The sequence below is a fragment of the Danio rerio genome, chromosome 9, assembly GCF_049306965.1.
Source record: "Danio rerio strain Tuebingen ecotype United States chromosome 9, GRCz12tu, whole genome shotgun sequence".
Taxonomy (NCBI): domain Eukaryota; kingdom Metazoa; phylum Chordata; class Actinopteri; order Cypriniformes; family Danionidae; genus Danio; species Danio rerio.
The window spans coordinates 55,763,333-55,835,421 of record NC_133184.1 but is presented as its reverse complement, the minus strand read 5'-3'; positions in this window follow the sequence as shown (position 1 = coordinate 55,835,421).

Genomic DNA, 72,089 nt, shown 5'->3' with positions numbered 1-72,089 from the left:
TAAACAGAAATAGGGTAAATAATATACAGGGGGGCGAATAATTCTGGAGGGCTATTAATTCTGGCTTTAACTGTATTTGTTTTCATTGGAAAAAAAAAAAAAAAAAACATTTCCGAGCTATTGTGGTGAATGGTAAATCTCACAAAACCAATGCATTGCATTTCAGAATTCAAAAGAAAGAACAATTGTGTGTTTTATTTTATTTATTGTCATTTGTGACCACAATTCATATTTTGGAAATTTAAATTTATGCATCATCTGACAGTTAAATAAATATTCTTTCCATTGATGTATGGTTTGTTAGGATCATATTAATTTGACATGCGACAATGTGAAAATCTAGAATCTGCAGGTAAAATAATAATAATAATAATAATAATAATAATAATAATACTAAATTATAATTAGAAAATATTGCCTTTAATGTTGTTCAAATTAAGCTCTTAGCCATTCATATTACTAATTAAAAATTAGGTTTTGATCTGTTTATTGAAGGAATTGAAGATGATCTTTATATTCAAAACGGTTTGTGGCATCAAATGAAGACCGCTAATTTGACAATCTATTTTTGCCATTGCCACAAATATACAATGTGAGGCGGGTTTTGTGGTCGCATTTTATATTGATAAATTTTATTTATAGATACTTATTTATTTATTTTAGGTATATTATCATTATCATTTAATAAAAAAGTAATATTATTGCTGCTTTATGAAATGTTATTTTAATTTATTTATTGTTGCAATAGGACCATTAGAATTTGGATCCTGAATTCCCATTGATAAAATGTTTGTGTTTTGTTTGCACTGCCTTTAATACTACTTTAATCAAATTAATTGTAATATTTAATGGCAATTATAAAAACGCCATGCTCTTTTAAAAATAGTATAGTAATTAATTCAATATTAAGTAAATAAATTCAATATAATAAATTCTTATGGTGGCTCAGATGGTTAACACTGTCGCCTTACAGCAAGAAGGTCACTGGTTCGAGTCCCGGCTGCACCAGTTGGCATTTCTGTGGAGTTTGCATGTTCTCCCTGTGTTGGTGTGGGTTTCCTCCGGGTGCTCCGGTTTCCCCCACAGTCCAAACACATGCGCTATAGGGGACTTGGGTAAGCTAAATTGTCCGTATTGTGTGTGTGTGAATGGGTGTGTATGGATGTTTTCCAGTAATTGGTTGCAGCTGGAAGGGCATCCGCTGCGTAAAACATATGCTGGATAAGTTGGCGGTTCATTCCGCTGTGGTTGAATAGATCGAATAAGCCGAAAAGATAATGAATGAATGAATTAACATTATTATTATTGTTTTTTTCTTCAATTTTATTATTATTTTTTGTTTGTAATTAGGAATCAAATCCTAAATTTGCATTGCTGAATTGTTTGTGTTTGTTGTACTGCCTTTAATACATTTTTGATGAAAATAATTGTAATATTTAAGGACATGAATAAAAAAAAAATGCTGCTTGAAATAAAAATGTATTATAAATAGTAAAACAATAAATTCAATAATCAGTTTAATGTTCAGTGCAATTAATAAATTGTAAAATTATTGGCAAAATAGTTAATTTGAATGTTTACTTAATTGCAATTATAATTTTATTTATTTAATTATTAAATCACAGTATTTTTTGCCCTTATGTTTTTCTTAAAATATTTCATATATAACAAACTGTATTTCATCAAATTACAATTTAATTTTTTTTTTAAAAGAGTCAACTAAATGCGACATGGTGGCTCAGTGTTTAGCACAGCAAGAAGGTCACTGGCTCAAATCGTAGCTGGGCCAGTTGTCATTTCTGTGTAGAGTATGCATGTTCTCTTCGTGTTGGCGTGGGTTTCAACACATGCGCAATAGGGGAATTGAATAGACTTAATTGGCCATAGTGTGGGTGTGAATGAGTGTGTATGGGTGTTTCCCAGTACTGGGTTGCAGGTGGAAGATCATCCGCTGGAATATTTCATCATGCTGGAATAGTTGGCGGTTCATTCCGCTGTGACGACCCCTAATGAATAAGGGAATAAGTCGAAGGAAAATGAATGTCAACTAAATTGTCAATTTCTTTACTGCAGTGTTCTTTCTTTTAAATTCTGGGGTGTTTCATGAGATTCACACTATATTCTGATACATATCATGCATATTCCAAAATATGATAATCTTCTGCTTCATTATTATCTTTTTAATACATTCTGAGGTTCCTGAATGGTTTTTAACGTGCGAATATAAAAGGAACACAGTATGACTCTAAGATGTAAAATGTTGTGATCTTTCACATTTACATCAATGCTTTCCCTCACATATGATGGAGTGTTTTTATTTATGTATGCACACGATCTTTCATAAAGGATACCAGTGAACTTGTACATTGAATCTGCAGGTCTTTACACTTTTGTTTTGCACAACTGGCTAAATTATATAATAATTTTTTTGTACAATTTATATTGCCAGTTAAGCTAGTTACTTTTTATTCTTAATTAGCCATGCTTTTCCTGTGCAATGTTTGAGTATTGACTTTAATGTGTACGGTATGCATTGAAAGCACAAAGTGTACAGTAATTATCCTACAGCCTACTGGGGCCTGTACCATGAAGCCAGATTAGCTGGCTAGCCAGTTAAGTTTGTTTACAGTAGTTTGCACCAATTCTGGGTTTTAGATACCATGAATGGTTATGTACAGGTTATGTTTTTGTTTTGTTTAGGGATATGTTCAGGTTATGTTCAGATTTTTTGGCATATGTTCAGGTTATGTTGATCTTATGTCCATCTTATGTTCAGGTTATGTTTTAGTTACTCTCATGTTATTTTCTAGATATTTTTTAGTTTTTGTTCAGGTTATGTTCTAATTATTTCCAGGTTATGTTCAGGTTTATTTTAGGATAAGTTCTGATTATGTTCATGTCATTTTCAGGTTATGCCTTGTATGGTTATGGTCAGGTTATGTTTTTGTATGGTTTAAGATAAGTTCTGGTTAGGTTCAGGTTATGTTTTTGTGATGTTCTTTTTATGTTTTAGTTATGTTCAGGTTTATTTAGGTTATGTTCTGATTATGTTTGAGTTTTTTTTTAGAATATGTTCAGGTTATGTTCAGGCTTAGAGATCACAAACCAAGATTTCACCAATCAGCTGTGAGCAAAATGACAAATCTCTGCCCAGCAAAGATGCTCCCCCAGTTTTCCTGCTCCAAATTAAGATTACTACTGTATGTAGTACCAAATTAGTCAAATAAAGGATCATTAGATACCATGAATGCAGCTTGGCTTTAATCATTCTCTGTTGCCATGGTAACTTATGCTACACAGCTTACTTGGTTATGTTCAGGTTTTGTTCTTGTTTTGTTTAGAGTATGTTCAAGTTATTTTGGAGTTTTTTTGAAGGATATGTTCTAGATATGTTCATGTGATGTTCTGTATATGTTTAGGTTATGTTCTAATTGTGTTCTTATCATGTTCTGGTTATGTTCTTATGTTCATTTTATGTTCTGGTTATGTCCTTGTTTCGTTCTGGTTATGTTCAGGATATGTTCTTGTTTTGTTTAGGACATGTTCAGGTTATATTAGGGGTTTTTAGGATATGTTCAGGTTATGTTCATGCAGTGCTTATGTTATGATCAGGTTATGTCAAAGTTGTGTTCTAGTTATGTTCACATTATGTTCAGGTTATGTTCTAGGTATGTTCAGGTTATGTTCTAGTAATGTTCAGGATATGTTCTTGTTTTGTTTAGGATATGTTCTAGTTATGTTTTGGTTATGTGCTTGGTGTGTTCACGTTATGTTCAGGATATGTTTTTGTTTTGTTAAAGATATGTTCAGGTTATGTTCATGTTATGATCAGGATATGTTCAGGTTATGTTCTTGTTTTGTTTAGGATATGTTCATGTTAAATTAGTTTTTTTTTTAGGATATGTTCAGGTCATGTTCATGTTATGTCAGGGTTGTGTTCTAGTTATGTCCACGCTATGTTCTGGTTATGTCCAGGTTATGTTCTTGTTTTGTTTAGGACATGTTCAGGTTATGTTTTGATTTTTTGGGATATGTTTAGTTTATGTTGATGTTGTTTTCATCTTATGTTCAGGTTATGTTCTAGTTATGTTTAGGATATATTTAGGATATGTTCTTGTTTTGTTTACAGTAGTTTGCACCAATTCTGAGTTTTAGATACCATGAATGGTTATGTACAGGTTATGTTTTTGTTTTGTTTAGGGATATGTTCAGGTTATGTTCAGATTTTTGGCATATGTTCAGGTTATGTTGATCTTCTGTCCATCTTATGTTCAGGTTATGTTCTCGTTACGCTCATGTTATGTTCTAGATATTTTTAGTTTTTATTTAGGTTATTTTTCTAAGTATGTTCAGGTTATGTTCAGGTTTATTTTAGGATAGGTTCTGATTATGTTCATGTCATTTTCAGGTTATGCCTTGTTTATGGTATGGTTATGGTCAAGTTATGTTTTAGTTGTGTTCATGTTATCTTTTAACGATCTTCAGGTTATGCCCAGTTTATGTTCAGGTTATGTTCTTGTTTTGTTTAGGATTTGTTTAGGTTATGTTCAGATTTTTTGGCATATGTTCAGGTTATGTTGATCTTATGTCAATCTTATGTTCAGGTTATGTTCTAGTTACTCTCATGTTATGTTCTAGATATTTTTATTTTTTGTTCAGGTTATGTTCTAATTATTTCCAGGTTATGTTCAGGTTTATTTTAGGATAAGTTCTGATTATGTCCATGTCATTTTAGATTATGCTTTGATTATGGTATGGTTATGTTCTGGTTATGTTTTTGTTTTCTTTAGGATATGTTCAGGTTATGTTCAGATTTTTGGGATCTGTTCAGGTTATGTTGATCTTATGTCCATCTTATGTTCAGGTTATGTTTTAGTTACACTCATGTTATGCTCTTGATATTTTTAGTTTTTGTTTAGGTTATGTTCTAATTGTTTCCAGGTTATGTTCAGGTTTATTTTAGGATAAGTTCTGATTATGGTCATGTCATTTTCAGGTTATGCTCTGATTATGGTATGGTTATGATCAGGTAATGTTTTTGTATGGTTTAAGATATGTTCTGGTTAAGTTAAGGTTATGTTCATGTGATGTTCCTGTTATGTTTTAGTTATTTTTTAGTTATGTTCAGGTTTTATAAGGTTATGTTCTGATTGTTTTGTTTTGTTTAGAATATGTTCCGGATAGGTTCAGGTTATGTTCAGGTTTAGAGATCACAAACCAAGATTTCACCAATCAGCTGTGAGCAAAATGACAAATCTCTGCCCAGCAAAGATGCTCCCCCAGTTTTCCTGTTCCAAATTAAGATATAGTACCAAATTAAAGTCAAATAAAGGATCACATTATTAGTAGATAATGCTTTTAAAAATTCTACATAAGAGCTTAATTTTTTGAGTCTCTGTTTACCTCTACATATCATCAGCTATACAAAAAAAACTTCATTTGCACTAATAAATCAACCTGTTATATTTCAGCTGTCCTCTTTCACGAACAGCTTCTATTTTTAAATCTCGCTGTATAAAATGTCTTTAATTCTTTGTGTTTATAAATATTTAAATTAGTCAATCACCGTGTTATATTTAAGGCCTGTGATTGGCTATCAATGTTCCGCCTTCTTCTGCTCATGTCCTCAGGATCAAAGGCCAAATTAGGCATCATGGTAACAGCAAAGCCTGATTGCACTGATTTGATTTATTCATCTGTAAACTAATCCCGAGTTTGTTCAGCCAGCATCATGGTACAGGCCCCAGGTCACAGTCGCTGTGCAATATTAATGTAGAGTCCCTTTAACTGTGGCGTTGTTCGTCCACCCACGTCGAATAATAATAAGCAGCGCCAGGAGAAACGACAGCAACATGTAAGCCAAATCTGAGTCTCCTTCCCTTCTGCTTTTCCTGATGTGTGACTCAGTGAAGGAAACAACAGTCCCAGCCTCTTTTACACAAGGGTTTGTTATTCAGCAAATGCCAATGAAAATTTCATGCAGGGCTCGAGGCTCCGCTGAGATTGTTATGCAAAAACAGCAGTTGCTGCGGCACGTCGGTGTTTCTTCTCTCTCTCTCTCTTTCTCTTACTGTTCATATGGACTGGAAATAGCAGCTCTTTTCATGGATTTATACGCCACTGTCATGATTATATTGTGTCGTTTCATGTGCAAATCGAATGAATTATACAGATAAGAAGAGTTCTGTGTCTGTCTGTTTTTTCACGTATTTATTTCTATAGGGGTTTGTACTGTAATAATAAAAGAGAAAGAGTCTGTGATGCAATTTTTGTCAGATATGAGGCTAATTATTATAATCTCACTGCTGCGCGGATAATAATTGAGCTCAGTTTAATTTCGGTTTGGTTTTTATAACTGTAAAGTTATTAAAGAGCCCCTATTATGCATTATAAAAGGTCTTATTTTTGGTTTTGGGGGTTTCTAACAACAGGCTGATCTGCATGCAAGGTCAAGAAACACTTTCATTGTCTTATAATATGCATTTATTTTTACCTAATATTAGTGCTGAGCTATCAGTTCTTTAGGGAGGATTTATCAGTGCTTTAGGGCAGAGGTATCAGTTCTTTAGGGCGGAGCTATGTTTTTTTTAGGGTGGAGCTATCAGTTCTTTAGTGCTATATCAGCCCTTTGGGGTGGAGCTATCAGCTCTTTGAGGCAAAACAATCAGTCCTTTAGGGCAGTGGTTCTCAAAGTGGGGGTCGGGACCCCCCGAGGGGTCGCGGGGCAATGAAGGGGGGTCGCCTGGTGATTTCCAAAAATCTATTTATTTTTATTAAACCATAAGAATTAACATATTTTATCCATAACTATACTGAAAATAAAAATAGTCATTTATAGGTACTATATACTACTATATATAGTTACTATAGTAGCTTATAGTTACTAGTTCTATTTGATTGCGACCCCTGGGGTAATAACATTATATTAAAGGCAGCAATAGCGTCAGATGCATTTTGATTTTATAACATCAGGTTATACTTTCTGGCACATTTAAAGCACTGACACAAATTTAATTGGTGTGTCTGCGTCATTGCATGCAAGGTTTCTGTATTTATAACCACCTCAGAGGATATTGGGGGTCGCGAGTCACTGGCATTGTTATTTTGGGGGTCGCGGGCTGAAAAGTTTGGGAACCCCTGCTTTAGGGTAGGCCATTTAGGGCAAAGTTTTCAATCTTTTAGAACAGAACTATCAGCCCTTTGGGGCGGAACTGTCATCGCTTTAGGGTGGAGTTATCAATCTTTAAAGGCGGGACTATCACCGATTTGGGACAGAACTATCAGTGTTTAAGGGCAGGCCTTTGAGGGTGGAGTTATAAATTTTTAAGGGTGGAACTATCAGTGCTTTAGGGCAGGGCTATCAGTCCTTCAGGGTGGAATTGTCAATCTTTTGGGGCGGAACTATCAGCCCTTTTGACAGAGCTATCAGTGCTTTAGGGCAGGGTTATCAATCTTTTGGGGTGGAGTTATCAATCTTTTAGGGCGGAACTATCATTGCTTTAGGGTGGAGTAATCAATCTTTTGGGGCGGAACTATCAGCTCTGAGACAGAACTATCCGTGCTTTAGGGCGGAGTTATAAATCTTTTGGGGCGGGGTTATCAATGTTTTAGGGCGGAGCTATCATCACTTTAGGGTGGAGTTTTTAATTTTTAAGGGCGGGACTATCAGTGCTTTAGGGCAGGGCTATCAGTCTTTTAGGGCGAAGTTATCAATTTTTTGGGGGGGAACTATCAGCTCTTTGGGACAGAACTGTCAGTGCTTTAGGGCGGAGTTATCAATCTTTTAGGGTGGAACTATCAGCGCTTTAGGACAGAACTATCTGAGCTTTAGGGCAGGGCTATCAGTCCTTTAGGGCGGAGTTATCAATCTTTTCGAGCGGAACTATCAGCTCTTTAGGGCGTGGCTATCATTGCTTTAGGGTGGAGTTATCAATATTTTAAAGCAGAACTATCAGCCCTTTAGGGTGGAACTATCATCGCTTTAGGGTGGAGTTATCAATCTTTAAGGGCGGGACTCTCAGTGATTTGAGACAAAACTATGTGTTTTAGGACAGGCCTTTGAGGGTGGAGTTATCAATCTTTAAGAGCTGAACTATCAGCCCTTTGGGGCGGAACTATCACCGCTTTAGGGTGGAGTTATCAATTTTTAAGGGCAGAACTATCAGTGCTTTAGGGCAGGGCTATCAGTGCTTTAGGGCGGAGTTATCAATCTTTTAGAGCGGAACTATCAGCTCCTTGGGACAGAACTATCAGTGCTTTAGGGCGGAGTTATCTAGTGTTTTGGGGTGGAGTTATCAATCTTTTAGGGCGGAACTATCATCGCTTTAGTGCGGATTTATCAATCTTTTGGGGCGGAACTATCAGCGCTTTGGGATAGAATTATCAGTTCTTTAGGGCGGAGTTATCAATCTTTTGGGGCGGAGTTATCAATCTTTTGGGGCAAAACTATCAGCGCTTTGGGACAAAACTATCAATGCTTTAGGATGGAACTATCATCGCTTTAGGGTGGAGTTATCAATCTTTTGTGGCGGAATTTTCAATGCTTTGGGACAGAACTATCAGTGCTTTAGGGCAGAGCTATAAGTCCTTTAGGGCGGAGTTATCAATCTTTTGGGGCGGAACTATCAGCGCTTTAAGGCGTGGCTATCAATCGTTTAGGGTGGGGCTATCAGTGCATGTCCTGTTTCTGCCCTGAATTCATCCATTCGTCATTCTTTCTTAATTTTGTTATTGCAGCACTGGTCTTTCAACGATCCAATCGGAGAAAAATCTAAATCATGCACATCCGCTTGTTATTTTGTATTTCAGATCTATTTTGATTGAATGTAATCATAATAGAGGAAGAATCCCAATCTTAACTTCCGTTTCTTGGTGACTTTAATGCCTCACCGTGGTTTGTATGTTTTTATGAAACCAAACCAGAAATCAAGAGTGTATCATTAGCTTGAACACACACACACACACACTCCGTCACCCTACCTAAAACTTCTTATTCCTCTGCATTCGAACATTCTCCAAAACATATTTGATGATGTAAGTAAATTAGCAAAATATATAACACTGTTCCAGTGGCTTTTGTACAGTTTAATGAATCAATCTTACATAATGTACCTTTAAAGTCGACACGTTACAGTCCTTTAATTTGCTTTCAGCATAAAGCCACTTCTGTGAATATAATTTGATGCAAATACAAATAAAAGGCACCATCTGGTCTTTGACCCTCTTGTACGGTATCCATACGCAGCAGATGTTTTCCTAAATTAAATCTCTGAACAACACACACAGATACTTGTCAAATCCACACGGACTGTTTGGGGAAATATGGGTGCAATATTTCGGCCACAGCATATCATTTGTGCAGACAAAGAGTCAAACTGGACACCGTGACAAGAAGCTCAGTGACAAGCACATCTTATGGTCCAAAACCCAATGCTGCATTAAAAATCCTGCTGTCAGGAGCTTCCAGAGCTTGTTTGGACAAAATCTGCACTGAAAACATAATGGCTGTATCTGAAATCACCCCCTATACTCTCACTCACCTTTCCCTACACAGTCCCCAATGTATACAAGTCCACTAATATAGTCAAGAAATGAATGAAACGAGTGCGTGAATTGGAGCGCTGAGGGATGCTGTTTTTTTATGTGTGTGATTGCATTGAGGAAATTTCTCATACGGCAGCACCTAGATTGTTCAGTAAAATTAATGAAGTTGACAAATTGAACGTGGCATTATTTGCTAGTCAATTAAGCACACACTTTAATTATTAAATTGCATTAAAGAGCCCATATTATACATGAAATAGGGTCATATCTTGGTTGTAAGGGTCTCCAACAACAGTCTAATATGCATGCAAGGTCAAAAAACACTTTCATGGTCTTATAATCTGCATTTATTTTTACCTGATTATCCCAGCGACTCCTGTATGAATCGTCCAGTGATTAATTTGTTCCCAAACCCCTCCTTAGCGCGAAGCTAATCTGCGCTGATTGGACCGATGACAGTCTGTCGCGATTGGTCGACTGCCTTCAGTCAGAGAGTGAAATGCCAAACAGCTAATCAGCAATATAAAAGTAATCACAGTTCATACACGCTCGATAGTGTAGGCGTGGAGTTTAGCTGCCAGTGGGTCAATGTAAATACAGACGATGGACTTGAAAATTCAGACGACTGACTATTTTATTGAGCAAAAACTCCAAAAACAGTTGAGGAGATCTCCTAGCTTCTCACTCTGCTCTTTTCACAGACACACACACATATTGCACACACACACACACACGCACGCACACACAAACGCACTGAACCCTGCCCCGGACGACAACGCGCGCGCGCACACACACACACATACACACAAACACACACACCTCCGGACGACAGCGCGCGCACACGCACACACAGACACAGACACAAACTACTCCTCGTCCACGGAGCTCCGTTAACAAAGCAGCACGCGTCGCGTTTTTAACGTGACTTTGCACGCGATAAGAGAATATAGCGAGTTAACCTGATACAGTACAAGCGGTTACAAGTAACAAATCACAACTAAATACATTTGCAAGCTCGAGTCAACGAGGCAACTTTAACCGCACGTACTTACACTTGAGAAATGGAGGAAGAAACCCATCCTGACGTCCATCAGTAAGTTACTCTTTACTGATCCTTCCTTTAACAAACGCTGATGAAGTATTCTTTGTAGCATGTAGTTTCCAGAAGTTTCCAGTAGTTTCCAACTGCTTGGCTATAATGCTGAGGTTTCATCTTTAGGTAGAGACTCAATATATCCATCTGCAGTGTGACTTCAATCGACCGGCGTGTTTGTGTGTGTGTGTTTGTGGGTGTGTGTGTGTGTGTCTGGGTTTCTGCGTCAGAGGGCGGGGCCTCAGGTTTGAAATCTCCCGGGTTTGCGCGTGCACGTGAATAACTTGGTTTCGTTCGTACGTCATGGCGAAACACCTAATGAATCGGTATCAAGGCGACTCGTTTGAAGCACTACGAGTCGACTCTTTTATAGATGAATCAACCGTTTTAAACACTGTATTCTTACAGATTTAAGCCTTAGCTGGATACTTCACTTCACTTAGAGCTGTGTTACACACTACATGGAGGGGAATTTTCAAAAACCCATAATATGGGCTCTTTAAAACATGTTATTTAAATGGTAAGTTATTTACAGATCCTCATAGCATGTATTGTACTTTCTATTATGCAGGTAACAATGTACAGTATTTGGTTATATACAGTCATTTTAATATTTTTAAAGGACAATAAATGTTTAAATTAAGTTTACTTTTTTTTCTCTCTAAAATCAGGTTATGTTTTGATATTGTATGGTCCAGCCAGTCAGTCCAATGACGGTGTCCACTGGTGGACGAAGGTTCAATGCCTGTTCGGTCTTTCCAGTGCACAATGTTGATTTACTTTAAACTTAACTCATATCTGACTCCAATTTTAGTATGAGGTGGTTTAGAATATTAATATATTTATCCTTGTTTTATCTGACTCCAGTTAAAAAACATTGATAAGATTATTTTGTTTCCTTTAGCATTACTTTAAATTATGGTTGAATATTCTCTAGGGAGGCAGTGGCGCAGGAGGAAGTGCTGTCGCCTCTCAGCAAGAAGGTCGCTGGGTCGCTGGTTCGAACCTTGGCTCAGTCGGCGTTTCTGTTTGGAGTTTGCATGTTCTCCCTGCCTTCGTGTGGGTTTCCTCCGGGTGCTCCGGTTTCCCCCACAGTCCAAAGACATGCGGTACAGGTGAATTGGGTAGGCTAAATTGTCCGTAAGTGTGTGTGTGTGTGTGTGGATGATTCCCAGAGATGGGTTGTGGCTGGAAGGGCATCCGCTGCGTAAAAACTTGCTGGATAAGTTGGCGGTTCATTCCGCTGTGACGACCCCGAATTAATAAAGGGACTAAGCCGACAAGAAAATGAATATAATACACTGTATGTAGAATTTACTGTAAATTACTACATGTGAAACAGCTTCTCAGGCTTCATTCACACTCGAGAAAAAAAAAGAGAGCAGCTGTTTTCCTCTTTAATATTTTTTCCTTTTTTTGCTTGACCTTTTTAATACGGTCATTAACATTCTTATATGAGCAAATAATGCTGCTGTCACCCGTGACCTCTGTGCTGGAAGCCCGAGGCTGCTTTTCTGCATTTTCTTGGACTCTGAAAGCCCGTGGCGAAGCTTTGCTTCACTTTCTGTTGCGAAGGGCTTCAAATATTGAGCGTTTGCAGTTGTAAACTGGCCTCTGCGGATTAAATGACTTTCCCTGCGCTGCGTCTTCATGCCGAGGCTAAATCAAAACGAACATTTCAAGTGCAGACACCGTAAATATCAAACTCATTTTAAACTTACTGTCGACACTGAAGTCTCATCGGTACTGGTTTATTTATTCGTACGTTTATTTATCTTTAATTATTCACTTTGTTTGTGTTGTTGCTTTTTATTTTTTAAAGGACATTTATGCAGCTATTTATATGAAAGATAATTTATATTTGGATAATCAACATTTATATATAAGATAAATATAAGTTAAATGAATGTAAAATAAATCTAATTAATTTTAACAGTGGAACAATTATTAATGGGGCTTAAAATCATATTTATATATATATATATATATATATATATATATATATATATATATATATATATATATATATATATAATTTAACCTGATTTTAAGCCCCATTAATAATTGTTCCACGGTTAAAATTAATTATATATATATATATATATATATATATATATATATATATATATATATATATATATATATATATATATATATATATATATATATTGGTCATTTGAAAAAATAAAATAATATATGAATATTTGTTGTTCCATCACTTTAAAAACCGCATTACTTAATATAAAAAAATTGCAATGTTTAATAAAATGTTATTAAAAATTGTAATAATAGTCATGTTTAGTATTGTAATGGAGTATAATATATTCATTCATTCATTTTATTTTTATTTTATTTTACTGGTTCCTTCGGCTTAGTCCTGTATTTATCAGGGGTTGCCACAGTGGAAGGAACCGCCAACTATTCCAGCATATGCTTAACAAAGCGGATGCCTTTTCAGCCGCAACCCAGTACTGAGAAACACCCATACACACTCATTCACACATTCGCATACACTACGACCAATTTAGTTAATCAATTCTCCTATAGCGCATGTGTTTGTACTGTGGAGGAACCCGGAGGAAACCCACACCAACACGGGGAGAACATGCAAACTCCACACAGAAATGCCGGGACTCGAACCAGCGACCTTCTTGCTGTGAGGCCACAGTGATAATCACTGGGACACCGTGTCACCATCTTGCATATTCATAAACCTAATTACAGTCTGGCGAGGCAGTGGCGCAGTAGGTAGAGCAGCAAGAAGGTCGCTGGGTCGCTGGTTCGAACCTCGGCTCAGTTGGCGTTTCTGTGTGGAGTTTGCATGTTCTCCCTGCGTTCGCGTGGGTTTCCTCCGGGTGCTCCGGTTTCCCCCACAGTCCAAAGACATGCGGTGAATTGGGTTGGCTAAATTGTCCCTAGTGTATGAGAGTGTGTGTGGATGTTTCCCAGAGATGGGTTGCTGCTGGAAGGGCATTCGCTGCGTAAAAACTTGCTGGATAAGTTGGCGGTTCATTCCACTGTGGTGACCCCGGATTACTAAAGGGACTAAGACGACAAGAAAATGAATGAATAAATAATTACGGTCTTAATATATTCTGAGATCAGTGGTCTGCGTGTGAATATGAAAGTGACATTGTAACAATGTAAAATGTTGTATCATTTATTTGCAAATGTACAGTATTACACAAGGGATTTTTTTGCATTGTCGTTGACTCTCATATTCACATTAATTTCCAGTCCATTTAGCCATTCATAGACAGATCAGGCCAAAAGTGATTGCATTATTTTCGAATGGTTTTGAGCAGCCAGATCTAATTTTAAGTCATTGATTTAGTTATCCAGCACACAGTGTGACTGTAAATATCACATTAGTGTCATCTTTCATTCTTTTACACTCAAATGCAAGTGCAAATGAGCAAAACAAGAGATCTTTCACATGTGGAGGTGGAAAATCTGCTTTTGGACTCATTGAGATTCAGTGTGAATGAAGCTGAGATTGATTGTTTCACCGTGCATTACATCAGCTCCTGAAAGATGCTTTAGCGGAGTCTTGTTTGTGAATTCAAACGCTTATTTCAATCACAGACATCATTGAAATATTATTATTGTGATTATTTCATCATTATGTCTATTTGTTTTTCTTGCAAAACTCAGAAGTCAGAATTGCAACTGTTGAATTGAAATTCTGAGAAAAAAATGTCTGAATTTCGAGACAAAGAGACATAAACTGTGTTTCCCTCCAACACTGCGAATTAACTTTATGCACAAAACAGGATTATCGCATAAAAGACGTGCGAATAAAGCAGCCGTTCCATCCAACAAACAAAGCAAACAGAATCGTCACTTCCTGATTAACTGGTGCCAAAAATCAACAGTAAAAATGGAATTTACTCCAATAGGAGAAGCTGCGTGAATCTTTTCTTCATTTAATAAATGACATGCGCCTCAGAAGGCAATCCTGACACGCAGGGGCGCAACTACGCATTTACTGAGGGGTATGTGGGTTTAAGTTTTGCGCCTATGTTTAGCACGTTAAGTCACAAAGAATTACATCTCATCCTGCCCCAAATTTCTTTTCAATTTCATTTTTCTCACTGAATGTACAGTAGGGGGTTAACCCCAGGATCCTGGCCAAATTTACCCATTGGACCCTGTCCGTCATAGCCTCCTAATCCTCCCCATATCATACTTGGCTTCATCACTCTGTCTCCTCTCCACCAATCAGCTGGTGTGTGGTGTGCGGTCTGGTGCAAAAATGGCTGCCGTCGTGTCATCCAGGTGGATGCTGCACACTGGTGGTGGATGAGGAGATTCCCCCCATTGTGTAAAGCGCTTTGAGTGCCCAGAAAAGCGCTATATAAATGTAAAGAATTATTATTATTATTATTATTAAATGATCATAGCACCTTGACATGCCTTCTGTACTTTTTGCACATTTGTGAAAACAAATTGACATATATAGGAGTCCTAAAGGGCAAAAGAACGTAAAATGTAATCACTTCTCATATGCGAGGTGGAAGGTCTGTCTTTGCCTGAACCATTGACTGAAACGGCTATTACACCTCTCACAAAGTGAACTACTGTAGGAAAAAAGACTAAAATGGTTAGTGTAAAAAATAAACAGAGACAAACTGCCTGAAATGTTCTATTTCATCAAAATGTTAAGGGCAATTTTATTTTTTTGTAACTAAATTAAAATAGTTTTAAGCAAAAAAGTTACCAAAAGGCCTGATGTATCAATATTATGCATAATACATTTATAAAAACATGTATATGGTATGAAAATGGATCGTGAAAGAAGGATTAACGAGCATCTCAGTTCCAAAAAATGTGAACATTCCAGCCTGATCTCACGAGGAAAGGTAAGTATTTTACGTTTTGTCAGTTTAGTGGCTAATTCGTACAAATTCGTACGAGTTCAGTCATACGAAATTGTACGATTTAAAAAAAAGAAGGCGTGGCATCCAACCCACCCATAAACCCAACCGTCATTGGGTGATGAGCAAATCGTACTAAATTGCACAAATTAGATCGTACGACTTCATACGAATTAGCCACTAAATCAACAAAATACGAATTGCCGAAAGATTGCAATATTCTGACTATTTGTTCATATGTTAGTTTTAACTGGGTTTAGAATCATTATAATCAAATTCATATAGGGGATTTTTTTAATCCAAATATTATTTTCGATTTGATCTGAAATATATTGAGGTCTGTCCTTAAGCATACATTTTGCATGATCCCTTTTATTTTGGCAAAATAATTAATTAATTAATTAATTAATAATAAATAAAGAATCTTTTTCAGTTTAATTTAATTCAATTCAGCTTTATTTGTATAGCAGCTTCACATAAATGGTCAGAGTAACTGGAACAGTGTGGTTCAGGTTTTAGTGTTTAAGTTCAGTTCAGTTCAGTTTAGCTCAGTTCAGTGTGATTTAATCATTACTGAGAGTTCAAACACTAAAGAGCAAATTCATCGATGCGTAGCTCTACCAATCCTGAACCATGCGAGCCAGTGGCGACAGCGGAGAGGAAAAAAAAACTTCACCTGATAGATTCACCTTTAATCTAATAACTTTTGTCCTCAACTGTATTGTAAGTATGATTTGACCGTTTATTTTGATAAAAATAAAAAAATCTAAACAGTTACAGCACATTTACATAAACACTTTACACTTGGCTGTCTGACTGCTGTTCTAAATGATTTTGAATTAAAACGTGTGTGCCAACGTACACCGCTCATAGTATTTTTTTATTTAATAAAATACAATATTATACTCCTATAAATGCAAAATAAACATTTTAAAGAAAACATTTATTTGTTTATTAATTAAAATGATTGAAATAATCATAACCATTTTTATAATAATCACCAGTTATTTTCTCATCTGCTGTTGTGTGCGCTTTCTTGGCCTTTGCTACACGGTGAGCACAGTAAGATGCGTGGAGTGCCTGTATTTGTTTTGAACATGAAGATGTTCAGCACTTTTGTGATGATCTCAGCTTTTGGAGTCGTCTTTGAAAATAATCCACAGGTTTGTCCTTGCAACTAGGCTATTTGGTTTCTAAATGTCGTTTCAATGTAGAAGGTTTCATGCTCTTTCGTGAGAGAGGTTTTAAGGCTTTTTTGTCGTCAATATATGTAAATCCATACTTTACATATTCGAGGTTGTATTTGCGCTTCGACATATTTGTTGCTACAATTAAATTAAATTTCAGTTAAACGTCAAACAGTACAGATGTCGCATGCAGATTTCAAAATAAAAGTCCTTTAAAAAGCAAAATTAGTTAAAATGTAACTTTTGTTGTTGTTGTTTTTTTTTTAAAAACACTTTGCGACCCATTGAAAATGTTGTGGGTTGCGACCCACCAGGTGAGAACAGTGATGTAAAGTACTTAAGTTAATGGACTTTGTTACTTTACTTTTTTGGCTACTTTGTACTTGTAATGAATATTAAAAATATAAGCAACTTTTACTCTCTACTTGACTACATTTTTGATTGAATATATGTACTCTTTAATCCTCTACATTTGAACGGACACTGATTGTTACTCTTTACATTGTAACAATTCGGCATCTTTATCTACCACATCAAGCAGCGTCAGCATGACTATCCATGGCCTTATCTGAAAGAAATGTTTTCATTTGCCGATATGCAGAATGCCTCTTACGCCCTATTCACACGGGGCGTCAGCGTCAAAGCTTCCCATTCACTTTGAATGGGTGATGTCAAGCGTTGCCGAACTGCATTGTGGATCTGTACGGAAACGTCAGCCAATCAGATCACTGTATGCAAATACACCAGCTAGACAGTGGCCTATTGCTGACTGAATTTCATTGGCTGACGCTATGACGATCACTACAGCCCCAACTTCAGACATCCCTTCAGTCAAGCGTTGACGCTGAAGCCCCGTGTGAATGGGGCGTTACAGGATGAAGTGTCTACTTTGTTTGCCACAAACCACGAAAATAAGTGCTTTTAAGAATTTATCGTCAAATTTGAGAAAACACATTGAAGTAAGAGTCTATTTAATGTTAATGTAATGTAATAATACAGTTGCTGATATGGCAAAAACCACTGCGACATGACATGACTATTTGTGATATATTTTTCATTGAATTTATATATAGTTTACTAAGTTGACAAATAACACTGCTCCTCTTTGTTTAGTTTTAATACAGAGAAAACATCCTCATCAATTGAAAAACTACTCAAAATAAAAGTATTGCCCCCCTTTGAGACTAAGAAAGTCAGCTCTGAATTATTTTTACTATGTTTTACTACTTCTTTTAATTTTTATTTTTTAAAAATTGTTTGTGCCTTTTTTGAACATTTGAGTTTGAGACTTTTTGTTCTATTTTTTTTTTTATCTATTTTTTGTGCCATTTTGAAACATTGAGGTGTTCAATTTAATTTCTGTATTAGGAAATCAAACCTTTCTTGCTGTTCTTTGACCCTACATTAATTCATTCGTTTTCTTGTCGGCTTAGTCCCTTTATTAATCCGGGGTCGCCACAGCGGAATGAACCGCCAACTTATCCAGCAAGTTTTTACACAGCAGATGCCCTTCCAGCCGCAACCCATCTCTGGGAAACATCCACACATACATTCACACACACACTACGGACAATTTAGCCTACCCAATTCACCTGTACCGCAAGTCTTTGGACTGTGGGGGAAACCAGAGCACCCGGAGGAAACCCACGCGAAGGCAGGGAGAACATGCAAACTCCACACAGAAACGCCAACTGAGCCAAGGTTCGAACCAGCAACCCAGCTACCTTCTTGCTGTGAGGCGACAGCACTACCTACTGCACTACTGCCTCGCCCCAGCCCACATTCAGTATGAGTAAAATACTTAAGTTCTTTTAAAAAATTTAGACTTTAATACTTTTACTCGAGTCTTACTGGAATTGGTGACTTAAAACTTTTCTGTGTTGTTTTGTTTCTGTGTGTTTGATTTGATTTCTAGATTGGGGGCGTGCCTTTAGCGCACCTGATGCTGGTCAGCGCCCTTATTTAAACCCCGGCAGAGAGTTTGTCGGGGCCGCTGTCCATCCACTTGGCAGTTGGCCAGAGCTACACTCCAACTTGTGCGTTATGCTTTGTTTCACATCCATACACTATGACTGATAACATTTACCGCATCCATTCACTTGCATTTCACACTGATTGAACATAGTGATACTGATATTTTGATTATACTATTTCAATTGAGCTGAATAAATTTTCTTTTTGATTATACTTCGCCTTGTCGTCTCTTTGTCTGGTTTTCAGGTACTCTTTACACCTCTGGTTGAGAAACACTGCACTAGCCTACCCAATTCACCTGTACCGCATGTCTTTGGACTGCGGGGGAAACCGGAGCACCCGTAGGAAACCCACACGAATGCAGGGAGAACATGCAAACTCCACACAGAAACGCCAACTGACCAAGCGGGGACTCGAACCAGCGACCTTGTTGTTGAGAGGCGACAGCACTACCTACTGCGCCACTGCGTCGCCAATTCTGATTACAACAAATACAATTATTAATGTTCACCATTAGAGGCTGGATATATTCACACTGCTGATGCATAACTGGGTTTAAACCCCTTATAATTATTTGTAAAATCAAAAAATTGTCATTTTAGTACTAAAACTTCAGCTGACATTTGATTTGATTTGACATTTGACTCTTCATATATCTACAAGCAAGTCCGCGTTTGATATTATCTCCCTCTTTTTGCTCATTTTCAGCCTATAAATACTCGATACCTTGAGGTATTTCTGATCTGAGCGCTGCGGTTGGCTGGTGGAGATGCAGAGATTTTTCCGCTGGTGTTTTTGAGAGCTGCTCTGAAGGCCATCTTCTGTTTTCTGCTGCTTTTCAAGGCATTGATGTTTTCTGGCTGTGCTGCGTGATCTGCATGTGCGCTTAAGGACATGCCGCCGCAATATTTTAATACGGAGCATGACGACTCGTATATATCACACCACATCATCTGCTGCTCTGTGCAGCCTTCAGTCTCCGCGCTTCAGTGTTTCTGAAGGAGGAAACATGGACTTCAGTGCCAGAAATGTCTGGAGATCTTTAACTGTTATATTTATAGCCTTCAAGAGCTGTGAGATGAAATATAGAAGGAATGGTAGACAGCCAACTATTGTTAGCAGCGGCACATTCGTGTGGTTATGCATTATGTATAATATTGTGAAAGTTCAACTTTTGGCAGAACTGAGCCCCTTCATCTTTTTTTTTGTGTTATTTATTATATATAATAAGTGTTTGTGTGTATATTCATTCATTCATTTGAACATGCAAACTCCACACAGAAATGAGAACTGGTCCAGCTGCGGCTCAATCCAGCGACCTTCTGCCACAGTGCGACACCAAAATTGCCCGAAAAGTACTAGTTCAAGCTCTGGATGTCATTTTTAGCTTTCCACAACTGTAGCTAGCCATTTCTGTTCACCATCAATCGTACTTTGCCTTATGGTGAATGCAGTAAGTGACTGTATTATCATTAGGGATGTCCTGATACAACATTTTAACCTCTGATACGATACCGATAATGCAGCCTTCAGTACAAACCGATACCGATATAAATCCGATATCAGCACAAATCATGAATACTTTACTTTTACCTATTTCATTGAGTGGCATGTATGAACAGCTGGAACAAACTGAGAACAAAAGTTAGCAACAGTAAGTATAGAAATAAACAATCAATTTATTAAATATTGGTTGCATAAATGTGAACCTTTTACAAACAAAAATATATAAAAAGAATTAAAGAATAAATATTAAGATCCTAAAAAATATCTTAATTGAATAAACAAAATATATTTTTAAAAGTGCAAAATACTAATTAAAGGAACTCAATTCAATTCAATTCAGCTTTATTTGTATAGCGCTTTTACAATGTAGATTGTGTCAAAGCAGCTTCACATAAATGGTCATAGTAACTGGATCAGAGTAGTTCAGTTTTTAGTGTTTAAGTTCAGTTTAGCTCAGTTCAGTGTGCTTTGAAGTCATTACTGAGAGTCCAAACACTGAAGAGCAAATTCATCGATGAGTAGCTTTTCAGATCCTGAACCAAGTCTTGTGCAGAGCTGCAGTCTCAGCAGTGGAGGCTGGAAGCTGGCCTCAGCGAAGATTCGTCTGTTCCTGGAGCGTCACTGGAATCAGTCTCATGCTCTCCACTCCCCCATGACCAACAGCGCAGCAGCAGCAGCTCAGGATACGGCCTGGTCCCGGATATGGACACCTTGGGATCATCTCGTCGCTGGTCTTGGGTCCAATCAGTGACTCCGCATAATCTGAGGACCTCAGTATCCCCAGGTGGAAATGGAGAATAAAGAGAATAATTAGCGTAGCTGCTGTTCATTGTATATATAAACAAGATGTAGAAACCTGTGTGGAAACCATCTAAGAGATGCACTGAGTGAATGCTTTACTAAACAGATAGGTCTTTAATCTAGTTTTGAACTGAGAGAGTGTGTCTGAGCCTCGGACATTAGCCCCTTTCACACAGTGATACCGGTAAATATCCGGAAAATTTCCGGAACAACTTTACCGGTATATTCAAAAAAGCGCTGTTCACACAGGCGAGGACGTTACGGAAATTTTCCAGAAAAGAGCACTCACACATCCATTCCAAAATACCGGTAAATTCTGACATCATTCACCACAAATGAGCTTTAAACGGCTGCGCTTGTGTTTGTAAACATTTGACTAAATTACAAACTCTGTGGATGATCAATATTGTGAACAACTTTCGCAGGATCACTTTCGCATGTCGAGATGTTCATAATATGTGTGTGTGCTGGCGCTCATATGCGCACGCAAAGCTTGAAGGTAAACAAACAACGGCTTATCATAAGCATCTTATCGATGATTATTTACACAGTTGGCATTAAGATGAACATATAAACGTGATCTGACTAACTTCTAGCAGCTAAATGTGTCTGGAAAAATATTCAAAGGCTTTTATCCTTACAAACCGCGCGGACGTAAATGCGTCTGACTGTTGTGATTGGCTAAAGCAGACGTCTCACGTCAGCACGTTCTAGACGTGCACGCGCTTATTACGGCAATCTTCCTTCTGCATTCACACAGCGCAGCATTCCGGCAAATTGCCGGTAATGTTACAACTTCTCTTTCCGGAAAATAGCCAGAACGAATTTGCCGGCAATTTTCCGGAAAGGTCTGTATGTGTGAAAGGGGCTATTATCAGGAAGGCTATTCCAGAGTGTAGGAGCCATAAATGAGAAGGCTCGACCTCCCTTACTTGACTTTGCTATTTACTACCAGAAGCCCTGAGTTTTGAGATCTTAAAGAGCGAGCTGGTTTGTAGCGAGACAGAAGGTTGGTTAGATAAACTCATTAAATAATGCTAATAAAGGAACATAAAAAACACACAAAAAAAATATTGTTAACTGATCAACTGCTAAAATATTGAGTGTCCAAAGTATCAGTTTCACACACCGCTTCTTGATGAATTTGTGATCCAGTTTCGAGCTGAAAAATATCTGTCATACTGGGCAGCAGAAATAAGGAGGTAGTGTTATAAGTTATTGTTAAATTAATAAGAAATGTGCATTATAGTTAGTACAAACATTTACATGATCAGGTCTATGTAATCTGTGTTTGTATCATAAGAAGATTATGGCTGTATCAATGTTCCCAAACCTTGTTAATTTTACAATAATATATATTGCACTTATGGCCTCACAGCAAGAAGGTCGCTGGTTCGAGTCTCGGCTCAGTTGACGTTTTTGTGTGGAGTTTGCATGTTCTCCCTGCCTTCGCGTGGGTTTCCTCTGGGTGCTCTGGTTCAGTCCAAAGACATGCGGTACAGGTGAATTGGGTATGCTAAATTGTCCGTAGTGTATGAGTGTGTGTGTGAATGTGTGTGTGGATGTTTCCCAGAGATGGGTTGCGGCTGGTAGGGCATCTGCTGCGTAAAAACTTGTTGGATAAGTTGGCGGTTCATTAATAAATTGATGACCCTGGATTAATAAAGAGACTAAGCTGACAAGAAAATGAATGAATGAATATATTGCACATATTATCTTTAACGTAAATATACTTGCAGTAGCTGGATTGAAACACCTTTTCTCCACAGCGCATGAAATAATGTGATTTTTAAGAATAATTTTATTTATCAAAATTAATTTAATTTGTGTAATATATTGCACAGATTCCACCCAACTGCCCACATGGGAAAAGTAGACAATGCAAATAAAGACAGAACTGCAAACTCATGTGCAAAGCTGACACTGTTTATCAGAGCTGTTTCTCTTTCTGGGCTTTTTAAAGAAGAGTTAAACATGGGAATGCCTCATTAAATTTTCCGATATCGTTTTTTGGACTGATATCAGACCGATTTCTGATATTTCAATATCAGATCAGGACATCCCTAATTATCATCAATAGCGTTACCTGTTTAGCACAAACGTTCATAACATACAAAAATGTAAAAAACTAAACCTTACCTATGACATGTTTTGCCTTTGTGCTTTGTTTTCTTTGTTTGCTCTTTAATACACCCGTAGACGGCGCCTAAAGTCCAGCATCTTCATGTAGTAACACTGTCTTGACTAGTGCAGTTGAATAACATTTGTCCTGGGAGCCCTGTGCAAATGTGGCGGCGCTATTGACGCATGCTCAGGGTCCCTATGCGATATCTAGTGTACATATCTATGATCTTTGTTCATGACCATTGCCTGTATGACCTCGCCTTTTTTAAACTGCATTTGGATCTGCAATGCTTTTGTCTGCATTGACTTTGTAAAAAAATATATATATATATTTATTATTATTATAATTAAATATTTAAAATGGTATAAATATAGTTTTCTTAACATGAACTGAAAATAAATAAACATTTAAAATTCTGCAAATGCATTTATGAATGAATAAATTATAAATGTACGTTCATTTAATATGAAATGAACCAAAAAATTGTGAATTTAAATTATTTATTCCAAATACATAAACCATAGACTTATAAAACCTTCTTTTCTTCCTAATTGTTTAAATATCTAAAGTTTATTTATTTTAGAAAATTTAATTTAATGGCTTTTTTTTGTGTTATTTGCAGTTTATTTTTAATTCTTTAATTTTGGTAGTTTACTGCACCGAGGCGATACAGTGGCTCTGTGGTTAGCACTGTGGCCTCACAGCAGGAAAATGTCTGGTTTGAGCCTTAGCTGGGTCAGTTGGCGTTTCTGTTTGGAGTTTGCATGTTCTCCCCGTGTTGGCGTGGGTTTCCTCCTGGTACTCCGGTTTACCCCACAGTCCAAACACATGCGCTATAGGAGAATGGATGAACTAAGATGTCTATAGTGTGTGTGTGTGTGTGTGTGTGTGTGTGTGTGTGTGTGTGTGTGTGTGTGTGTGTGTGTGTGGGTAAAATAAAATAACAGTGTTTATATGCTTGAATTAAAGCAAGAGTAGATTATTTAAAGAGTTCAGAATCAGTTCAAGAAAGCCTCATTAGCAGGACTTCATGAGCGCTACATTAAACTGAATACATTATTATTGCAGAATAATGCAAAATGCATCAATTTGATATGGCACATTAGATTAGGTAACTAAATGCTTTACTTACTGTCAAACCTTTTAAACCACTGACAGAGATGACTAAAGCAAAGTTGACATAAGCAGAGTTTCAGAGTAGCAAAGTTGAGGATAAAAAGAGTTGACGATAGCAGAGTTGATTAATTGAGCTGATGACAGCAGAGTTAACGATTACAGAGTTGATTAACAGAGTTGACGATAACAAAGTTGACGATAGCAGAGTTGATGATAGCAGAGTTAATGATAGCAGGGTTGATGATAACAGAGTTGATTAACACAGTTAATGACAGCAGAGTTGACAGTAGCAAAGTTGACGATAGCAGAGTTGACGATAGCAGAGTTGATGATAGCAAAGTTGATCAACAGAGTTGACAATAGCAAAGTTGACGACAGCAGAATTGAAGATAACAGAGTTGATGATAGCAGAAATGACGATAGCAGAGTTGATTAATAGAGTTGACGATAGCAGAATTAACAGTAGCAAATTTGACGATAGCAAAGTCGATGATAGCAGAGTTGACGATAACAGAGTTGACGATAGCAGGATTGACTATAACAGAGTTGATGATAACAGAGTTGACGATAGCGGAAATGACGATAGCAGAGTTGGTGATAACAGAAATGACGATAGCAAAGTTGACGATAGCAGAGTTGACGATAGCAGAGTTGGTGATAACAGAAATGACGATAGCAGAGTTGACGATAGAAGAGTTGACGATAGCAAAGTTGACAATAGCAGAGTTGACGATAGCAGAGTTGACGATAGCAGAGTTGACGATAACAGAGTTGACATTAGCAGAGTTGACAATAGTAAAGTTGACGACAGCAGAATTGATGATAACGGAGTTGAAGATAGCAAAGTTGACAATTGCAGAGTTAACGATAGTAGTGTTGACGATAGCAGAGTTGATTAACAGAGTTGATGATAGCAGAGTTAACGATAGCAGAGTTGACGATAACGGAGTTGACAATAGCATAGTTGACGATAGCAGAGTTGACTAACAGAGTTGACGATAGCAAAGTTGACGATAGCAGAGTTGATTAACAGAATTGACGATAGCAAAGTTGACGACAGCAGAATTGATGATGACGGAGTTGACGATAGCAGAGTTGACGATAGCAGAGTTGACGATAGCAGAGTTGACGATAGCAGAGTTGATGATAGCAGGGTTGACGATAGCAGAGTTGACGATAGCAGGGTTGACGATAGCAGAGTTGATTAACAGAGTTAATGACACCAGAGTTGACGATAACAGAGTTGATTAATAGAGTTGACTACAGCAGAGTTGACAGTAGCAAAGTTGACGATAACAGAGTTGACGATAACAGAGTTGACGATAGCAGAGTTGGCGATAACGGAGTTGATGATAGCAGAGTTGACGATGAGTTGACATTAACAGAGAAGACGATAGCAGAGTGGACAGTAGCAGAGTTGGTGATAAAATAGTTGACGATGACAGAGTTGATGATAGCAGAGTTGACTTTTTATCATTTTGTGTTTTAGCTCAAGATGCTAACCTCAAACTTAATTCCACATGACATGATATAATATGTCTAAATTTTTCAACATTATTGTTTTCACAGTAACAGAGATGACGCATAATTAATCTGCTATGTTGGCATTTTGCTATAATACACTTTCAGACATAAACCATATTGATCTCAAAGTTTTTCCCTTTAGATAAAATAACTCTTTATATGCTTAAATTAAAGCAAGGGTAGATGATTTAAAGAGTTCAGAATCAGTTCAAGAAAGCCTCATTAGCAGGACTTTATGAGCGTTAGTGGCCACAGCGTTGCTGCTCGTCGTCCTCATTAAAACTCTACCTCTGGCTTTACCCAGTATAGAGTTAATGCAGCCGCAGGCCATTCATCACTCATGTGGACAGAAAAGGTGAAGTGCATGAGATCTTCATCTGCCGCTGCGCTTTTCTCTGCTCCATACACTGATTCAGCAGCTTTACACACTCAACTGTGGGATGTTTATTGCATGCATATACCTGTAAACAGATTAACAGCACTAATGAGTGTGCTTTGAAAATGACACTGAAGTAATTATTCATCATTAAGACAAAAGTATTAGCAAATATTTCCCAAGTGCTTTTTAACAGAGAGATTTTTTTTCCCAACATTGGTTTAAAGACCAATTTCTAATTATTAATTTCTTTTGTTTTTGACATGTTAACAGTACATAATATTTTCTATTTATTTTGCAACATACTATTCAGCTTAAAGTGCATTATAAAGGCTTATGAAATGCCTTTTGGGGCAAGGCTATCAGTAATGTAGGGTGGGAGTATCAGTCATTTGGGGCGGGGCTATCAGTCATTTAGGCTGGAAATATCAAGTGTGCCGCAAGCCTGCGTTTGAGTGAAGGTCTCGGCTGTTAGATCGCCCCCTAGAGGCTGGCTGCAGTACAAGTCATAAAGCTCGCCTCCTCCGTGTTAATGAAGGAGACTTGAGCCCAAATAAAAAAAATTATTACACTTGCTATAAAATGTCCCGAAAGATGGTTCTGGTCGATTAAGGCACCGGTTATTGTGCTGAAATAGGTGCAGATCTTCATTTTTGTAAACAGTTTGTTTTTAGCAGTAATTTAATGCTGGGCGTGTCATCGTGATTGACAGTTGTGATTGACAGTTTCTCAGCGCGTTTGAGCTTCGGCAGGAGACTGAAGTGTTATTATTCGATTTCTGTGTTATTTTACCATGACAAAATGACTTCAGCAGTAAACTATAGTTTCTGACATACATGATCCTGGTGGAACACTGTTTATTCGCTAAGGTCAGGGCTTTTTTCGGGCTTTATTAGTTTGCTGATACACGCCTAGCCACCCAGATAGCAAAATACACTCGGGCCAGTTCCGGCTAGATTCTCGCCTGCCGGAGACTTATCTCTTAGAGCTCAGACTGACTAATGCTACCTCTGCTGGACCTACTCCGGATGCCTGGACTCACTGCCCGATTCCAGCCCGAGTCAATCGAGCCAGATGCGGCGGCCGAGCGAGCCGGCGCTGCCGCATGCGAGCCGGAATCAGCCTGCGACGCCGCGAGTAGGTTATGCGCTTTGGCCCGGAGCTGGCGCGATTGAATATATAAAACCCTCATATTTGTTAACGTTATTACATCCATTTGTGTTGATATGACAGCAAACGCATGCTGAGAAGTTCGGGGGGCGTGGTTGATTTTACATAAAGCGTTTGGTTGGAAGCTCGACTCCGCTCATTTTCGCGGCTCCTCCTCTGGCTCCATCAGACAGTCCTTCTGCGCATGTCTGGCTCCAATTTCAGCAGTCTTTTGCGAAAGTTTGTGCCCGTCAAGCAGGCGTTTTGCCCTCAAGGCGTTCAATGGGAAAAGGGGCTGTCGCGTCGTCCATATTTTTTACAGTCATTGGGAAATATCAGTCATTTGGAGTGGGGCTATCATTCTTTTAAGGTGATACTATCAGTCCTTTTAGGGCGGGGCCATCAGTCATTTAGGGTGGGACTATCAGTCTTTTATTGCAGGACTATCAGTCCATTTTAGGGCAGGAAGGTCATTTGGGGTGAGGCTATCATTCTTTTAAGGTGATACTATCAGTCCTTTTTAGGGCGGGGCTATAAGTTATTTGGGGTGGGTTATATGTTTTTTAGGGTGGGGCTATCAGTCCATTTTAGGGCAGGAAGGTAATTTGGGGTGGGGCTATCATTCTTTTAAGGTGATACTATCAATTCTTTTTAGGGTGGGGCTAACAGTTATTTGAGGTGGGATATCAGTCATTTTTGTTGGGCTATCAGGTTTTGGGGCTGAGCTATCAGTTCTTTAGGGTAAGACTGTCATTTGGGGCGGGGCTGAGAGGGGTCTGGATGCAGACCTGGTGCAATGCAATCTGAGCTGTATCCAATGAGTTTTCACCTAACCCCACCCATCACAGTGACGTCACACGCTCCATTTGAGTGCTTCGTTACTGACATTGCATCGCTGAGTGATGCAGTCTCGGCTTGCATCATAAAGGCTGCATCCAGATACTATTGGCAGGGCTACTAGTCTTCGAGGGCAGGACTATCAGTCCATTTTAGGGCAGCACAGTCATTTGGGGTGGGCTATAAGTTGTTTAGGGTGGAGCTATCAGTCCTTTTTTTCAGGGTGGGACAATCAGTCATTCGGGGTGGGTTATGACTCTTTCAGGGTGAAACTATCAGTCATTTGGGGTGGGCTATAAGTCTTTTAAGGTGGCCTATCATTCCTTTAGGGTGGGGCTATTAGTAATTTGGGGTGGGGCTATCAGTCTTTTAGGCAGGATTATCAGTAGATTGTAGGGCAGGACAGTCAGTTGGGGAGGGGCTATCATTTTTTTGAGGTGGAACTATAAGTCATTTGGGGGCGGGACTATCAGTCATTTGGGGTGGGCTATAAGTCTTTTAGAGTGGGGCTATCAATTCTTTGGGGCGGGGTTATCAGTTATTTATGGTGGGTCTATCAGTCATTTTATGGTCTGGCTATCAGTCTTTTAATGCAGGACTATGAGTCGTTTTAGGGCAAGACAGTCATTTGGGGCAGGGCTATCATTCTTTTAAGGTTGGACTATCAGTCTTTTAGGGCAGGGCTAAAATATGGGATATCCATTTTTTGGGCTGGGGTTTCAGTCGTTTAAAGGCAGGATGATCAATCTGTTATTTGGGGCGAGGCTATAAGTACGTTTTAGGGCAGGAATGTCATTTGTGATGAGGCTATCATTTTTTTGAGGCGGGACTATCAGTCCTTTTTAGGATGGGAGTAATAGTCATTTGGGCTGGGCTATAACTCTTTTAGAGCGGAACCATCAGCCTTTTGGGGTGGGCTGTAAGTCTTTTAGGGTGGGGCCTTTATAGCGGGACTATCAGTCCATTGTAGGGCAGTCATCAAAAATCAGTCATTTTTAGGGTGAGGCTATCAGTCATTTGGGGTGGGCTGTAAGTCTTTTAGGGTGGGAATATCAGTCCTTTAGGGCGGGGCTGTCAGTCGATTTTAGGGCAAGATAGTCATTTGGGATGGGCTATCAGTCTTTTAGGGTGGGACTATCAGTCCTTTTTAGGGCAGGACACTCATTTGGGGAGGGGCTATCAGTCATTTGGGATGGGCTATAAGTCTTTTAGGGCGTGGCTATCAGTTCTTTAGGGCAGGGTCATCAGTTCTTTAGGGCAGGTCTATCAGTCATTTGGGGGCAGGGCTATCAGTCATTTGGGGTGGGGCTAAATGGTGGGATATCCATTTTTGGGGCTGGGGCTATCAGTCATTTAAAAGCAGGAAGATCAGTCATTAGGGGTGGGGCTATCTGTTATTTGGGACGAGGCTATATTTACATTTTAGGGCAGTAAAGTCATTTAGGCTGGGGCTATCAGTCTTTTAGGGTTGGGCTATCAGTCCTTTAGGGCCGGGACATCAGTCCTTTAGGGTGGGATTATCAGTCTTTTAGGGTGGGCTATCAGTCATTTAGGGGGTGGAGGGTGGGGGCTATCTATAATTTAGGCTGGGGCTATTAGTCTATTAAGGGTGGGGGTATCAGGGTTGTCTCATTTCTGCTCTGCATTCATCTATTCATCAATATTCTTTCATTTTGTTTGTAACGTCCATCTTTCAATGATCCAATTGGTTCCCAAATGACGAATTCAAATATTTTTTTTCTAATTTTAGGACTGTTTAAAATGGATGTATGCCACAATATGGGAAAAAAGAACAATCTTAACTTCCGTTTAATGCTGACTTTAAAAGGGAAATGAAATAATCTGGGATATTGTATAGATTAATTTTAGGATCGGGGTCATGATTTAGGGGTTGGTGGTGCTTTAGACCATATTCTTTCTTTCTGTCTTTCTTTCTGTCTTCATACTTTTCTACTGATTCATTTTTAAAAAGAAGTAAAAAACCCTATTATGTTTAAAACTGTGTTGGACAGAATCCTCTCTGTTGAACAGCACTTGGGAAATCATCTTGTCTTCAGCTGTATATGTGCCATCTTACCTGTGACGACTCACTGAACTCGACACAAATGCTAATTTTAAAGGTGGTCTGCGAAAGCGCCCACATTATTCCCACTGCCAGACTGGAAGAAGCTCTCTGGCAGATTGTAAGTGTTAAAGTGTTGGAGTGAAGATCTCTCCTCACTCGTCAGCACTGGAAATGAGGCCAGATCTGGATTATTATATAAGCACGGCAGACTGAAGACTCACATATGACTGCGAGCTCACTGAAGGGGAAACATCTCAAATCTGCTCTCCTTATAAGTCAGCATTGCTCCCTGATTACTTTCTAGTAGAGATAATGCCTGCACACTGAAATTCATTGCCTTTTTTCCTCTTATTAAGAGTTTTTGTCTTGTTTCTAGTCCAGATATCTAAAAAATCCTCATTCTTTGTTTCTTTCTTTCTTTATTTTATGAAAAAAATTAAGTGAATACAATTAATTTGTCAAGGATAACACAAAGTTTTAAAAATAAAACATAATTTAATTGTGGTTCTTGATGTGAAGTACAGATTATACTACTCCCGGTAGCTACACTGTTATAAAAAATAAACACAAATATAATCACAAATAACCAAAATGAGTCGAATATGTGATTTTTTTTTTATTTAATTTTGGCTTCTATTTTGTAAAAGTGTCAGAAGGTGGATTTATCTGGTGAATTATCTGCTGAACTGCATCCCAATCATCACCAATACTGCAGAAGACCTACTGGAACCAGCATGGACACAAGATTCTCACAAAAATCAGTCAAGTTTGGTGAAGGAGAAATCATGGTTTGGGGTTACATTCAGTATTGGGGCGTGCGAGAGATCTGCAGAGTGGATGATCAACATCAACAGCCTGAGGTATCAAGACATTTGTGCTGCCCATTACATTACAAACCACAGGAGAAGGACAATTCTCCAGCAGGATAGCGCTCCTTCTCATACTTCAGCCTCCACATCAAAGCTCCTGAAAGCAGAGAAGGTCAAGCTGCTCCAGGACTGGCCAGCCCAGTCACCAGACATGAACAATTTTGAGCATGTCTGGGGTAAGATGAAGGAGGAGGCGTTGAAGATGAACACAAAGAGTCTTGATGAACACTCGGAGTCCTGCAACGCTTTCTTTGCCATTCCAGATGACTTTATTAATCAGTGATTTGAGTCATGTCAGAGATGTATAGATGCAGTCCTCCAAGCTCATGATGGAGTCAGACACAATATTCATTCTGTCTCCACTGCAGCAGGACTTTATATTCCATACTGGACATTAGAGCTGTTCAGAGACAAGACTTTTGTCTAAACAAAGTAAGATCTTACTGTCCTGATTAAACTATTCAAAATTAAGACATGATCATATTTTATTGTGGTCAAATAAGCGTCATCTAGAGGCCTTTGCCTTTCATATAAGCCACTTCTGATTCCAAATAATCAACTAGAAGTCAAGTTATTATTTGTTGTTTCTTAAACTTTGCATAGGCGACAAGACTTTAGTCAGGTAGTGTAGTTTTTGTTTTCTTTCTAGCCCAAGTTTCTACGAATTCTTAAATCACAAATAATGTTCAAGACAATGCAATTTTGATAATATGTTGTTGTTGTTGTTTTCAGAAGTAGCCAAAATTAAGTGAGTTTTTCTTTATAACAAGCTAAATAATCTGCCAATGGGGTAAGCAAATAATCTTATTATCTTGCTTTGAGATTATTTTTAGTGCTTTGATAAGATTAATCACATCTAAAATAAAAGTTTATTTTGACATAATATATGTGTGTTTTATGGGCATCACAGTGGCCCAGTGGGTAGTTCGATTGCCTCACAGCAAGAAGGTTGCAGCTTTGAGCCTCGCCTGGGTCAGTTGGCATTTCTGTGTAGAGTTTGCATGTTCTCCAGGTTTCCACCGGGTGCTCCGGTCTCCCCTACAAGTCCAAAGCCATGTGGTAGTGGTGAATTGGGTAGGCTAAAATTGTCTGTAGTGTATGTGTGTGTATGACTGAGTGTGTGTGGATGTGTACCCGTGATTGGTTGCAGCTGGAAGGGCATCCGCTGTGTAAAACTTGCTGGATAAGTTGGCGGTTCATTCCGCTGTGGCGACCCCAGATTAATAAAGGGACTAAGCCGAAAAGAGAATGGATGAATATCTGTGTTTATATGTATGTATAAATACACACGTGCATGCATATATTTAAGAAAATGTTTATATTTATATCAAATATGCATGTATACGATACAATGTATGTATAAATCTAAATATCTATTTATATATAAATATAAATAAATATCTATCTATATATATATATATTTTTGTGTTTGTGTGTCTATATTTACAAATACATAATAAATATACACTCACCAACCACAATATTATTATTATTATTATTATTATTATTATTATTATTATTATTATTATTATTATTATTATAAATATTAACTGCCTAAATATTCCTCAGAGTCTTTAGTGTTGACACCATGCTCAGTTGGTACTAATGGACCCAAAGTGTGCCAAGAAAATCTCCCCCACACCATTACACCACCACCACCAGCCTGAACAGCTGATACAAGGCAGGATGGATCCATGCTTTCTTGTTGTGGATGCCAAATTCTGACCCGACCATCTGAATGTGTCAGCAGAAATGGAGACTCATCAGAGCAGGGAACGTTTCTCCAATCTTCTATTGTCCAGTTTTGGTGAGTCTGTGTGAATTGTAGCCTCAGTTTCCTGTTCTTAGCTGACAGGAGCGGCACCCGGTGTGGTCTTCTACTGCTGTAGCCCATCTGCCTCAAGGTTGGACGTGTTGTGTGTTCAGAGATGCTCTTCTGCAGAGCTCGGTTGTATCGAGTGCTTATTTGAGTTACTGTTGCCTTTCTATCAGCTGAAACCAGTCTGGCCATTCTCCTCTGACCTCTGGCATCAACAAGGCATTTGCTCCCACAGATCTGCCGCTCACTGGATATTTCCTCTTTTTCAGACCATTCTTTGTAAATCCTTGAGATGGTTGTGTGTGAAAATTCCAGTAGATCAGCAGTTTCTGAAATACTCAGAGCCTCCCTTCTGGCACCAACAAATTCTTAATACAAGCGGGAGCGGTCGGGTTCGGGCTAAAACCTGGCGGGTGCGGGCGGGAGCGGGATTCAAAATTTAGTCCCACGCAGATCTCTACCAACAACCATGCCATGTTCAAAGTCACTTAAATCCCCTTTCTTCCCCATTCTGATGCTCAGTTTGAACTGCAGCAGATCGTCTTGACCATGTCTGTTGCCATATGATTGGCTGATTAGACATTTGCGTTAACCAGCAGTTGGACAGGTGTACCTAATAAAGTTGCCGGCGAGTCTATTTAACAATTGATGGCGATTCATCTTTGAATAATCGTATAGTGAAACCAAAAACAAGAATATTTTGCTTTGGCAAATTATTTAGCTTGTTTTAAGGAAAAACTCACTTAAATTTGACTTATTTCTGAAACAGAAACATAATTTTGTCTTTGTCTACAAAATTCTTCTTGATTTAAGATTCTTTAGATATCTGCACTAGAAACAGGAGAGAAACTCTGAATAAGACACTCATTTTCTCAGTGTTTCCAGCATCAGTGAATAGAAAACATGCGTTCGGTTGAGCGGCTGCTATAGTTATCTTCAGGTTTGCTTGTTTGTCAGGTTTGCTGTACTGTACCTCCGTCCATGTGTCTGCGTGCATAAATAATTTATTCAGGGTCTCTGTGTGCATTTTGCCTGCAGGACTCAACCCACATCCAGCCTGTGCTGAAGTCACCGCATTTCTCAAGTGCAATTCAGAGATGCTTCCTAGTTCAGGACTCCAAACATCACTGAATCTGTAATCTTTACAGGTATTGTTTTAAAGGTCTTGTGAAATTAAAATAACGTTTTATAGATGTTAGTACACTGTAAATAATTTATGTTAATTAACATCCTCGAACCCGGGGCTCCCTCCTATTTGCAAGGCGAGAGGGGAGTTTGAGTTAAAGATGATTAATAAAGGAACTAAGCCGAAAAGAAAATAAATGAATGAAAGAAGTCTGCAGAGCATTTTATCATTGGCAGGGGATCTTTACGTAAAATGCCCGATCAGATTTCAGAGGTGATGGATTCGGCTTGTTTCAGCACAAATTAAGCTCTGACTACAACCAATTAAGTTAATCCAATTCCCCTATATCGCACGTGTTTGGACTGTGAAACGCCAACTGACCTAGCCGGGGCTCGAACACCACTAAAATGTCAATAAAAGTTAAACTGTAGAGTTGAATTTTCAACATCAAACCTGGACAGAGCAGAGATCGACATCCCATAATGCAGTTCACAACCGCAAACCGAACACAAAACAGAGAATGTTTATTAATTTTCTTGTCGGCTTAGTCCCTTTATTAATCCGGGGTCGCAACAGCAGAATGAACCGCCAACTTATCCAGCAAGTTTTTACGCAGCCGGATAAGTTTTTCCCAGCCGCAACCCATTTCTGGGAAACATCCACACACACATTCACACTCACACTCATCCATTACAGACAATTTAGCCAACCCGATTCTCCTGTACCGCATGTCTTTGGACCGTGGGGGAAACCGGAGCATCCGGAGACAGGGAGAACATGCAAACTCCACACAGAAATGCCAACTGAGCCAAGGTTCGAACCAACGACCCAGCGACCTTCTTGCTGCGAGGCGACAGCACTACCTACTGCGCCACTGCCTTGCCTTGGGTTTAACAATTGTATAATAAAGTTTTTAAGAAAGTATTTACCCCCAAACAACGTTTTTCCATGATGATCACAGCTTGTCACACACAGTTCACCACGATGCAAACATGCGATGCGTCCGAAACCGCATACTTCCATACTATATAGTAGGCTAAAATCAGTATGCAAGCCGAGTAGTATGTCCAAATTCATAGAATTCGAAAATCAGTATGAGAAGTACCCGGATGACTTACTACTTCCGGCGAGATTCTGGAGTGCGCATCCCATGCACGCTGCGCTATCCCATAATGCCCCGCTAGAGAATTCATGAATGGAAATGAAGCAATGCAACTGACGCAGGTAGGTCACATGACAATAGCTAAGTTTCCATCCAAAAATGCGAATAAACTTAATGCGCAAAACTGCATTATCGCATAAAAGTTGTGCGAATGAAGCATCATTTCCATCCAACGAGTCAAAGCGAACAAAATCGTCACTTCCTGATTAACTGGCGCCAAATATCAACAGTAAAAACTGCATTTGCTGCAGTAGGAGAAGCTGCATCAATCTTTTCTAAATGAATGCACCTCAGAAGACAATCCTGACAAGCAGTGAGCGCGCAGTGGCGTTTGAAGGAGTCAGGCGCGGAGCACAGGCGCTCTTGATTCTGGAGGTCATTAATAATATAATAACATTAATACTGAAATGGTAAGGCGTTTTATAATGACCAAAACAACATTTGAGATGTTTTATAATGTGCTCAGCCTGACGTTTTGTCCATTCACACACATTTTAAGCATCACATGATCTCTTTTAACAAAATCACATGACCTTTTTTAATGCGCATACTGGAGTTTGTGCGGTAAAAGTGCTTCTATTGCAGTTTATGCGCATCTTTTCTTATTGAATAAAAAGTTTATCCTACACAGTTAGGTGCATAAGATTTTTATGCGCATTTTCAAAATTTCATGGTGTTTCCATCAACTGTTTTTTTTAATGCGCGTTTGCAAAATGCCCATAAAATAGGTGGATAGAAACATAGCTAATGACAAAATGGCGGATGTAATACATCCGAATTCCATTCATACTTTTCATATTCATACTGTATAGAACATACTTTTCTAATGGTTGAGTACCACGTTTAAATTCAAATGCAGTACCTACTGAGTAGTAGCCGGTATCGGACGCAGCCATGGCTTCTCTGCTCAGTCACGCAGGTATCAGGCACACAGCCGCCCGTTCACACACACATCGCGAGACAAGAACGGACATCTCTTAAAGGGGCCGTGGTCAATTTTCAACATAACATATAAGAACTGGATTTATGCCTCTGGCCACATCTGGAAGCCAGACTTGGTCCAGTCATGTACCGTAATTCACTGCAGCATGTGGGCCAAGCAAAAGCTGATTGTGTGGGTCAGAGCTGGGCCAGAGATATTTTGCTACGTGGGAATCTACATTGTACTGCAGCCACAGCAGTAAATGGCTGAGATCAGTTAAGGCTGATAAATTAATTCATATCCTTCATACATTTAGATAAATATTGATTCTTGGCGCTAAAACATACTGATATTTTGTCCCACCCATAATCTATAACCCAACTCTCCAACAAACTAAAACAAAAACTAAGGTTAGTCATTTAGTGCACTCTTGGGGGCCCCCTGGTGGCCATGGGGCCCTAAGCAGCCGCTTAGTTCGCTTATGCCTTGGGCCGGCTCTGCGTGGGAATCTACTCTGTAAAATTGCTATATATATAAAGGTGAATTGAGTTGAACATAGAAACTCCTAGTGAACTCTCTGTAAAGAAAAGAGCTGATTGTAAACTCACAACTCTGAGGAAGATTAAAAACTCAGAATTGAGACGTCTTCCGACTTCACATCATGCAGATAAAGAAGTTCCCCTTTTAATATTTGATGCCATGTCGGGATCAAACTTCAACATGAATGATCTGACAGGACATCAAGAAGCAGCACTTTCTGAAAAACTGTACACAGCAGAACTCCTCCATAATTCATCCTCCGTCCACCTCCGCCGACGATAATAATAATGCATGGCTAAACTATTACAGTGCGCTCGCTTAATGACACCGCAGCATACATTGAGCTTGTCAGTTCGCGTTATGCTGAAGATTTGCAGTTTATTTTGCAGTAGCTGCGAGCTGCGGACGCTTGCTGTTCTGACATTTACATCAGCAGGGACTCATACTGATGACCGCCTGGATTTATATATATTTATATATTATATATATATATAAGGAGAAAACAACTGCAGAACTCGCTCATTCTCTCCCACATTAAGTGATAAAGCAAAGCAAAGATCTGAGATATCTCTTAGCATTTGTTAAACTTGTGTAATCATGCATCTGATTGGGCCATTGTTTTAAATACGCGTATATGATGTGAAAAAACTGAGTAAACGATGGGAAATGTAATGGAATTTCAGGTTCTGAATTTAATTTCTGTGTGGAGTTTGCATGTTCAAACAGCTTCGCCTTTGCAAAACCTCAACCACATACAGTAATGCCACACAGAAATACCAACTGACATAGCCGGGACTCGAACCAGCAACCTTCTTACTGTGAGGCGACAGTGTAGTACTTGTGAAATAAAGTTATAAAGAGATAAAACACTGGACACAAGCGCTCTCGTGATGTCTTCATTTACTGTTCACTCAGCATGTATTAGTGATGGGTCGTTCATGAACGATTCGTTCATTTTGAACGAATCTTCAATATGACTCGGGAACTACGAGTCCTCTCACTGAGTGATTCATTCATCCGCGCGTGCGCACATTTGTGCAGGTATCGTTAATTTCAAGTCATCACATTGGCAGAAGCCAATCATATGCGTTTACAGCCGGAAAAAGAATTGATCCGCTCACCTCTCGAGTCCTCTGTCGGGTCTGAGTCACTCGTTCATCACGGGCCAATCATACGCGTTTAGAGCCGGAAAAAGAATTGAACAGTTCATGTCTCGTGTCCTCGGGTTTGAGTCATTCTGTCACGTGATGAACGAACGATCATGGCTCCTATCGGCGTAGACTGTGCATTGATAAAGATTATATGTGACTGTCAGTGTAACATGAATGAATCCCTGACATCTGAAGACATGAAGATATGAGCTGAGCAAACAGACAACAATACCTTCATAGACAGAAGAGCAGGTAAACATTGAATTATCATTTTATTTATGACTTATTTGTCGTGTGATCAACCTTTTGGGCTAGTTGTAGATGTTTTTGGAAGCGATTTAATCTTTTTTCGAGTCGTTTCGTTCATTTGGTTCAATTTGCCAAAATATTATTAAAATGTTACGAATTGCTTCCAAACACATCTACAACTAGCCCAAAAGGTTGATTGCACGACAAATAAGCTGATAGGAGCCATGATCGTTCGTTCATCACGTGAGAGAATGACTCAAACCCGAGGACTCGAGAGATGAACGGATCAATTCTTTTTCCGGCTCTAAACGCGTTTGATTGGCCCATGATGAACGAGTGACTCAGACCCGATAGAGGACTCGAGAGGTGAGCGGATCAATTCTTTTTCCGGCTCTAAACGCGTTTGATTGGCTTCTGCCAATGTGGTGAAGACTTGAAATTAACGATACCACCTGCACAAATGTGCGCACGCGCGGATGAACGAATCACTCCCTGAGAGGACTCGTAGTTCCCGAATCATATTGAAGATTCGTTCAAAATGAACCAATCGTTCATGAACGACCCATCACTATTTGCTTCTCCACAGTCTGCATGAGATACAGCAGCGGTTGGTCACACAAGTGTATGTGGTGATTAATGAGTGTCATATTTCGTTTAAGTAATGAATCCAGATGATGTAATTGTATGATTGTGATCTAAGGCCTGTTTGTGATGTATACACAGAGGCTAGTCGATTATTTCTCATTCTTTTTTGTTATGCTTGTTATTTTTCTCTCATAGTGCGAATGAATCCATCACTACACGCGGTTAGGCTGCACAAGTCCTCTTATATGTTCCTTTATGTTATCCAGAATAAACCCACATAGCAAACGGACTTGGCCCAAATGTGGCCTCATTACGGCACTGCTGGCATGTTGCTGGCACTGGCATGCATAATGTCAGCCGAATGTGGGCCATGCATGGCAATGATCGCACTGCATGCATGACGGCAAACTACATTTGGGCCAGTTGGGGATGGGACGTGCGTGGCCCAGATAAGTGTAGCGATTGTTCACATTGTTTAGGTAACGTTAGGCTGGGTTATGGCTCAGTTTTTAGGGTTTCTAGTCAAAGGGTGGTGTTAATATGGTTAACTTATAGCTGAGAATCAGTACCAATAATAAACCTGTTTTGGCCCAGTTTAGGGCCAGTTAAGGCCCATGTTTGGCCCTTGTCTTAAATTCAGTTATGGGCCACTTCAGGACCGTCATTCTTTGCGGTACTTGGGCCAAGGGAAAAGTTATTTTGTGGCCCGGAGCTGGGCCAGAAAACACTTGCTATGTGGGAATGAGGACGTGAGATAAAGGCAAAGATTCGTATGATGTGTCAGTGATTTCAACACAACGCAGAAAACATCACGCTACACATACAATGACTTTAACGGTATCTTTCTGGATTTTTTTGCTGTTTCACTTTACTCCAGGATGCATTAATACCGATCTGTAGGTCTATTGAAGACATTCATAAATACTCCTAGCAAATCTTATAAATGTTGGAGACATACTCACTACATAAACGCACTGAATTACACTTCAGTAGTGTTTATTTGAGAGCGCACAAGAAGATCTGAGCTTGAAGTTTTGTGCATAAGCAGAGGAAATCAGCGCGCAAGCAGAGATTGGCATGCTCATATTACTGTTACATAAATACACCAGAACCGCCGCTCAGTGACACACAGTGCCATGCATTTTAGATATCTAAACACAGGTTTCTATCAGGGTACACACAACGGCGCTCCAAGTCGGCAGCTGTCCGCAGCGCCCAGCCAGAATTCAGGACACGTCATATTTCTGCCGTGCCACAGAGCGCTGTCTGAATAGTTTCATTTTAAATAACATTTGAATGTGCGTGTCTGGTGTGCTGTGTCGCGGCTCTGAGCGGCACATCCGGTGCCTCAGTCAAAGTTAATTCAGCGTGTGTGATTATTAGTCTCTGTGTACAAGCTCGGCACTTTAAACTAGCACACAGTTGCTGTAAAACTATACAAAAACACAAATGAGTGTGTACTCTCTGCTTGGTCTGTGTCCGAGTCGTACATGTACGGCTGAATGCTGGTCCTCTCACTCATGCTGCTTCTCTCTGTCTGCCTGTCTGTTGCCAAACACAGAGCGGGGGAGCTCTTGACTCCGCCCCCTTGTTACGTTGGGCGGGAATTTGAAACTAATTTTCATGTGAAGCAACACGCCCCTAAAACAGCGAGCTGTGTACACGCCCCCAACATGACACTTTTTAACACATAATAATAACAAAATCTGAACTGTGTGTTGAACTAAACCTAAACTGGCACACTCAGAACAACCATAACATTCATATTTAATCTTAAAAAAGGGGTAAACTATGTGCCCTTTAAAGAAATTAAAATGTTAAGTTCAGAGAACTTAAAATAGTAATTAAAAGTTTTTTGCTTCCTAATGAGTAAGTTAAACACGTCTGTTTAAGTTTTGATGCCAAAACTTGGTATTTTAGGTAATATTAAGTTATATTAACTTAATATCTTTAGTTATGACAACAGCGGGGTTTACAGTGTAGAGAAAGCAAATAATGGGGCAATATAGACCGAAGCAAAGCTTAAAACAAAAAAAGTATATCCATATTCAGAGATGCAAATAGCTTCTGTCCTGGCTCATTCAAATTACTTGATTAAGAAAATTAAATTGAAACTGACTGGTAATTACATATTTGTTATAGTGAAAACAGTTGAATAGCCTAGGCTTTTCTGAAACTGTGTTTTAATTTACTTTAATTTATATAATTGCACATTCATGATGCCAATCTCCCGTTCCACCACATCAAAGGAGCTCTATTGGATTGAGCTCTGGTGACTGTGGAGGCCATTTGAGTACAGTGAACTCATTGTCATGTTCAAGAAACCAGTCTGAGATGATTCACGCTTTATGACATGGAGCGTTATCCTGCTGGAAGTAGCCATCAGAAGATGGAGACACTGTGCTCATAAAGGGATGGACATGGTCAGCAACAATACTCAGGTAGGCTGTGGAGTCGACACAATGCTCAATTGGTACTAATGGACCCAAAGTGTGTCAAGAAAATCTCCCCCACACCATTACACCACCACCGCCAGCCTGAACTATTGATACAAGGCAGGATGGATCCATGCTTTCATGTTGTTGATGCCAAATTCTGACCCGACCATCTGAATGTGTCAGCAGAAATGGAGACTCATCAGAGCAGGCAACGTTTCTCCAATCTTCTATTGTCCAGTTTTGATGAGTCTGTGTGAATTGTAGCCTCAGTTTCCTGTTCTTAGCTGACAGGAGCGGCACCCGGTGTGCTCTTCTGCTGCTGTAGCCTATCCGCCTCAAGGTTGGACATGTTGTGTGTTCAGCAGGGCTTCATATGTGCCTGAACACGCCGGGTGCGGCACCTCTGAAATCTAATCCGGCACCTCATTTCACCGATCCCCATCCTCAACCGCTCTCCTCTCCACTTTCACTTTCTTCCGTGACTCCCTAACCCTCTTCACTTTTGTCCGCGACACCCCTCCGCCACCGCACCAACTAGTTTCTGAAATACTCAGACCAGTCCGTCTGGCACCAACAACCATGCCACGTTCAAAGTCACTTAAATCCCCTTTCTTCACTATTCTGATGCTCAGTTTGAACTGCGGCAGATCGTCTTGACCATGTCTAGGTGTATTTTTAGCTGGAAAGAACGGAGCAAATTTGTATCCCTCTTTTTAGCTTTTTTTGTCTCAGGTTGACAGATTGAGGCTGAAAGTGTCTCCGGTAGAGACGAGCTGTTCCACACATCCTTCACAACCTTCAGGAAAACACAGATTATGAGATTACCATCATTGCAGGAGCGACACACACACACACACACACACACACCATCAGAAACACAGCAAGCACCGCTTCTCTACTGCAGTTTACTCAATAACAGAGCTGTCAGAAAAACTCTCTTCTGCACACCAAAACTGCATTTGCTTCATCAAAAATGTCAGAAAATTGTGAAATAATATTATGAAAAAGGAGTCACAGTGATGTAGTGGGTAGCGCTATCACCTCACAGCAAGAAGGTTGCTGGTTCGAGCTTCGGCTGGGTCAGTTGGCATTTCTGTGTGGAGTTTGCATGTTCTTCCCGAGTTGGTGTGGGTTTCCTCCGGGTGCTCCGGTTTCCCCCACAAGTCCAAAGACATGCGCTACAGGGGAATTGAATAAGCTAAATTGGCTGTGGTGTATGTGTGTGAGAATGTGAGAGTGTATGGATGTTTCCCAGTGTTCGGTTGCGGCTGGAAGGGCATCTGCTGCGTAAAACATTAGTTGATGGTTCATTCTGCTGTGGTGACCCCTGCTTAATAAAGAGACTAAGCTAAAAAGAGAATGAATGAATGAATGACTCTTTCCTTTGTGAATATATTGTAAAATATAATTTATTTCTGTCATGCAAAGCTGAATTTTCAGCATCATTGTTTCAGTCTTGACAATCAAGGGATCCTTTAGATATCAATGTAATATGATGATTTGTTGTGGCATGGTGGCTCAGTGGTTGGCCGTTTTGCCTCACAGCAAGAAGATCACTGGTTTGAGCCTTGGCTGAGTCAGTTGTCATTTCTGTGTGGAGTTTGCATGTTCTTCCCGTGTTGGCGTGGGTTTCCTTCGGGTGCTTCGGTTTCCCCCACAAGCCCAAACACATGTGCTACAGGGGAATTGATGAACTAAATTGGCTATGATGTATGAGTGTATGTGTGAATGAGTGTATGGGTGTTTCCCAGTGTTTGGTTGCGGCTGGAAGGGCATCCTCTCTGTAAAACATATGCTGGATAAGTTGGTGGTTCATTCCGCTGTGGCGACCCCAGATTAATAAAGGGACTAAGCTGAAAAGAAAATGAATGAACGAATGAATTATTAATAAAGTACAAAAGCATTTATTTTAAATTTAAATATTATCTTTTCTAACACTATAAATGTGTTACATGTTGGGTTTTTTTTTTCAAATTTTCTTTTATTATTCTTTGTTTATTATTATTTATTTATTTATTTATTATTAGAATTATTATTATTAATCCCCAATTATTACTATTTACTTATTTTTTATCAATACTTTGGAAATATTATGTTTGCATTTTCTGTTTTCTTTTTAATAGTTTAATATTTTAAGAATCTTTTATTAATAGTTTATAGTGGCATTGAAAAAAGATTCATTCATATTTGAATTTTTTTTTTGTTAAAATATTGTAATTGTATAGCAGTAACTGTTCGCGTCATTTATTACTGTTTTTATTCTGATATTTTATGTTTTCTTTTTAATAATTTTTTAGAGTTGAATCTTTTTGTTTTTTATTCTTTCATTAATGTTCTTTTCAGCTTAGTTCCTTTATTAATCTGGGGTTGCCAAAGCAGAATGAACCACCAACTTATCCAGCATATTTTACGCAGCAGATGTCCTTCCAACTGCAACCCATCTCTGGAAAACATCCATACACACTCATACACTAAGGACAATTAGGATAACTAGCCTACCCAATTCCCCTATAGCTCATGTGTTTGGACTGTGGGGGAAACCGGAGCACCCGGAGGAAATCCACGCTAGCTCAGGGAGAACATGCAAACTCCACACAGAAACGCCAATTAACCCAGCTGAGGCTCGAACCAGCAATCTTCTTGCTGTGAGGCAACAGCACTACCTACTGCACCGCCACGACACCCTTTAGTTTTAATATTCTGAATATTTAGTTTTTCAGATTAGTTTGTTTTTATTTTTGTCATGTTTTAGTTTAGTTTTTAAAATGTCTTCATTTATTTTATTTTTTGGTTATTTCACAAAATCAACTAAATTTGATATTATTGGAAACAAAAAAGCCCAAAAATTTTATAAACTTCCTAAATTATTTGCCCTATTAAAGCTTTAAATGTCACTTTAAGCTGAATACTAGTGTCTTTAAAAATATTGAGCGACGTCTGTCCGACTGGCTGAATGACTGAACGATTGACTAGGCGGCCTAGTCAAGGAGCCTCCTCCTCCTCCTCCTCCTCCTCCTCCTTCTTCCCTAAGTTGCCCCGTTAAGCACTTGTTCGCTTTACTTTTTGGATTCTGTTTTTGTCTTACCTGATTTCTGGAACCGTTCTTCCCCGGACTCGAACCCAGTCATCAAACGCGGCCGACTCCCCCTCCTCCGGGCCTTCGCTCTGCCAACATAACACGACAAGCTAACTGGACAAACTGTGGCGGGAATCCCCTCCACACACATGCTCTCCATAAAACAGACATTGGGGAAAATATTCAGGAGGGCTAATCATTCGGACTTCAGCTGTGGATGTGCTCCAGTCACTTTACATTTACGGTGAACTGCAACTTGCTGTTTTGGCACAAGATGTTTCACTTCAATCTTCTCTCTAAACGAGAGTGAAGTCTGAAAGTGGTGGATTAATCTCAGTGTTAATGCCGTCACACAGAGGCGCAGACTTTCTCTAACTCTTAATCAAAGGCTTTTTCCTCAGCCTTGTTTCTCAGTAATTGACTTTTACATGTGATCGTCAGCTATGTGTCTGCATGTAAATGAAGCCGGTTGTGGATTATCTGCGCGTTCAGGACGTGTCCTTCTCACTCTCGGCCTCTTTATTAGCATAAGACTCGGTCGTTCTCTCACTTTGGTTTTTACTTGGGTAAATAATGCTTTGACTGAAGTGTTTAGCCCTTGTGTATTGTTCAAATTGACAGCCTTTTTGTTATGTTGGTGGCTGCTTTTGCCTCATTGACTTCCATTATAATGACATTTTTTGATTGCAAAGCCATCACACCGTATAATCATGCATTCCTGATTGTTAGTGGCTTTCCCTGTCGGCATAAGGTAAAATGTGTCATTTGTTTAAGATCATTTTAAGGTCAACATTATTATTAATATTTTTATTCGATTGTCTACAGAACAAACCATCATCTTTTATCTTTTAACCTCTCAAACTCCGCGGACCCGTACCATGAAGCCATCGACTTTCGTTTTAAGATTTAAAGGGCTAGCACTGCACCAGACCCCCGTAAGTGGTTTTGTTTCAAAGTTTAGAATCTACATTTTATGCATATATGCATCACTTTGGTTTTTATTCTACTGTACAAAAGTTATTTACACTTAAATACTATGGAGTCAGATAAGACTCAATAATAATTCACGCAAAAGACACGATGTACACATGCGCAGCCAAATTGACGTGCATGAAACCAAATTCACGTGCGTAAAATATTTATTTATATTCACAAAAAAATTTCACGTGCACAAAATAAAAATACATTTTCATAAAATACGTTTCACAAATGCAAAACACCATTTGCAAATGTATAGGAGTGTACAAATAGTTTTGAATGTTTAAAACTTGCGAGTTCGTCCTGAATGAAAATGTGCAAATCCTCTTTCACGTACGACTCCGCCTGGATACGTGTGTGTGTATTTTTGAGACTTTCCTGCCAGAGGCAAGGCAACTCCTTTCAGCCAATCAGAGGAGAGCTGTAGTCAAGGACACCCACTCTGCGCTCCTTTTGCGCAGACTGTTTCTTTCCAGCATGGCGAACGGAGAAAGCAGCAGTCGCACTTTTCTTCATAATTAATTTATTTGACCATAGCCTCACTCTTTTTATCCATTATTTTGCCGCAGCTCCGCTCTTCTTATTTATTGTCTTGCAGCTCCATGAACACAATGTAGCCTGCAGGGTGATGACAGTGGCGTAGCGGACGGGCCCGCAGGGCACGCACCGCGGGGGGGGCCCCGCGTGATTAGGGGGCCCCACGTCGTCGCGATTTTTAATAATTGAAAATCCAGGAATCGCAAGAATCAAACTCTTGGGAACAACTGTGGTCGGAACCAAAGTTCACAGGTCTGTGTTCTCTGAACTCCGCTCAAGCGGTGGACTACTTCATTCTGATTGCTTGCCGCCGAACCGCGTCATAGCCAATGAAGACCCGCCGCTGTTTCTCGCCGCCGGTTCTCGTTAAAAAATGAATGACTTCTGGCTACTTTGACGCTCTCGCCGCTTTCGGTTTGTGATCGTTCCTCAGTTTGTGAAGGATTCCCCGCGTTGTCACGCCACTCCGCCTCCTTTCCCCGCTCCTCAATTTGTGACATAGATATATACACTAGATATCGCATAGGGACCCTGAGCATGCGTCTATAGCACCGCCACATTGGTACAGTGCTCCCAGGACAAATGTCATTCAACCGCACTAGTCAAGACAGTGTTATTACGTGAAGATGCTGGACTTAAGCGCTGTCTACGGGTGTAGTAACGAGAAAACAAAGAAAACAAAGCATAAAAGGCAGAACATCTCATAGGATTAAGTTTTTTACGTTTTTGTATGTTTTGAAATTTGTGCTAAACAGGTAACATTATTGATAATAATAGATATAGTCACTTACTGCATTCACCATAAGGCAAAGTAGCACCAACTCGCACTAAACACTCGGTTTATGCTAGGTTTGTTGAATAAATCAGCAAACAATGCAAAAGAAATATGACAAAGAGATGCTGCGCTGCCAGAAAATTGTATTATTGTCGGCTAGCGAACGAGTCGTTCATAACGGAGATTCATTCACAAATGAATCGCTCCCTCCGTCAGTATGAGAAGTGAAAGCAGGAGAGGAGCTGTATTTCAGCACATGATTAGATCAAATTTAACAGGGAGAGTGAATAGTACATTTGCATACACACAAACACAAGCATTTGTCAGGAATGCCCGTGCGATAAGTGATCCATCAATGTAGAAAAGTGATGTCAAATAAAAATTTTCATATTAAAAAAAATGCATACTAACATCCAGGAAAACTCCCGATCATAGATATATGTGTATATCTATATCTATGTGTATATGTGTATATCCCCCCCCAATCCCCCCCCCTTCAACTGGGGGCCCCGTCGGTGATCCCTGCAGGGGGGCCTCCGCATTTTGCGCTACGCCACTGGGTGATGATGATTAAGTGTCATTCCGGCCACGCAAGCATAACAGCGCCAGTGGTTCAAACGTTCAAAACTTTTTGTATACTCATTTGCAAATGGTGTTTTGCATTTGTGAAACGTATTTTATGAAAATGTATTTTTATTTTGTGCACGTGACATTTTTTTGTGAATATAAATAAATATTTTACGCACGTGAATTTGGTTTCATGCACGTCAATTTGGCTACGCATGTGTACATCGTGTCTTTGGCGTGAATTATTATTGAGACTTATCTGATTATAAAAAAATACACAGTATTTTAGATACCCGAGCTGGGTATTGAACATTGGTTCATTTTCATACTTTTCATATGGTTCATATATGACACATGTGCAAGTCATAGCTCAAATGAACGCTATTGTTGGTGCTCATACGGTTCTAGCATTCTTTTACTGAATTATATTCACATATCAAACAGTTGTCGAATGAATCGCGGCACAGGTGAATTGGGTAAGCTATATTGTCCATAGTGTTTGTATGTGTGTGAACCCAGTGATGGGTTGCGGCTGGAAGGGCATCGGCTGTGCAAAACAAATGCTGGATAAGTTGGCGGTTCATTCCGCTGTGGCGACCCTAGTTTAATAAAGGGACTAAGCTGAAAAAAAATGAATGAATTTTTAGATATTTGGACTAGAAACAAGACAAAGAAAAGCATTTTGCATGTATAGATTGTTACGGTCTTTTCGGGTCTAGGGATGTGACCGCAACAGAAAATAAATGATTGGTGGTGGATGATGTGCAATGGCTGGAAAAATAAGACAGAGAACTCATCTCCTCCAACAGAATGGCTAGAAAACTTAGACACAAGACCACCCTGCAGCCCAAGAGCGGTTACTCACTCAAGCTAAGCAGGGCTGAGCCTGGTTAGTACCTGGATGGGAGACCACTAGGTTGCTGTTGGAAGTGGTGTTAGTGAGGCCAGCAGGGGGCGCTCAACCTGAGGTCTGTGTGAGTCCTAATGCCCCGGTAAAAAGTGAAGGGGACACTACACTGTCAGTGGGCGCCGTCTTTCAGATGAGACGTTAAACCGAGGTCCTGACTCTCTGTGGTCATTAAAACTCCCATGGCACTTCTCGTGAAAGAGTAGGGGTGTAACACTGGTGTCCTGGCTGAAGTCCCTCTATCTGCCCATATGATCATGGCCTCCCAATCATCCCCTTCCACCGAATTGGCTCTATCACTGTCTCTCCACTCCACCAATAGCTGGTGTGTGGATAGCCGTTGTCCTGTGGCTGCCGGCGCAATATCCAAGTGGATGCTGCACACTGGTGGTGGTGTGGAGAGACCCCCCCCTCATGATTGTGAAGTGCTTTGGGTGTATGGCCATACACAATAAATGCGCTATATAAATACATATTACATTACATTTACATATATCATAATATAACTAAGAAAAACAGGGTATTAATTCAGAAGGGGGCAAGGCCAAAAAAACAAACAAACCAAGCTAACTCTTAATATAATCTCTTGCTAATCTGAAATAAAAGAAACAAAAATACATAAACCAACTCCCTTTACTAAACAAAAATAGGAGAAAACTGATTCCAAAACAGAATGGCACCCACCTACTTAACCCTCAAAATAAACAAACAAATCAACCAGACTTCTCTTCCCTGCTGAAAAACCCAGCTTAAACCAGCCTAGGCTGGTTGGCTGGTTTTTGCTGGTCGACCAGGCTGGTTTTAGAGGGGTTTTGTCCATTTCCAGGCTAGTTTCCAGCCATTTCCAGCCTGGTATTAGCTGGTCAGGCAGGAAAATGACCAGCCAAATCCAGCTAAAACCAGCTTGACCAGCCTGGTTTAAGATGGATATAGCTGGTTTTGGCTGGAATCCCAGCTTGGCTAGGGTGGTCAAGCTGGTTTTAGCTGGTCATCTCCCAGCCTAAACAGCTAAGACCAGGCTGTAAAATGGCTGGAAACCAGCCTGGAAGTGGCCAAAACCCCTCTAAAACCAGCCTGGTCAACCAGCTAAAACCAGCCAACCAGCTTAGGCTGGTTTAAGCTGGAATTTTCAGCAGGGTTTAGGTGAATCATTAGATGTTAACAAGAAGATCATTGAAAGTAGAAGTCTGACTCCAATAGCTTCACCACACAGGAGCTAATTAAGCTAAATCATATCTGTAAAGCTCTCACAAACAACAGGTCTGTATTTGAGGAAGAGCTCAGCCACTGCACAATCTTGCCACCACCAACACTGGTTTGAAGTGCAGCTCAGCGTAAATACTCTCTCTCCTCTCCCAACAGTCAATCATTAGAGCACAGGTGTCAAACTCAGTTCCTAAAGGGCCGCAGCTCTGCACAGTTTAGTTCCAACCCTAATTAAACACACCTGATTAAACTAATTGAGTCCTTCAGGCTTGTTTGAAACCTAAAGGTAAGTGTGTTGGAGCAGGGTTGGAACTAAACTGTGCATGGCTTCGGCGCTCCAGGAATTGAGTTTGACACCCCTGTCTCTCTCCTCTCCCAACAGCCAATCATTAGAGAATCCAATGATTGCTACCAGGTGGACACAGTTACCTGCAGGGAGAGATAGAAACAAAGAGAGAGAGAGAGAGAGAGGGAGAGGAAAAACACAAAGCTCATTGTGCACACCAAAAGATACGTCTCAGGACGTAACAAGATAAGAGAGTATTTGTTAGTATAACAAAGTAAAAGCAAGGTGTTGTTTTAAATAACTGATCAAACAAAAAGGAATAGAAAACGGTAGCTCCGACAGCCATAATATTCTGTAATAATTAGGGATGTAACGGTATTGTAAATACCGTCATACCGCAATATTAATTTTTTTCGATATTACCGTAGTCGCATGACTCGGTAAAACTATAGGTCTTCTGAGAAAATTTGCTCAGGCGAATGAAGCGAACGGGAGGTACCGGAAACTACAATTCCCATCAGCCCAGGCTTGGCCATAATCCCTTGCGGTCTGTTGTCGCTACAGATCCAGTAATGCGGAAATGGAGTGTGCTGCTAGAAGCGGGGATGAAAAGAGCTGGAAAACTCTAAGGCCCCGTTTACACTAATGCGTTTTAGTTTGAAAACGCATAAGTTTTGCTACGGTTAAGCCTTCCGTCCACACTACGCCGGAGTTCTCGAGCACCGAAAACGGAGCGTTTCGAAAACGCTGGAGAGGCCGTTTTCATTCTGAAACGCTGCTTTTCCGTCTCAGTGTGGATGATGGAAAACGGAGACATCTGAAAACGGAGGCGGGGCTGCAGACGTTCGCCTCTCTGATTGGGGCTTTTCCTGAATATTAAGTAGCCTAACACGCACAGTTCAGTCCTGCATTCTCTCCGTGTAAGTTCAGACTTCGCAAGTTTGATCATGGCTGCAGTCTCTTCTTCTCAGTTTGATATGGAAAAGCAGACTATACCGAGGACACGGGTAAATCTTCAAAGGGAACAGTGTACTTTATAACTTCATTCACATCACCCTGGCTACGTTGTTTCACTTTCTCAACATAAAAATGTAAACGTGATTTAAGGAACTGCCTATTTTCATTTTAATATTAGCAACTTAGACAGCAGACATGTTGAGGCGCCGTGCTGTATAAGATGAGCGTCATCTTCACTGTGTGGACATTTATAACAAAACGGAGCCGATAACAACTGCCTCCTTTCAATTTCAGTGAAAAGACGAAACACACCCTCTCTTTTGCTGAGTATCAGTTTTAAGAATCGATAATGGCCATTTTAAAAGTATAACATACAATAAGTTTATACATTATAGGAAATAAAGGCAAGCGATCAGTCAATATACAGAATGTACGTGGTTACATTAATTATTAACTTATCTTTGCGCTCAGCCAAAACACGTTACCTGAGAACAAGTAATAGATTCCAATGACCAAAGTCAGGGAATATGTCGTTAGATAAAGACAACAAGATGAATGAAATATCCCGTTTAATAAATATAGTGAGATTAGATCCAGCGGGAGATGCTTGATGAGAAGTCCGACTGGCAGAGCTCTCATCTGGGTAGATGGGCTGAGTGTGATTAAATGTTGAATGTGATGAGTTTTCAACAATACTAAATTAAAACTTTATATTCTTACATGGTTTAATAATTTTTTGTTATTAAAATGGAAGTTCCTGTTTCAAAGCTTACAGATAGATGGCTAATTTGTATGTCATTGACACTTTTGGCACTTTTTTGGAGTATTTTCATAAGTTTTGTTTTTTTCCTGTAAATGATTCAATAAATACAGTACCGTGACATTCATAACGAGGTATTACCGTACCGTGAAATTCTGATACCGTTACATCCCTACAGCACACTGTTCAGATTGATGCAGACATGAGACCTCTATCTCACTCATGGCTTGTCCTCTCAAGTGGGGGAAAGACAATGCACAACGTTACCCACTGCTGTCAACCTGGGCCAAGTCATATCTCTCTGTCCCAGAAACCTCAGTCCCAAATGAGAGGGTTTTTTCTGTTGCAGGGGACATTGTAAATACCCAGAGATACCAGCTTTTACCAGATTATAGTTATATGATAATTTTCCTTTAAACCCATCTCTATCTAAGTGAGTGAGTGATTAAATGTTGAATGTGATGAGTTTTCAACAATACTAAATTGAAACTTTATTTTTTTACATGGTTTAATAATTTTTTGTTATTAAAATTGAAGTTCCTGTTTCAAAGCTTACAGATAGATGACTAATTTGTATGTCATTGACACTTTTGGCACTTTTTTGCAGTATTTTCATAAGTTTTGTTTTTTCCTGTAAATGATTCAATAAATACCGTACCGTGACATTCATACCGAGGTATTACCGTACCGTGAAATTCTGATACCGTTACATCCCTAGTAATAATTACAAAAAATGTGATGTTTTCTGATTAAATGCACTCCAGTCCATCTTTGCTTATAATTCCAGCATCTCTTTTTGCAGTGTAGCTGTAACTGATGCATTTAGTGGGTTTTTTTGCATATAATTGATTAAACTTTGCTTCAAATTAGTTGTATTGAACATTTAGGCTAATATAATATTAAGAATGCCACAATATTACACATCTACGCAAGCTCATGACGTTAATATTATTTTAATGTTTTTATCGTGAAGCTGCATTGTCTGATTGTTGGTGTGTTTTGAAGAATATCTTCTGCATATTTTGAAGTCATTTTTAAGCCATGGGAGTGATTTATCTGCGATGCTGAGATCAGAAGGAAAGAGCTGATAAATATCTTTATCTCCGCTCACAGTCTGACAGCGCTCGATTAAAGCAGAACTAAAGCTGTGGATTCATCAAACCACAAACCCCAGACCAGTGGACACGCTAATGCTGACGCTTCACACTTCATAAACACACATGCAAAGTGATTTATGCCTGCTGTCAGGGATGGTTTGTGTGTGTAATGTGTGAAAATGTATTTGTGCAAAGCACACTTTGTTATTGTGTCAAATTTATATAAACATTTTCATGCAAAAATGTGTAAATAAAAACTTTTTTTGATAAATAATTGAACATTCTCTACAACTTATTTGCATTATTTATATTTAATTAATGTAATTTGTGCAAGCACTGGGTGCTTATCGAAGTAAAATGCATTTAATTAATATAAATAATTCATTCAAAAAGCAAAGAGCATTACATGAATATGTACATAGTTTCATTATATTATAATTGTATTAACTGTAATTTTTATGCATATTGAATTAACATTATTTAATTAATAGAGTGTACATAATTCATTAGAAAGTACATACGTTTCATTAAAATGAATTTGTAAAATGATTTAAGCATGCTGTCAGTAATCTATATAGCTGCTTATTAATTGTTAAGGTTGCTGGTTCAAACCTCGGCTCAGTTGGCATTTCTGTGTGGAGTTTGCATGTTCTCCCTGCCTTCGCGTGGGTTTCCTCCGGGTGCTCCGGTTTCCCCCACAGTCCAAAGACATGCGGTACAGGTGAATTGGGTAGACTAAATTGTCTGTAGTGTATGAGTGTGTGTGTGAATGTTACCCAGAGATCGGTTGTGGCTGGAAGGGCATCCGCTGTGTAAAAACTTGCTGGATAAGTTGGTGGTTCATTCCACTGTGACGAACCTGGATTAATAAAAGGACTAAGCGGACAAGAAAATGAATGAACACTGTACTTTCCCACACTTAAACCAGCAGAGGTCCTCATCGAGCTCTGATTTAGAAAGCTATTATAAAGCTTCGAGTAACGAACCTTTTTCCAATACAATTGAGTCGAGCGCTTCGCTGGTACAGAAAGTTTCATTTCAACATCACTACTATTAAGACTGGAACTGACAGAAAAATGGAACAACAATGGTTTTCAGATTAAAAGTAAAATAAAGATTAAAACACAAAATTAAGTAAACACTTGAAACAAACAAAAGAAAGTAGTAGCTACAAACAAACAATAAGTAGACAAGAACTAGAACAGGCAAGACAAAAAGCTCAGTGAAGATACAAGGTAGAGATCTGCGCGGGACAAAATTTTGAATCCCGCTCCCGCCCGCACCTGCCAGGTTTTAGCCCGAACCTGACCGCTCCCGCTTATATTAAGCATTTGTTGACCCGCTGCCCGACCCGCCCCGTTTTCTACCCGCCGCGCCCGATCCCCCTAGATACCGCTGGAAAGAGCGGGGGGGAACAAAACCGAAAACCACCCAGCTATACAGAGTCCAGACAGCCTATAACAACACACACACACACAGACAAAGCTCTCTCTCTCTCATTCGCGTGCACTAACACACACACACACACACACACATAAGCACCAAGCACACACACAGGCAAAGCTCTCTCTCTCTCTCATTCGCGTGCACTAACACACACACACACACACACACACACACACACATAAGCACCAAGCACACACACAGGCAAAGCTCTCTCTCTCTCTCATTCGCGTGCACTAACACACACACACACACACACACACACACACATAAGCACCAAGCACACACACAGGCAAAGCTCTCTCTCTCTCATTCGCGTGCGAATACACACACACACACACACACACACACACACACACACCCACACACACACACACACACACACACACACACACACACACACACACACACACACACACACACACACACACCTCTCTCATTCGCGCGTGCGCACATACACACATACACACAGCAACAAACAAGCTAAACACAGCATCACGCTATTTCATTTAAACACATACATACGCGTGCCTCTCAGGAGTCGGGCGCGATATTGCTAGACAGCCCGCTCCCGTCCTAAATTAAACCCGTTACGATCGCTCCCGCGCATTATTCAGAAATTTATTCCCGCGCCGTAGATATCTGGTCGGGGAATGCAGACCTCTAATACAAGGCAAGGCTACGAATCAAGCTCACATGGAATGAACCAGCAAAGAAATGAGAACACACAGCACAATATATAGAACAAAGCACATGAGAGACAGGTGGAAACAATCAGGATAACAAGGTCTGAATAAGAGGGCGGGGCAGCTGAAAACAAGGAGGAAAGACAAGAGGAGCACATGGCCGACACAAATTAAGACACAGCAGTGTAAATAAGCACATGTTGCAGACCCCGCCTCCAGAAACCCAGCAGACAGATTACTATTAAACCTGTAAAACAGGATAATAAAGTGAAAACCACGGAGTCACGTCTGCTCCCTTGCAGCTCCTCTGGCGATCTGAGAAAGCGCGCAGTTCACCGTGATAGATTCCCCGGATTGAGTGTCAAAATAAAAGTCCTCTACTTAGAACCCAAGCGGCAACCTCCCGCTCTCCCTCAGGAAGTCAATACGGAAGTAACTAAAACTGCAATTCATCCGAGATTCCGCTAGTCCTGGCCGCTCCTGGCTCCAAAATAGAGCAAATTTCAGTTGAGCCCACTGTTAGAATGACCAACTTTACAGCAGAAAAAAAGGTGTTTACAGCCTGGTACAAAAAAAGATTTGTGTTAATACAGCTAATATTACCCTTCATGACAACTGTGAGGGGGGTGGAACTCATCCTTTTCCTTTATATTAAGTTATATTAAGTTTGCATAATTAAGGGCGTGGCCACTTGAGTGACAGCTAGGTCTCGTTGGTCGCCGTCTCGTCACCTCAGCTGAATCCTGCAGATTAGCCACTGAACTCGACATATTTATCGTATTTCTGTGTTGTTTTATGTGGCTTTACACAGTCAGCTGCCTTTTGGACTTGTTTCCTACAATTATTAGATGGCATGGCATGCTGAGTGCACTTAATTGTGCTCACAAAGCATTCACGTGGCCTCCGTTTCCCATGTGAGTAAAGTTATATACTTATATACCATCTCTATACATGTATTTGTTTTATTTAAGATCATTTATCGTTTATATTTATATTTAGAGCTGTAATGCACTCCAGAATCTGACGTATTGATTAGCTGTGGGCTCTAGAACAGTCATCTGAAGCGTTGTCATACAGTGTTATGCTGGAGTTCATCAATAGTCTTACAGTAACTAACACAGACTATATCTGAAGTGTTTGGAAGTAATTTGCGTTTTCCTCCTGTTGAAAAACGTCATAAGAACAATGTTTAGTGGCTCAATGTATTACAGCAGTGTTTTAAAAGTCTAAACACTTTATTGATATAGTATACAACCAAGTACAAGTGGTCAGAATATAAACGAGTCACAGGTGATAAAGTATTAAGCATTTCTCCCAAAGTAAAGTGTGTCTGAACCAGGTCCAAGCTAAATGCCAGCAGGTGTCTGTAGCTCCGCTCACTCTCCGCCTCTTTGCCCTTGTTTGGTATCCCGCCGTGGGTGTGATGACGCGCGAACAAAATGGCGACGGTTGGCCGCGCCTACTTGTGGCTTCTTTTGCTCTCTTTAGAAACCTATGGGTGACGTCACGGATACTACGTCCCTATATTTACAGTCTATGCTTAAAACGCAAATGTCCACTATTTTGAAAACAAATACTGCACGAATATATTTTATAACTATTACACCTAAATAAACAAATGTAAACAACACAATTGTATATACACTTTGTGTGTATCACACACAGGACAAACAGGCAAACATTAAACACTGACAGGACAGACAAGACTGTCAGGTCAGGACCATGTTCATGCGTTATAAATGCTAATAAACAGCCTTAATAACAGGCAGGTAATAAAGCCAGCAGTAAATAGTGTGGATTGTCACTCATTGCTTATGTGTGTGAATTGTTACTACTTTTGGGTGAACTAACCCTTTAATGAAATGGCCACCCCAGAGTCCTGATCTAAACCTGATTGAAATTCTCTGTAAAGATCTGCCAGAGTGGTTAGCAAAGTAAGACTTTCAGCACAATAAACTACAAATTAGCTGCTTATCAATAGTTAGTAAGACAGTTGGGTTTAAGTATTGATGTGGAACAAGATCATACTTTATTAGTCTTGATAGTATGCAGTTGATTAGGCAGTAGTGAATAATTAAAAATAACTAAAGCGTTACCTAAATATTGAGGAGTGCATCAGATTTGTCAGTAACTCTTGGCTTGCATGAAGCTGCTGTTGTTTTGAGCTCATCTGAGAGTCAGGCGAACCCTGGAGCAACAGCATGCATCAGCACACAGCTAACAGGGGGAATTGTGGGAGATCAGAGGCGTTTTTCAGCACGTTTGAGTCCGACAGCGGAGCGAGAAGAGCTCCTGAGACCAGCTGTAAGTGAAGGAGTGGATCTTCTGATCTGCTTCATCAGAGCCGCGTGCTGCATTATTCACTCCACTAAAGTAATGCTGCAGGAGTCCTCTGAATTATTCACTCATGCCTCTTTGCTTTGGAAAACTATCACTGCTTTGCAGAGCGATGAGACGTATATTTCTGAAAGTGTCTGATTTGGCTTGATTAACACTTAAGTGTTTGTGCGTATTGGAGGAGGAAGCGCAGCACTAGATGTGTTAGCATATAAAGATGTGAAAACTGCAATTTCACATAAAAAATTTGCAAATTAAGCATTTTTTTTTCTGTCCAATGAGTAGGCCCTTGTGCTATCTATGCGCACAGATTTCTGTAGATTTCCTATCCCATCATTGAATGTATTTACGCATTAATCTAAATGTGTAAATTATTTTTAATAATTTTTTTGTTAATTTGAGTAATATTATTGATTAATGTTTACATGATTTGGGAGTATAGGTCAGAGGAGAATGGCCAGACTGGTTCTAGCTGAAAGGCAACAGTAACTCATATAAGCACCCGTCACAACCGAGGTCTGCAAAAGAGCATCTCTGAACACACAACACGTCCAACCTTGAGGCGGATGGGCTACAGCAGCAGAAGACCACACCGGGTGCCACTCCTGTCAACTAAGAACATAATAAAGTGGCTGATGAGTTTATTTATGTCACGTATTTTCTTTAAATAATTAAATGATATTATAAAAATAATATAAATAAATAAATATCTTAAGTAGTGAGGTTTTTGATTTTTTTGTGTGTGTGTATTGTGTGTGGTTCTCTTCTCTCTGCCTCTGTCTCCAAATAGGTTTTATCATTGCCGCACAGGTGCGGTGAATCAGGTGCCAGGCAGCACGCAGAGGCCGGCTTGTTTGTGGAGACAATTTAAACCGGACTGGAACGTTGTTCGAAGAGTCTCCTCTCTCCCGGCTTGTGTTGATTGTTTTGTGGAGTAAAAACTGTGTCGTATTTTTACTCGGCTAAATTGTTAAAAGTGAATGCTGAATGTTGACTTTGAGATATATGGAGACACGTGTGCTGAGGAGGGGGCCTTTTTGTTTTTTCCTTGGTCATTCGTTTTTGTTGTTGTCTTTACTTTTAAACGGGAGATGAGACTCCGGGCTCCTCATTAATTTAGAGGAGTTCTAATTATTTTAATTTAATATTATTTATTGTTACGAGTCTGGCTTGCTGTGTGGAGCCAAGCAAGGTTGGAATTCATAACAATTTATTAGACTGTTTATTAATCTTCACTTTTCGTCAATGGATTAACATACGACCAGTACATTTTTGCATTCAAAAGAGGATTAAATATACACAGTTAAACAGCGAATTATTTGCTTTATTTTCCAAATGAGGGGCGACGAGGTGGCGCAGTGGGTATCACGTTCACCTTACAGCAAGTTGGTCGCTGGTTCGAGGCTCAGCTGGGTCAGTTGGCATTTCTGCGTGGAGTTTGCATGTTCTTCCCGTGTTGGCGTGGGTTTCCTCTGGGTGCTCCGGTTTCCCCCACAGTCTAAAACATGTGGTACAGGTGAATTCGGTAGGCTAAATTGTCCGTAGTGTATGGGTGTTTCTCAGTGATGGGAAGGGCATCCACTGCGTAAAACATATGCTGGATAAGTTGGCAGTTCATTCTGCTGTGACTGGTCTCGAGAGCCACAGAATATTAGGTATTATTAGAATAATAAGCAGTATTTATTTTGGAAACCACTCATTCATTCATTCATTTATTTTTTGCCGCTTTTCCAGGGTCAGGTCGCAGGGGCAGCAGTCTTGGAGAGAACCCCAGACTTCCCCTCGCCCCAGACACTTCATCCAGCACCTCTGGGGGATCCCGAGGCGTTCCCAGGCCAACTGGGAGACATAGTCCCTCCAGCGCATCCTGGGTCTTCCCCGAGGCCGCCTCCCGGTGGGACATGCCTGGAACACCTCCCTAGGTAGGCATCCTGGAGGCATCCGAAACAGATACCCGAGCCACCTCAGCTGACTTCTCTCGATGTGGAGGAGCAGCGGCTCAACTCTGAGCTCCTCCCGGGTGTCAGAGCTCCTCATCCTATTTATAAGAGTGCGCCCTGCCACCCTTCGAAGGAAACTCAATTTGGCCGCTTGTATCCGAGATCTTGTCCTTTCAGTCATGACCCAAAGCTCATGACCATAGGTGAGAGTAGGAACGTAGATTGACTTGTAAATCGAGAGCTTTGCCTTTCGGCTCAGCTCCTTCTTCACCACAACGGACCGGTACATCAACTACATTACTGCTGCCGCTGCACCAATCCGCCTGTCAATCTCATGCTCCATCCTTCCCTCACTCCTGAACAAAACCCAGAGATACCTGAGGTAAGGACATTCCTCCAACCTGCATATAGCAAACCACCTTTTTCTGGTGGAGCAGCATGGCCTCGGACTTGGAGGTGCTGATTCTCATCCCAGCCGCGTCACACTTGGCTGCAAACTGCCCCAGTCCATGCTGAAGGTCCGTGTTCGATGAAGCCAACAGAACAGCATCGTCTGCGAATAACAGAGATGAGATCCTGTGGTCCCCGAATTGGACCCCCTCCAGCCCAAAGATGCGCCTTGAAATTCTGTCCATAAAAAATTGTAAACCACTGTTATACGAATACTTCAACATGGGCTCATTCTGAAAACGTAGCCCTATATACATTTCTTGAGAGTGTGAATTATATAGCCAGAAGTACGTATGGCTGCATTTTGTCTTTAAAACGAACGCTACGGGGCGGTGTGATGCCATTCCTTTACGCGTTTTCCAGCTGACCGATTGCCTCCATGTTGACGGCTTTGCTGCTCCAGTCGCACGCCATGTACGCTGGCAAACTTTAGACACAGAGAAGAGTTGACCATGACAAAGGCGTTCAAGTTTGGTAAAGGACGGTTCCAGAAAACTGGTAGAACAAAAACAAAAGCCAAAAAACTAAATTAACAAGTAAATCAGTCAGTCAGTCGACAGCGGCCTCTAGTGGATTTACAAGTGAACAGCAGGCACTAATACGGATGAAAGATGTTCAGACTCACTAATACAAGTAAATAACAGGGTGAGAATGTGGTAAAATCTGAAATTGTGGTAAAACCAGGCGAGGGCTTTTCTCTCTTTTTTTTTTGGATTTCTTTTCAAAACTGTTGGTCGGGTTTAGGGAAGGAAAACGGTGGGTCAATCGATCAGTCATTCAGTCAGTCGACAGCGGCCTCTAGTGGATTTACATGGGAACAGCAGGCATGAATGAGGATGAAAGATGTTCAGACTCACTAATACAAGTAAATAACAGGGTGAGAATGTGGTAAAATCTGAAAATGTGGTAAAACCAGGCGAGGGCTTTTCTCTTTTTTTTTTTTAGATTTCTTTTCAAAACTGTTGGTCGGGTTTAGGGAAGGAAAAGGGTGGGTCAATCGATCAGTCATTCGGTCAGTCAGTCAGCGAACAGCGGCCTCTAGTGGATTTACGAGAGAACAGCAGGCATGAATGAGGATGAAAGATGTTCAGACTCACTTATACAAGTAAATAACAGGGTGAGAATGTAGTAAAATCTGAAAATGTGGTAAAAACCAGGCGAGGGTTTTTCTCTTTTTGGGATTTCTTTTCAAAACTGTTGGTCAGGTTCAGGGAAGGAAAAGGGTGGGTCAATCAATCAGTCATTCGGTCAGTCAGTCAGCGAACAGCGGCCTCTAGTGGATTTACGAGAGAACAGCAGGCATGAATGGAGATGAAAGATGTTCAGACTCACTAATACAAGTAAATAACAGGGTGAGAATGTGGTTGTAGTATAGTTCGTTGTTGTGTGGGAAGAAGAAGACAGGGTCGGCGATATCAGGTAAGCAATATATTTTATTTTGCTTTTCCACAGCACTAGCAAACTGTGTGCGTGTGTGTGTGTGTGCTCTCTCCTCTCCCGACTGCTCCTCCCGTTCTCCTTAAGAAGGGAGTCTCTCCGGCCCAATCACTAGAAAGACAGGTGTTATTTATCATTTCTGATTGACCCGCTGATTAGCCGCCGGGCTCCTAGCATGCTCTCCCCCCTGATTGGGTGTTCGATCACGCTTACCTCTCCACAGTGGTAAAATCTGAAAATGTGGTAAACCCAGGCGAGGGCTTTTCTCTTTTTGGATTTCTTTTCAAAACTGTTGGTTTAGGGAAGGAAAAGGGTGGATCAATCGATCAGTCAGTCAGTCAGTGAACAGCGTCCTCTAGTGGATTTACGTGAGAACAGCAGGCACGAATGGCATTCGCGATAGAAATTCAGATCTAAAAAGCACATACAGCAACCTTAGGTGGATTCGCTAAAACAAAAACTGCAAAAAACTTAGCTCCTGGGACGTATTTGGCTCCAAAAACGTATAGGCGTATGTATTCAGAGTAAGCCTGGGTTGAATGACTTGCCTAGTTACCCTAAGTTGCCTAATTAACCTAGTTAAGCCTTTAAATGTCACTTTAAGCTGAACACTAGTATCTTGAAGAATATCTAGTCTAATATTATGTGCTGTCATCATGGTGAAGAGAAAAGAAATCAGTTATTAGAAATGAGTTATTAAAACTATTATGATTAGAAATGTGTCGGAAACATCTTCATTTTGTAAAAAAGGAACTGGGGACAAGAATATTCAGGAGGGCTGATAATTCTGATTCCAACTCTACATGTGTATGCATGTTGTAAAGTGGTTGCGTAACATTGTGCATGCTTGAGCGTGGTTTATTCCGGTACAGTACGGACGCTACACTATATTGCAGATGCGCTCTGTTGTGGATGTCAGAGTAAAGGCTTCAGGGCATGAAAGATGTTCAGACTCACTGATACAACACAACTGCTTCAATAATGCACAAACACACACAGCCGTATTATTAGAAAACCATCATGAGCCTTGATAAACACAGCAGCAGATCATAAGTCTCATGCTAGCCAGAATAATGTGTGTGTGGGATGATGGGAAGAGTCATGTGACCTTGTGTTGCTCTGTTCTGCAGGATCTGACTGAAATGAACAATAAACTCGCTTTAACACTCGCACCACATGAAAATTAGGAGGAAATCACTCAACAAACAGACAAAACAACTTCAGCTTCACTAGGAGCGATGTTTGAGTAACTCAATTATGCGGCACGGGGGCTCAGTGGTTAGTACTGTGGCCTCACAGCAAGAAGGTTGCTGCTTCGAGTCAGGTGGCATTTCTGTGTGGAGTTTATATATATATATGTATGTATATATATATATATATATATATATATTTATATATATATATATATATATATATATATATATATATATATATATATATATATATATATATATTATATATTAGGATGTATTCATATCCTCCCCACGCCATTATGTAATGCGTATTTATATAGCGTATTTATTGTGTATGTCGATACACCCAAAGCGCTTCACAATAATGAAAGGGGTTTGTCTTCCAACACCACCATCAGTGTGCAGCATCCACTTGGTTGATAACGATGCCAGCGTGCTCACCACACACCAGCTAGGTGGAGTGGAGAGACAGTGATAGAGCCAGTTTAGTGGATGGGGATGATTGGGAGGCCAAAAACAGAACAAATAAAAATCATAAAACTAAAAAAAAAAAACTAATTTAAAATGTAAAACTATTTTTAAGTAGCAAAAACAAATTTAATAAAAAAGTTATAAAAAATATCAGAAGTTATCAAAATTGATACAATTTTATAAAATTCATAACAATGACTAAAACTTAAAATTGAATGGAAGTGAAAATATTAAAACAGAAACCGGATTCAAAATATTAACAAAAAAATGGTAAAAAATGGTTAAATTATGGTTCATTCATTCATTCCTTCATTTTTTTTTTTCGGCTTAAACCCTTTATATAACTGGGGTTGCCACCGTGGAATGAACCGCCAACTTATCCAGCATATGTTTTACACAGCGGATGCCTTTCCAGCTGCAACCCAGTATTGGGGAAACACCCATACACACTTATTCAAACATACACACACACACTCATACACTATGGCCAATTTAGTTCATCACTTCCCCTATAGCGCATGTGTTTGGACTGTGGGGGAAAACTGAAGCACCCTGAGGAAACCCACGCCAACACAGCGAGAACATGCAAACTCCAAACAGAAATGCCAACTGACCCATCCAAGGTTCGAACCAGTGACCTTCTAGCTGTGAGGCAACAACACTACCTACTGCGCCACCGCGTCGCCCAACAGCACAACAACATTTATAAAACCATTTAAAACAATGAAAAGAAAAACAGAACAAATAAAAATCATTAAAAAAAATAAAATAACAAATTTTAAATTTTAAACTATTTTATTAGTAGCTAAAAATAATAAAATAAAAGTTATAAAAAAAGTTATAAAATTATCAGAAGTAATCAAAATTGATAAAATTTTATAAAATTCATAACAATGACTAAAACTTAAAATTGAATGGAAGTGAAAATATTAAAATAGAAACCGGATTCAAAATATTAACAAAAAAATGGTAAAAATTTTTAAATTATGGTCCATTCATTCATTCATTCATTCATTTTTTTTTTCGGCTTAAACCCTTTATATAACTGGGGTTGCCACCGTGGAATGAACCGCCAACTTATCCAGCATATGTTTTACACAGCGGATGCCTTTCCAGCTGCAACCCAGTACTGGGAAACACCCATACACACTTATTCACACTCATACACTACGGCCAATTTAGTTATTCAATTCCCCTATAGCGCATGTGTTTGGACTGTGGGGGAAAACTGAAGCACCCTGAGGAAACCCACGCCAACACAGCAAGAACATGCAAACTCCAAACAGAAATGCCAACTGACCCATCCAAGGTTCGAACCAGTGACCTTCTAGCTGTGAGGCAACAACACTACCTACTGCGCCACCGCGTCGCCCAACAGCACAACAACATTTATAAAACCATTTAAAACAATGAAAAGAAAAACAGAACAAATAAAAATCATTAAAAAAAATAAAATAACAAATTTAAAATGTAAAACTATTTTATTAGAAGCAAAAACACAGTTATAAAAAATATCAGAAGTTATCAAAATTGATAAAATTTTATAAAATTCATAACAATGACTAAAACTTAAAATTGAATAGAAGTGAAAATATTAAAATAGAAACCGGATTCAAAATATTAACAAAGACAAAAGGTAAAAAAATGGGTAAAAAATGGTCCATTTTTCATTCTTTTTTTTTCGGCTTAAACCCTTTATATAACTAGGGTTGCCACCGTGGAATGAACCGCCAACTTATCCAGCATATGTTTTACACATCAGCACAGCGGTTTTTTCCAGCTGCAACCCAGTATTGGGAAACACCCATACACACTTATTCAAACACACACACACTCATTCACTATGGCCAATTTAGTTAATCAATTCCCCTATGACGCATGTGTTTGGACTGTGGGGGAAAACTAAAGCACTCGGAGGAAACCCAAGCCAACACAGGGAGAACATGCAAACTCCAAACAGAAATGCCAACTGACCCATCCGGGATTTGAACCAGCGACCTTCTTGCTGTGAGGTCACAGTGCTAACCACTCAGCCACCGACATGCCCTAATAATGGTTGATTAGTTTGTAAATATGTTAAGTAATTAGTAAATTAGTAATACATTTATTGCGGTATTTATTCAACTTTATTAACGTTAGTAAATGTTATTCAAGTTCATGTTAACTCACAGTGCATTAATTGATGTTCTCAAGCACAACTTTAGGATGTTAATAATGCATTAGTAAATGCTGAACTGTGATTAATAAAGGCTGTACAAGATTATTCTAGATGATGTTGGTAAATACATTAACTAAGGGAGCATTATTCTAAGCTGTTACCATCGAAATTAATAAGCAAACTAAAACAGCGTGTGTGGTTTAGTGGAGCTGCTGCTCGTCTGACAGGCGCCTGTGTTTCTGTCTTTCTCCTCACTGATGCTGGGCGGGAGTGACTAAGACTGAACTCAAGTATTAATCATAAGATGCTGAGGCCAGAAACATGACGCATATGACAAGCTGAAGGCCAGAAACACACAGAGGTCATTCACTGCACACACACACACATAGTTCAACACATCATTCTGCATAACAAAACACACACATTCATATCTCCATCATTACGGACATGTTTCCTGTCTCAGTGTGTGTGTGTGCGCATGTTTTCATATCCCGATGGGGATCTTAACCTGAATGCACACACACTCATGGGGACTTCTCTCACCATAGGGATCTAAATTGAGGGCCCCCACGGGTAAACGTGCTACAAAACATCCCTGTAAGGTATTTTGGGAATGTAAAAGTGCAGATTGTTTTCTGTGAGGCTTGGGTTTAGGGGTAAGTTTGGGCTTTGGAGTAGAATATGTACAGTTGAGGTCAGAATTATTAGCCCCCCTCTATATTTTTACCCTAATTTCTGTTTAACGGAGAGCAGATTTTTCTCAGCACATTTCTAAACATAACAGTTTTAATAACTCATCTCTAATAACTGATTTATTTTATCTTTGCCATGATGACAGCGCATCCGCTGCGTAAAAACGTGCTGGATAAGTTGGAAGTTCATTATTAAAGCAACTTTAAGAGTTCACACTTAGCTGATGATTGATAATAAAGCAAGTTTGACCTGTTGCCCTGGGAGAGAGCCCTGAGCTTTTAAGATCCTCAAGCCCTGGGCTTCCTCCTGTTGCAAGGCGAGAGGGGAGTTTGAGCTCAGGTAGATCGCGATGACTCGCCCTCCTGCTTATTGTTGCAGAAACATCCCCCCCGGACGTTTCTGGAGACGTATGGCCGCGGTTTTTTTTTTCTCGAGCGAACGCTACGGGGCGGTGTGACGCCGCTCCTCCTGGAGGGTTTTCTTGCTGCAACCAGTTTGGCTTGCAGCGTTACGCCGTCGGAGCAGAGACCTGGAGGGAGGAGGAGCCGGCCACGGCGACGACTGGGATCGAGTCTGGGGAAGAGCAGTTCTAGAAATCAGGTAAGATGAAAAACTGAATTCAAAAAAATCAAAGCCTGACAGTGTGAGATCCGAAATGCGGTCAAAATCGGACGAGGGCTCTTGCTTTTTATTCTGGACGGCTTTTGCAAATCGTCACTTGGGTTTAGGGAAGGAGGAGGGCGGCTGGGTCGGCCGATTGTCTGCAGCCCCGCCTCCGTTTTCAGATGTCTCATTAGAGCAGCAGCATTTTTTAATGAAATTGGTCTCATCAGCGTTTTCAAAAAGCTCAGTTTTTGGCGCTTGAAAACTGGCGTAGTGTGGTCAAATGGCGTAACTCTAGTAAAACTTATGCGCTTTCAAACTAAAACGTATTCGTGTAAACGGGGCCTGAGTGATCCTAAGAGCTATGTTTTTGCTTTGAAGGATTCGGATTTCTGCTTTCCAATCCGTCTCATCATGGACCACCGTTTATCCTTTTCATCATCCTGTTTCTCAGTATTTAACTGTGAATTGATTTTAACTAATGAATAAGTTAAAACTGCTTACTGCAAGAATGTTCTGTGTCCTTGTTTCTCTTTTTGCCTGTCTATTTTAACTTTGTTTTCAGGAAACACACAAACCAGGTCATAGGTCATGGAGATCTCTCTCTCTCTCCCCATACAGAGGAGAAGAAGACACCTGTTCTAGTTGTCCTGATATTGCCTATAATATTATAGCTGTTCGATTGATCTGTTTTTGAGTATAATTAATTTTAATGTAACTCCTTTTCGTGTGGAGATAGACTGTGTGTAGTAAAGATATTGCAACAGACTGTTGATGGAAACAGTCTTGAACCAGCCTGATAACACAGCTGAACGTACAAGAAACATCCTTGAGTCTTTAACACAGATGGTCGTTTGTGTCTATTGTTTTCCTGGTTTAGCTTTTTACAGGTCGGAGATCAGCTCCTAATAACTTAGGGCGACCTCACCTCTAGGCATCAGGTCGCCATCCATATCTGGAGACAGATGCAATGCTTTCTTTGACGTACGCATTATGGCCATCCATATCTGGAAGTAGATACTAGATACTATGTTTCTTTGACGCATGTATCACCCTTTCTGGACTTGTGTAAAGAGTATAATTGTTCGATTGTTGAAACTGTAAGCAGAGCGGCCTAGGAACTCATTGAGAGTGTTGAAGCTGGCTTCTGCGAATGAAACTGCAAACTATCTTCAGTAAACTTAATTTATTTTTTTTTAATCTCTGACTCCGGCTCTTCTTCATCTACCAGACTGGTCATTCTTTGGGTTAAACTGTAAACTATCCCTACAGCTATGTTGTTGGCAAAAAGGTCAGACTAAGTGCGGATCAAAAACCTCTTATGAGAACAACAACATCAAGGACTGTGACGTTGCCCGGTATGGTGCAGCCGGGGCCCTACCTTGGAGCCAGACCTGGGGTTAAGGCTTGTATGCGTCAAAACCCGGCCGGGCTTAGCCTGAAGGAGCAACGTGGGACCATCCTCCTGCAGGCCCACCACCTGCAGAGGGAGCCGTTAGGGGCCGGTGCATTTTGGAATGGGTGGTGGTCGAAGGTTAGGACCACGACAACCCCAACCATCAGGCACATAACTGGCTCTTGGGACATGGAATGTCACCTCACTGGGAGAGAAGGAGCGGTGGAATGGTACTGACTAGACATAGTCGGGCTAACCTCCACACACAGCTGAAGCTCTGGAACTCTTGACTCAACTTCTTCTACTCTGGAGTTGCCCACGGTGAGAGGCGGCAGGCTGGTGTGGGCTTGCTTACAGCTTCCCAGTTTATTCCAGCATATGTTTTACGCAGCGGATACCCTTCCAGCTGCAACCCAGTGCTGGGAAACATCCATGCACACACATTCACTATGGACAATTTAGCCCACCCAATTCACCTATACCTCATGTATTTGCACTGTGGGGGAAACCGGAGCACCTGGAGGAAACCCACACCAACACGGGGAGAACATGCAAACTTCACACAGAAACACTAACTGACCCAGCTGAGGCTCAAACCAGCGACCTTCTTGCTGGGAGGCGAACATGCTACTCACTGCGCCACCCTAATTGAAATAATCATAGTTTAACATAAGCTCTGGACCCTGCATCTCAAATATAAGGAACAGAAAAGTAGACTCCCAGCAGGGTCAGTTGGCATTTCAGTGTGGAGTTTCATTTTCTCCCCATGTTCACGTCAGTTTCCCTCGGGGTAACCCGAGTGTGTGTGTGTGTGTGAGAATGAGCATGTATGGGTGTTTCCCAGTACTGGGTTGCAGCTGGAAGGGCATCCGCTGTGTATAAGTTGGGGGTTATTCCGCTGTGGCGCCCCCTGAATGCTTTAGCGGTAGTTCTACCAGGAAGACTGAGATGTCACGTCATTCATAATAAGTATCTCGTCAGCCTATAACAACCAAGCAAGCCATGTATATAAGCTCATCTGAAGAATCTGTTTCGCTGTATTCAGGTGACGTTGCGGAAGTTTCCCTCCATCCCCATTACTACCACCACCAGGTCGGCCTCATCTCCACTCAGGGGGTTGGCTTCTCCCTGCCTTCATCTTCAGGCAGGATCTGCCAGCTCATCTAGACTTCTGCACTATAGACTGATTTCACGCGCCCGCCATTTTCAAAAGCGAAATCGAGGCTGCGGTGGGAAGAAACCCGGAAGTATCACTGGGATTTACATAGGAATGTTGTGTAGCTGGCTGTATATCTTATCAGCGAATATAAAGTGACACAAATTTATCATTTCTCCGCCTTCCGGGTGACCCGAAGGTCCGTTCTGAATGAATGGTGAATGTAAAAAGGCATATCAGAGCTCATTTTCAGCTAAGTTAAGGGAAATGACACTAGTTAGCTATCGTTTTCCTTTCCAAACACACGTTTTAGATGCATTTTATCAAACTCGAGTTAATAAACTGACTCTTTCACTATATGAGACTCCTCACGATTCTGAATTAAAAGAAAAACTGGCAATTTCGCGCTAACATTTAAGGCACTGTTGATGGCTTTCTTAAAACAGCGCTGATTTGCCATTGTGGTCACGTGTTCAACAGAAATGATTGTGATTGGCCGAGAAGGTCATCAGTTCACCCACCGCTGTATACTGAACACAAACACAGACGAGCCGAGCGATCTGCTTGATGCGCGAAGCCGTGAAGATCAGTCGAGTCATCTGCGCTCAGCAGCGCTTCCATGTTAGCGGGAAATAGCCGGGTTTAAAACTTCAGTACCAGGACAACACTATTACAGACGACACGAGGGTGTGCTGCAGAGGACTGCAGTGTTTATCACTCACCGGGTTACATAGACTGAAGCAGGAAAGCATCCTCACGGTGTTTAACTAGTGCCATGAGCTGAAGCCTAGGAGGACACTGAAGCGTATCACTGAGATTGTGATCTTGTTTGATGCAAAATTGCTTTTATTTGTTTAAAATAAACTTACTGAATGATATTGAAGTGATGTTTACACCATTTCTGCATTTTGAAATCTCGGCAGCAGCTGGAGGTTTGTAGTACACAGCATGTTACTGCAATGTTTACAGTGCTCGTCTTATACTTCCGGGTTTCTTCCCACCACAGCCTCGCTTTGGTTCTTTAAAATGGTGGCCGCATGAAATAAGCATATAGACGGGGCTTACGCCAAAGAACTTTATGAAAGGACCTAAACGAACTCTCATTCATGCAAACAATTCACAATAAATGTTCAAATGTTTATCTGCCTCCTAAAGTCTGACAAATAAAGGGACTAAGCCGAAGAAAAATGGATGAATGAATATATATATATGTGCTCGTGAGTGTGTAGAGAGCACATCTTTGTCTATTGATAATCACTCAAAAGACTATATGCACGTTCATGTTGAACTGCTGACAGTGCAGATATCAATCTTTTCATTTAGTGCGTGTTTATTGAGTGTGTGTTGAGTCTCTAATGCATGTAAAGCACAGCAGGACTGAGATATGAAACATTTACAGCCGCTGCTCGGAGGAGATTAATCCTGACAGAGGCTGAGATTCATAATTGAGGAGCTGGAATTATCAAGCACCGATTAAGAGGAGAAGAAGAAGCGCAATAACAGGATTTAACCCTCAACATGCTGGTTTATTTGAACACAAGATTATACAGGAGTCTATGAGGCTAATAGCAGTCGGACCGCAGAGCTTGATTATGCATTTACTTTCATTTCAAGAGTTCACACTTAGATGATGCTCAATTATGATAGCAGGTTGCTACCTGCTCTGAGCTGGGATCGAACCAGCAACCTTCCGCATGGGAGTCAGTTGCTCTACCAAGGAGGCAAAGTGAGGTTTACCTGCACAGCGCACACTAGCTGGCCTCCGTTACACATGCTGTCCCAAGAGAGAACCCTGAGCTCAGAGACAGATGAACCCAAGGTTCCCGCCTGGTTAATGAGCATTAGGAGGGACACGAGATCAGGATTTTGCTCGAGTGCCCCCTTTTGCTATGCATGCGTTTAAGTGCTTGTGATTGTATTATGATTCACTTGTGTACATGTTTTTAGACTGTGGGAGGAAACGGGAGGACCCGGAGAAAACCCACGCAAACACGGGGAGAACATGCAAACTCCATGCAGGGAGTGCCGATTGGCTCAATTAGAACTTGAACCTGTGGCCCTCTTGCTACGAGGCAGCAGTGCTAACCACTGAGCCACCTTGTTGCCTGATCATGAAAGAGGAGGAGGGAGAAGGGAAGGTTGGGGGGGGGGGGGGGGGTTGCAGTGGATGGGGAAGGATGAAGTTTAGGCAGGATATTTATAGTAGTTTTAAAATGATCTCATAGGCTAGGTAATGATTAGCGATGAGGATCAGCTGTAGTCGATTATATCACGTGCTCCTCTCGAAATTAGTTTGGTTATTGGGCAAGGCTAACTCTTACTAACCATTGGGCTATTTTTGGGCTAGTTTTGAGCTAGTTTTGAATCTGGCAGTTGGGGTAGCTTTTACTGGCCCTTGGGCTAATTTTGGACTACTTTTAATTGGTGATTGGGCTAGTTTGGCCATTGGGCTTATTTGTACTGGCCATTGGACTAGTTTTGGGTTAGTTTTGACTGGCCATTGTATTAGTTTTAACTGGCCAGTTGGCTACTTTGGACTGACTACTGGACTAGTTTTGGGTTGGTTTTGACTGGCCATTAAACTAGTTTTGACTGGCCATTGGGCTACTTTTAACTGGGCATTGGACTAGTTTTTGTTAGATTTAATTGGCCGTTGGGCTATTTGTGGGCTAGATTTGGACTTACAATTGGAATAGTTTTGACTGGCCATTGACCTACTTTGGACTGACCATTGGACTAGTTTTGGGTTAGATTTGACTGGCCATTGGGTGACTTTGGACTGGCAATTGGACTAGTTTTGCATTAGTTTTGACTGGCCATTAGACTAGTTTTGACTGGCCATTCGGCTACTTTGAACTGGGCATTGGACTAGTTTTGGGTTAGATTAGACTGGCCATTGGGTGACTTTGGACTGGCAATTGGACTAGTTTTGGGTTAGTTTTGACTGGCCATTGGACTAGTTTTGACTGGCCATTAGGCTACTTTAGACTGGCCATTGGACTAGTTTTGGGCTAGATTTGACTAGCCATTGGGCTACTTTGAACTGGGCATAGGACTAGTTTTGGGTTTATTTTGAATGGCCATTTGTCTAGTATTGACACAATTGGGCTGGTTTTGACTGGCCATTGGGCTACTTTAAACTGGGCATTGACTAGTTGTAGGTTAGTTTTGACTGGCCATTAGGCTATTTGTGGGTTAGATTTGGACTAATAATTGGGCTACTTTTGATTGGTCATTTGACTTTTTGGTTGGTTTTGACTGGACATTGGACCAGTTTTGACTGACCATTGGGCTTCTCTGAACTGGGCATTGGACTAGTTTTGGCCCTAGTTTTGGCTGGTCATTAGACTACTTTGGGATAGTTTTGACTGGCCCTTTGGCTTGCTTTGGGCTTGTTTTGACAGACAATTGTGCTTATTTTGGGCTTGTTTTGACTGGTAATTTGGCTTGTATTGACTGACCATTAAGATAGTTTGGACTGGCTATTGGATTAGTTTTTGCTTAGTTTTGACTGGTCATTGGGATAGATTTGACTGGTCATTGGGCTAGTTTGAGGGGTCATTTGGCTAGTTTTTGTCTAGTTTTGACTGGCCTTTCGGCTTGCTTTGGGCTTGTTTTGACTTGCCATTGGGCTAATATTGGGTTTGTTTTGACTTGCCATTGGGCTAGTATTGGGTTTGTTTTGAATGGGCATTGGGCTAGTTCTGGGCTTGTGTTTGGGTGGGGTTTTGATTTGTTTTGAATGTTTATTTGGCTAGTATTGACTTAATTTGAGCTAGTTTGGATTGGCCATTGTATGAGTTTTGGGTTAGTTTTGACTGGCCATTGGGCTAGATTTGACTGCTTATTGGGTTTGTTTTGATTGCCCCCTTCGGCTTGCTTTGGCTTGCCATTGGGCTAGTACTGGGCTTGTTTTGATTTACCATTGGGATAGTTTCGGATTTGA